Source organism: Cucumis sativus, chromosome 7, assembly GCF_000004075.3.
Source record: "Cucumis sativus cultivar 9930 chromosome 7, Cucumber_9930_V3, whole genome shotgun sequence".
NCBI classification, from domain to species: domain Eukaryota; kingdom Viridiplantae; phylum Streptophyta; class Magnoliopsida; order Cucurbitales; family Cucurbitaceae; genus Cucumis; species Cucumis sativus.
In genome coordinates, this window is record NC_026661.2 from 15,631,285 (window position 1) to 15,687,521 (window position 56,237).

Genomic DNA, 56,237 nt, shown 5'->3' on the forward strand with positions numbered 1-56,237 from the left:
GAGGATATGCAACACAAACAAGAAAACACCAATGTATAATTACTGCTGTGAAACATCTGATATAATGGGTTAGCAAGCTAGAATTAGGAAGACAAACATACCTTATTTATGTTCTCTTGCTTTCTTAGTCCTTTTTGGATTAACATCTTTCTCTTTTATCCTTTTGGACACAAGATGGTTGAGAGTTGGATCAAGTCAAAATAACCTTGCCTGCATTGTTACCTCAACCTTAGGAGCTATTTGGAGAAAGGAAAGGAATGGAAAATGAGGATTAAGTGGAGAAAAAATTATGAGATTTTTTTTTTATATAAATTTCTATATTTTTTTAATTGGTACCATACATCTATTCCACAAATATTCGTATTTTTAATTTATAGAAATTTAGAATTATTTTCGAAAATCATGTTAGATTGGTTTTCTTAATGGAGATAAATTAATTAAAAAAGTAGATGTTTAATGTCGACTTAAAATCGACATTAATCCTTCATCTTTGATGTCGGTTTAAAACCAATATTAAAGATCCGCTTTTTTAAAACTTACATTAAAGATCCGCGTTCATATTTTCCAACTGACGTTAATGTCTAATTTTCTTCTAGTGGATGTTTAAGAAGAATAAAAAAGAAGGTAAATATGATTTACTTGCCTTAGCAACATGTTTAGTGGAAAATGACCAAAATGCTTGGATACTTAATTCAGAAGCTACTAGCCATGTTTGCTCTTCTTTAAACATGTTGGTTATTCTAAAAGAACGAGAGGTGATCAATTTTTCGATCCACAAGAAAACAGAGTGTTTGTATCGACAAATGCTACTTTCTTGGAAGAAGACCACATGAGAGATCATAAACCATAAAGCAAATTAGTATTAAGTAAAGCTACTGTTGAATCAACAAGAGTTGTTGATGAAGTTGGTCCCTCATCAAGAGTTGATGAAACCAACACATCAGGTCAGTCTCATCATTCTCAATTGTTGAGAATGTTTTGACGTAGTGGGAGGATTATATCACAACCTAACCGTTATTTGGGTTTAACTAAAACTCGGGTTGTCATACTAGATGATGACATTGAAGATCCATTGTCTTATAAACAAGCAATGAATGATGTAAACAAGGACTAATGAGTCAAAACCATTAACCTTGAAATGTAGTCTATGTACTTCAACTCAGTGTGGGAGCTTGTAGATCTATCTGAAGGGGTGAAACCTATAGGGTGCAAATGGATCTATAAGAGAAAGAAAGATTCAATTGAAAAGGTACAGATCTTTAAAGTTAGACTTGTAGCAAAATGGTATACCCAATAAGGAAAGGGGTTGACTATGAGGAAACTTTTTCTCTTGTTGTTATGTTAAAGTCTATAAGGATTCTCTTGTCCATAGCCACTTTTTATGATTATGAAATATGGCAAATGAATGTCAAGATTATTTTTCTGAATAGCAATCCAGAAGAGAGTATCTTTATGTCTCAACCCGAAGGGTTCATAACCCAATGTCAGGAGCAAAAAGTTTGCAAGCTGAATTGATCCATTTATGGGTTGAGGAAAATATCTAGATCTTGGAACATTATATTTGATACTGCGATCAAATCTTACGGTTTTGACCAAAACGTTGATGAACCTTATGTATACAAGAAAATCAACAAAGGTAAAGTAGTTCTTAGTATTTTATGTGAACGATATCCTTCTCATTGGAAATGATGTAGGATATATAACTGACATTAAATCTTGGCTAACAATCCAATTTCAAATGAAAGATTTGGGAGATGCATAAATAAAAAGAAACACAATTATCTTCAAAAGATTTGGGAGATGTATAAATCAAGATGTAGTATCGAGGGCAAAATGGTACTTTGACCCAGTCAAGGTTACGAACAATCTGTGAAGGATTAACTTACTTATCATGGTTATATCACATGGACATAAATATATCTATAGTGAGGGGAGTGCAACTACGAGGCTTTAGTGGAATGACCTATTAGTTAACGAAGGTTGATTAACTTGGTCTAAAAGAGTTTAGCCAATTAATCTTGGATCGTTGAAGCCCATGATCTATAAGTCCATTAGGTTCCCCTGCTAGCTCACAAGGAATCAACTTAGAACATTACGATGGAATAATTCGAAGTGTTCAAATTAGGTAAAGAGAGAGAAATTGATGAATATATTTGATATAGTCGTCGATTATAAGCTTAAGAGAAAGCTTCATGTTTAAATATGATTGAAATATTAAAAATATGAATATGAATTCATATTTGGAAGCTCAGAATGGATGGAAATAATCAAAGTTGTGAAACATTTTGACTTTGAAAAGTCAAACTTTGACCGACTTTATATTCAAATATAATTTGAATTTCAGAGAAATGAATGCGGATTCATGCTTGGAAGGTCGAAATTAATCAAGATGGATAAAATGATAAAAAGTCAAAATATTGACTTTAGACTTGAAAAAGTCACTTTAAATTTGATTTAAACGTTAAATTACCATATTGCCCTTAGACTAATTGAAATAATAACACTTATTCAGATTTGGCAAGCTTATCACTTACATCTAATATGCAAGTGGCTTATTGAATGTAAGCCACCTACCCCACTAAAATTGCCAAGTGGTGAGATAGGGAGGCTCTTGCATGTAGTTTGCTTGTAAAGTGGATTTTTTTTCTTTTTTTTGCAAAGATGAAAGGACTCTTGGTTTGAGAAATGTAAGAATTAATTTTGTGATTGTGAATTACAAAAATAAAACTAAGAACTATTTTTTACTCTAAAAAAGATATAAGAGTTAAGTTCCTCTTAAAAGTAGTACCACCGACAATTGAGTTCCAAGTTTAGAGAATAGCGGGTCAATTCAAGTGGTAGTTCCGACTTTAAATTCATGAAGAGAATACAAGAGAAGAAAAGCTTCAAAGGTATGTTTTTCTATTAACCTCATCTTTGTTTATATTAGGGTTATTATGCATGTTGATTAATAAATTTTGTTTAGTTGCAATTTGAGTAAAGTTTGTTCCCTTTTCTGCTGTGCATGTCTACCATTTCCATCAGAGACATACATAGATCAATGTTCGAGATCATCTTAAATGATCTAAGTATAGGGATAAGGCTGAGTACCTTATCCTGATAACACTATGGATACAACTTACTTTATATTTGATACAAACACAATGATCCAACGTGTTAGTGTAGTTAATATGCGAGTGAGGATATCCTATGCAATGAATTTTCATAAGACCAAACTACAAAATAGTAACCATTAGATGTAACTCCATTAACTAGTTAGATTTATATTTCATTAAGATGACCTAGGTAGCTTAGTCTTAATTTTGAGTGTATTATAAACTCCTGTTTGTGAGAAATTGTCCTTTGATTTGTATGGATGAGAGTGGCCAGATTTCCGATTCAATATGCTTATCATTTTGGGAATAAAACTGAGTGGGGAGCTGGGAACATAACAAGATGAAATTCACTCATTCCCGACTTTAGGGTAAGTAGATAAGTGTTCTCTTAAATGGTGTCTCTAGGACTTGAACAAAGGGTTCTACCCTTTCGTTGACACGAAAGCGGTTTCTGTTTATTGATTGGACTATAAGCAGGTTATTCATTAGAGGAGCACTGATATTTAAGGACTAGAGGTAAACCTAGGAATAAAATAGTAGTTTAACCCAGCTGGTGTTACGAACACTCATGAAGGACTTACTGTTATTGGTCTATATCCATAGACATTGAAATATATCTACAGTGATAAAAGTTCAACTGTGAGTTTTTAGTGGAGTGTACACACAGTTAGCAAATATTAATTAATGTGATTAATGAGTTTAACCAATTAATCTCATATCGTTGTAGCTTTTGATTTGTAGGTCCATTAGGTCCCGTTCCTAGCTCGTAAAAGGGTAATATGCTTTATTTATATTGGTTGTAATTTGAAACGTTCAAATTTACTTTAGAAATTAGTATAATGTATAATGATACATTATAATATAAAGTTTATATTTTAATGAAACTTTATTATATAAATTTAATTTTGGAAATGATTCAAAATTAATTTATGAGAGAGAAAATATTTGAATGAGTTCAAATATTAATTTAATGTGAAATATATTCTTATTAAAATTATTGGTTATGAGAAAAATTTATATTTGAAATGAATCAAATATTAAGTTAAATATAAGATATTTAATTTAATTTAATCTTGTTTAATTAAATTAGTTTAAAACTATAAGATATTAGAGAGATATTCATTAAATATGATTTAATTAATTAATCGTAAATTTGAAAGTTTTATTAATTTATTATTTTTTAAATCAATAGAATCTCATGATTTTCTCCTACTCGATCATGCATGAAAAGGGAATTACAAATATGCAAAAGCTGAAAAACAATTTTTCTTAATTAAGAAGAAACTAATGCTTTTGCTCTCTATAATTTTTTTTTTCCCTTTAAAACTTTTCTCATCCCAATTGGTTCCCACAAACCAATCTCATCCTAGACGATAGGAAGGTCTCCAATGGATGGTATCTCCAAATTTGGAGATTTAGTAAATTTAAAGACGTCAAGCTATTGTAAGTTTTTCTCTCTCTAGTCTATACTTTATTAAAGCATGCTTAATAAGAAAATTAGTTTCTTAATTATTTTTTTTTGCCAATGGTATTTTGGGATTCCTAAATTAACTTGAGGAATGATTCTATAAAATCTTTCGATGCTAAGGGATTTTATCCCTTCATTGACAACAATCTCATAATGCATCCTGATTTCCAATAAGAAAAAAGTGGACGGTGGAGTTGATGTGACCTGTTGACACTGAACTAATCCATAGTTTTCTTAGAATGAGAAGTTCAGGCTTTTCTTCTATTTGGCTGAGGCTGTAGCAGTTCTTGAAGAAAGATTCCCTTCTATTAAACTTCTCATATAAACTTCCGTAATTTCAACCAATAATATGTTGTACAACAATTTTAAATTGTTGATGATATTTATGTGATATTAATCACCAAACATTTGTGAAAAAAAGTAAATAACTTTACCGAACAAGTTCTCACAATAAATAAAGCAAACAAATAAAACTGGAGACATTATTCCATTAAGCTTTAAATGTAAAATGTCATGAGAACATTAGACTTAATACCCAATATGCATATTGCTAACGCGTAGAAACACCTATTACTATAGCCATTTTTATTAGAATAATTAGGTCAAAATGTATAAGAAGATGATCAGAACAAGTAACTTATCATGTCTAAACACAAGATAAATGGACAAGAAGAGATAGGCAAATTGCAAAGGACATCTCGGATATAGGTCACGTGATAGAAACTCACCTGGCGATTAGCACCTCCAGGCAAGGAACCATGTCATCACGCGAGAAAAATTCACTACAAGACAAAGATGGTAGTTGGAGTGATGTGATTTTATAGGAACGAAGATGGCGCCGACAAGATCAGAAGAATAAAAGTTTTCTGCCTAAAAGGCCTATAAAAGCACTTCATTTTCACCAAGAAGAGGGGGCCTGCATGGGCAAAAAATGAGGGCCTGCATAGGCCAAAATGGCATTTGTATGGGCAAAACCTAGAAGGCCGGTGGTAATGATTAGCCTAGCCACCAGATGTATAGCATTTCTTTATCATTTTCGATTAGAGTGTAACGTAAAAGTTTAGATTTTAAGAGGAGAAGAGTCATGTCCCATTCCCCTAACTTATATTTGATTTTCTCTCTCTTACCAATTTATTTCTTCTTTACATTGTATTTAGTTATATTGTATAATGGGCGAAGACCTTTGTTCTTGAATACAATGTATATTTATATACTCTTCAATTCATCCATGCCTCTATTGTTCATCTGTCTTCATGTTATTTGTAGTTGGGTTTGTGATGTACTCTCATTAAGTAATACATAATTCTACTGCTTTGTATGTTAGCTGAGCTACATTCCACACTTGACCAGTATATGTCGTCAACTACCCGAGAGGGTAAGTAGCAAGGACATGACTAACACATGTAAGGAAGAGTTTGCACAACCTTGCAAGAGGACTTCCATCATTTGTATTCCGAGAGGCAAACAAGTGTAGACCCAGACACCGAGAGGTTGTTGTCCTTAATTGAGAAACACTCTAAGCAGAATAAATAGGTATTACTAGATTGAATCATTTAGTTAATCTTAGTCATTTGAATTTTGAAAGTAAACCAAGTGTGACGATCAATGACTCCGAGAGGAGTGCACATTAAATATAAGATAGCTTGATGAGCTATACCGTAGTAAGGTGGTCATATAGCTTACTTCCATGATAACGTGAGATCTTACTTCAGCGCTTTCTTAACGCAAGTTAATTCACTCAATCCTCCATTTTACCATAATTTACCCCCTATGCATGATCTCTAAGTGAGTGTAAATAACTTTAGTTCTCTTTATACATTCCTTTACAACAACCCATCATAACGCCTAACAGATGAGTAACACTCTAGAACTAATATCTTGAAACAATTTCCCGTGTTCAATCCTAGATCACCCAGGTAAGCCTACTGTTTCGTTTGTACTTGGACAAGTAGTAGAAAAACTCGGATTCAACGATGACTTAAGCTTCATGCAATAAAGATGTACGTACATAGTGAGCACTTTGCATGCTATGATCATGACCCATGATGTATTGCTTAGAATTAACCACACAATACAGATAGACATGTCGAGCACATTACATGCAGTGAACCTACTTAGGGATGTATTCCAATTGCGTTACACTGATGTTAGAGTACTGAAACTAAGTCCTAAGAAACACTTGTATGTTGTTCCAACAACAGAACAACCAACCACATATACAATATACAAAAATAATACAATACTAATGACATATTATCAAATACACACACCTGTATTAATACAAAAACTAGTGCAAAACGTCAACCAATAATCCATTGCACATATGCCAAACGGTGGACTCATGCCAAAATTATATAAGTGGAAAAAAAATTAAAATCTTGCCAAAGGAAAATCTCAAATGTCATTTGCCGAAGAGTTTTATATACTAACTAAAGTACATATCAGCCCACTAAATTTTAGAATCAAATGCAAATCTTAGTGGAATGAAAAATAATAATATTATCATAAAAGATAAATTTGTTTTAAGATTGTTATCAATATTGTCATCACCACAAACAGAGAATCATATCTATATTATAGATCTAGGCCCAACGAATTCAGGTTGTCTCGTTAAGACAAATTTACTCACCCTATTGCTTGAGTTTTTGTATTTTGTCTTAGAGGATATAATAAATCGATTTTCTTCTAAGAGTAGTACCCCGTCTAGAATACCAACTAACAAAATTTTGTTGATCAACCGAACATCAAGATTGTAGATAATGGAAAAGATGTATTTTTTCAACCAAATAGAAAAAGACCATATTTATAGACTTATTCGTGGCCTCTGAAAAGTAATGTCTTTTTCTATAATTGAGTTCTTAATTTTCACGAGTGACACATCCACTCATGATGCATCAATTCATGACTAAATATAAACAATAACCATTTATTCTAATAACCATTTATTCCAACTGTTTCTCCTATCTCGGGATTTAGAGATTTACTATTTGATTTGTTGCTTATGAAATTGTAACATGAACCTTGCAATTTATTTGATTATTGAATTCTCTTCTTGTTTTAATCTACTGCTTGAATGTGTTTGAACAATAATCTGACAAATTAATCGAGCATGCTCAATTCTCCATTATAGATCTACCCCTAATCCTTAGTTGTTAGGTTCTTATATCACTTTATAACAAAGGTTGAGATAGGGCTGTTTATTTATTTGACTTTCCCATTTAATAGCATTCGTCTATCTAATTTATCAGAAGATATTTGTATTGAACATTTAATTTAGTCTGTTCCTAATCAATTAGTTCTGTCTTAGCATTGCCCTAGAACTTAAGGCTTATAATTTGCATGTTTAGAAGGTTTGTCCTCTTTAATTTACATACCGATTGATTTGGATATGAAGGACATCATTGGAGCTTTTCTAGAAGTGATTAGATGGTAAGCAATTTATAGAATCAATTGATGATTGAGTAACAAATCAACAGTATTCCCAATCTAACGTGAGCTACGATTAATTCAATTCATAACTCCAACTTAGTTCTTGCTCGATCGATCTTGTTTCCTCACAATATTTTTTCTTAATCGGTTTTCGACTTATCAATTCATCAAAACCTAGGTTATTCGAAAGGATAACTGACCCCATTTTTGTAGTTCGACCAACTACTACCCTAAGACTAAAAATTAGTATGAATTTGAGGTTTTATCAGCAATTTTATTGAGTTGGGCCTAAACTTAGTTGAATGGGAGATAAAATTGGAGTTAACGGAGAAGCCTTAAATTGTCATCATACTCTTGGCAATCTTAATCACAAATCAAACCAAAAATGGAATACGAATTTTCTGATTATTCTCTATTAATCAAACCAAAAGAAAAAGAAAAAGAAAATATAAGATATAGAGCAATGCACACAGTACTTGGTGTCAAAATATAGACCATAAAACTATATAGGGATTTTAAATTTGTGACGGTCATGGTTGGAATCCTAATTAATTAAAGTCAATAAGTATCATCTCATCAACACGCAACTCGAATATACATATTAATAATATGGAGGCGAGGCTTCAATTTCTACTTATGTTTTTGACATAAATGAATAAACCTACTATTGTTTGATCACAAGGAGGCTATTATTTTACATTCATGTCATGTCATGCTAAAAATTACAAACCAATGCTATTTTCAAACAAATATTAAAATAAGTAAATAAATAATATAAATGGAAGCCCACCCTGAAATATTATTTCTAGAATGATCTTGCACGTCGCAATGTTGCAAAATACAAAAAAAATGGAATGGTTTCGTCTTCTCATAAGAGGTTGCCAAATAAACCTAAGAAATCCTGGAACATGAAAGCAACTACAAATCAACCAAGCAGGGAAGAGTTAGGGTGGACGACGAGGAGTTGAACGAAGAGAACAAGTCGGATTTGTAGTTTATGTGTGACGGAAATATGGTTTCTTTATGTCATATTATATTATTATATTATATAAAAAAAATATGCTTCATTATATGATAACATGTTAAATAATAGGGTTTTTTTTCTAAAAAATATTCAACATGGCGGCAAAATATTTAACCATTTCGAGAGTGAAAAAAGCCCACAAACACACAATGGAAAATACTAAAAATGCTTCCATTAACTTGACACTCGCATCAGTAATATATTTGGTATACGATCTTAACATAGTTTAGATTTGGCTGCATGATCGTACCAAATTTAAAATGATTTCTTTTCAACATTCATTTGGTACACAATCGTTTAGATTTAACTATTTTTTGGTATACGATTCTTTAAAGTTGATGGTACCATTTAGCTACTCAAATCTAAATGGTTTTTTTTCAAGATTTTTTGCTACACGGTCGTTTAGATTTGGCTACATGATCGTTTAGATTTGGCTACACGATCGTTTAGATTTGACTTTTATTTGCTATACATGATTATTTAGAGTTGATCGTATACATTTAGCTACCCAAATCTAAGTCATTTTTTCAAGATTTTTTGCTACACGATTGTTTAGATTTGGTTACATGATCGTTTAGATTTGACTATTTTTGGTACACAATCGTTTAAATTTGGGTTATCGTGTACCAATATCCCAACAAATTTTTTCACGATCTATACGATCTTGAACAACCAAATACCAAGATGAAAAAAATAGATATTTTATATTTGACACACGATCTTGAACCAAATAACAGTTTGAAAAAAATAAAAGAAAATTTGTAGAAGAAGAAGATAAAAAAAGACGATGAAAAAGAAAAGAAAAATTGTAAAAGAAAGATGGAAAGGAAGAGCAAGCCTGAAATATTTAAAAAAAATAGCTGACTTCATTGCGTTTTTTATTTCGTTACACGGGCCCGTAAATATTTTTGTATTTTATTATATTTAAGGAAATTTTCCTAAATTATAATATGATGTTTAGTCAACTTGAGCATATATATATACAAAAAAAAAGAAAAAATTACAATTAATAATGAAAAATTGTATTAGGTAGCAATATGAGAATAATTTTTAGCAATCATGGCACTTATTTTTCAAAATTTGCAAATTTGACAAATTTTAATATCTAAAATATGTTGAAGATAGGGATCATTTTAAAAATGTAACGGAGCGACAAAATATTTACACGGTATAGAACAATTTCAAAAACGAAAAAAGTGCCCCACAGGCCTACAATGAAAAATACAAAAAATGTCTCGCGATTAATTGACATCAATGAACGTAATATATTTGGAAAATTATCGTTTAGATTTGACTCTTCTTTCCTACACGATCGTTTATATTATTTTTTTTCCAATATATTTTAGTACAAGATCGTTTAGATTTGATCGTTTAAATTTGGATAGTCAAATCTCAATGATTTTTTTAAAGACTTTTTGGTATTATATTTGAAAAATGATTGTTTAGATTTTGTACACGACGTTTATATTTAGAACACGATCGTTTAGATTTGATTGTTTAAATTTGGTTACTCAAATCTCAACTGTTTTTTTGGTACACGATCGTTTGTATTTGGAACACGATCGTTTAAATTTGGCTACCCAAATCTAAACGATTTTTTTAAGATTCTTTGTACACGATTTTCTAGATGACCGTTTAGATTTGACTATTTTGGTACACAATCGTTTAAATTTGGCTATCCAATATATAACGTTTTTTTTCACGATCTTTTATATTTGGAACAACCATAGTTTGAAAAAAAATAGATCTTTTATATTTGGTACATGATCTTATACCAAATAACAGTTTAAAAAGAAAAAAAAAGCTGTAGAAGAAGAAGAGAAAAAGATGATGGAAAGAAAATAATTACAGAAGAGGAAGTGGAGAAGGACGATGAAAAGTAAGAACAAACCTGAAATATTTATAAAAAAATGACCAATTTCATAAGTCTTCCATTTTTACATGGGTCGTAAATATTTTGCTGATTTGTTATATTTATGAAAATAACCTTGAAGATATTTTCTGTTTCAATTTTTTTTTTATAAATTCCAAGTTGCTCCCACACATTCTTCTCTTTATTGGTCATCTCCCTTTAATTCTTCGTCTTCCACATTCTCTTCTTCTTTGTAAACCTGAATATCTATTTGTATCCCTGATGAAAAATTAATCTAATAATGAAAAATGTTTGTTTCACAAACACCATTTTTAAGTTGATTTTCTGTAGGTTACTCTCAAAAATAAAAAAAATAATAAAAAACTACCATTCGCTCAATCTTCGATTTCGGCATCTTCATCTTCTTCTTCTTTTTTTCACCATTTTTTATTCAGATTTTCGATCATCATTTTTTTTGCTAAACTCAATTCTTTCCTCAAATTAATGGTTGTTTTCAAATATGACAAAATTCTCACTTTTTAAAACACCTTTCACCTTATTTGTTATTATTCTCAAACTACCATTCAATTACTTATTTCTTCTTCAATTTTTTAATGTCTTAATCATCCCATATTTCTTTTCCCACTTTTGTAAGGCCCCAATCATTCTTTTTCTCCCATTTTGTATCAATTTTGTATATCGATGTACTTATGTACTTATATTATATGTATTAATTGGTTGATATACTTGCGACATGATTTTCATTTTTTCAAAATTTATGCAATTCATTTTAGTATTATTAAGTATATGAATGATATAATTTAGTGTATCAAACATATAGTATATATCAAAGTATACCAGTGAAGTATATTAAGTGTATAGTAGAATCTCAAGTGTATCAAATGCATTTTAATTAATTGATAGTATATCAGTAAACATAGAAAGAGCGTACCAAGAGTACATTAAGAGTATCAAACATATGAACTTGATACATATGAACTGTATCAAGTGTATTAAATTTGTCGAGTGTATGTCAGTGAAGTACAAAATGTGTGTTTATCAGTAGTGTATTAAGTGTATTAAACCGACCAAGTGTATGAACAAAACACGACATAAGTGTATGAACAAAGCACAACATAAGTGTATGAACAAACCATAACAAGTGTAATGACATTACAACAAATGTATTATGTTTTTAGTGCATCTAAGTATATTTAATAATCGATTGAGTGCATTTACAAACAAATATATCAACAACATATCAACTGTCTCAAACCAATGATATATATATAAATTATTATTTAATTCATGAGTGTATCAACAAAGCATATAACAAGTGTATAAAAAATACATCAAGTGTATCAACTAACATATCAAGTGACACATGAAAAATGTTTATAGTTTTAGAGGGTAGGTTTGTAATTTTGCATTTTTCAATGTGGGTTGGACTTGAAATTTTGCCATTTTTGTAAATCTAAAAGTTATGTAGTATGAGCCTAATTTATCAAATTGATTTTGCTATATTTGTAAGGGCTTCGTTAATAATTGTGAGAATAAATCAGAGAGATTATTGCCAAACCTTGTTATATCCCTTATTATCCCTATCCTTTAGGTCAACTAGATAAATAGAAATTTGAAACTTGCCAATTTGAACCGTTTTTTTTAAGCAAATGACACTTATAACACACGTTCATGGTATTTCATAAAATATCTAAATATTCACATTCTCAGACTGTAATTATTTCGTCTATCCAGTGTGATTAATTTGTGTTATGCATTTACGAGTCTATAATTATTTTTAATGTGTTAGAGATATAGCAACCCTATCATATAACCTCTTCCTAGTATCCGCAACTCAATTAATTAGTTGAAGACGATTTTAACAACTTTATTTAATTTTACTAATTTCAAAATAATCGAATTATTATTTTTTTATTAGCTGAATCTCAACCCATTTTATTTCAAAATAACCTTATTTGGTTGAATCTCAACTCTTAATAATTAGAAAATGAAAACTATTTTTTATTTATATTAGATCTTATTTTATTTTTGAAATTTGAATTTTTTAAAAATAGTCTATATATCTTCATCTTGTCGATTGAACTAATTTCTTGTCACGAACTCTAAAATTTTAAGAGTATTGTTCGTTAATGGTTGATGGGATGAAAACAATCGTTATAAAAACTTTCATTTGGGTGAAGTGCATGTCCCATTGAACACATCTTTCAACCAACTTGTTTATCTAATTTAATATGATATTTTTTCCTCTCCTAAATATTTAATTTATTGAATCAATCTCATTGTCATTACTATTGTTGAAAGACAAAGATGTGTTATGATTGTTGTCCCTTATTTCTGATTCTTCTTCTGATCATGTTTCTGTTGTTGTCGATGGTGTCCCATCTTGTTCATCAAAATTTTCTACTTTGGGTTATTCCTCATCAAGAACTTTCAATTGCACATCTAATGTCATTGATTTAGTAGATTTAAGTTCGTGTGTTGTAGACCTACGAAAAAAAAGGTTCAATTTTTAGTAGCAAAGATGCCTCAAGGAAAAGCTATTAATTTGTTTGCTACTCAACATAATTTTGAGTTTAGGATAGTCCACTCCAATAAAAAATTCTAGAACTTTTTCTTGTAAAGACATTTTTTGTCAATGATTTCTTAGATCGTTTATTTATAAGAAGAGTTCTTTATGGATTGTTCAGAAGTTTAACGATGTTCATAAATGCGCTATTGACATTGTAAAGAATGCTCATAGTCAGGCGACTTTCATACACTCACACATATATATGTATGTATATATATATAAATTCATACACATATATATACACACATGGTTATATTTTTAGAATAAGTTAATTTGAATTAAATAAAAAACATTGAGAAACAAATTAGCGAGATCTCACTAAAACAAAAAGAGCATGAAAAAGGAAGATTGATAAAATACCAACTAACATGATTTTTGAACTGTCACACGTGCATGAAATTTTATAAAATATCAAAATATCCATACATTCATGAGCTGTAGTTATTTCAATATTTGAGTTCTTATCATAAGTCTCATTAGTGTAATTAATTTGTGATATGGACTTTTGAGTCTATAATTTATTTGGATGCCTTAATAACTTATCCAACCCTATTACAATCTCTTTCTAATATCTCAAAATTTAACAACTTGGTTAAAGATTTTAACAAATTTATTCATTTTTTAATTGCAAAATAACTATATTAGTAATTTTCATTGGCTAAATCTCAAGCTTGGTTTTTATTTCAAAATAACTTTAATTGGTTGAATGTCAACACTTGATAATTTTGAAAATTAAAATTAGTTTTGGTATAAGATCTTAACTTAGTTTTGAAATTTGAATTTATAACTCATACCCAATCTCTTGATTGGTTTGTTTTCCTCATTATCTTCTTCAGTGTCATCTTTAGTCTCTTGTTCCTTGTTACTATGATTTTGCATTTGAAATAGTTATTTTTTTTTTAAAGGGAATACCTCTTCTTCATTACTTAAGGTTTCATTTTTCAGATTTATTTAGTCCTTTTTTCGGTCACCCATGTAGCTCTCAATCGATCATTGTGTCTTGCATTAATTCATTGTGGACTTCTTCTCTTTTGTCTCTTTTTATATGAAAAAATGGTTTTTAAAAGAATTTACTACTCCGTTTTTTTTCTTCTACAAAATAGGCTAAGATAATAGATTGTGTTTTTAGATAAAATCTTTCCAAATCTCATCTACATTTTATTAATTAAATAATTAAAAAAAAAATCGCCTAAAACTTTCCTAAGAGACAAAAGAAGATGCAATTTGCCAACATGAACTTAGGTCAACTGACACCTGTATGTTCCTGTGGACAAGAGGTTCCAGGTTCAAATCCCTACCCTAGCATTTATTACAATACCTTTGCAAAAAAAGAAGATTCAATTTTTGTACCTTTGTTCTTCTAAGTAAAGGTTTTTGTTCTTCAACCCCAAGTGTTTGAGATTGTAGATGGAGGATGGAAAATGAAGATAGTGTTTGCGTGCTTCAAATGAGACTATATTTTGTTTATATTCTACTTATTGAATGCACGATGAAAGTTGAAGATGGAACCGAAAAAAGAAAAGAAAAATGGATCGGAGATGAATGAAGATGGAGAATCAAAAAATAGAAGATGAAGAATCCCAAAACAAAAATGGAAAATGAAAAATCGTGCAACAAGTCTGGATAATATAATGGATATGCATGAAATTGATTGAACAAGTATGTAGGTATAATTATGTTTCAATATAGTTATCAAAGGGTAATTATGTTTTATTTTAGCTTGGGAAAGGCTCTATGTATATAGGGATATTTTGAGTTTTTGTAAATTCTACTTATTATATATATATTTTTTTCGTTTCGCTAGTTTTGAAAAAAGATACGATTTTGCTATTAGAATGAAAACTTTAAAATTGCCCATCTTCATGTTGACCCAAAATGATAAATTGATTCAAAAAGATTACAGAAACTATAAATGAAACAATTAATTTTTTTTTTGACTATTTATGAAAATAGGTCTGCAATAAAGCCTATTTCCCAAAATCATTCCCTATTAGATGATTAAATTTTTTAAACTCATTTTTATTTAAAAAAGAAAAACCCTTTAAAATAAACTTATAAAACTATCTGGCATGTTGGCATGCACTCTAACAATAACTTACATTTTAAATTAAACAATGGAGGGATTCCAAACATATTAGCCACAAGTATTGTAATGCTAAGAAGTTAACAGGGTATGATGAATACGCAACCGGAATCTTTGACTTCTTTTGTGGAAACTACACCCTGCAACCTTATATGAAAGAGAATCATCCTTTTATATTACAAATTTGAAGCCATGTGCGTGGACTTCCATATATTCACATTCAGCCAATTCCATTTCCCCAACGACTACGATTCATAATCATCTTCTCCCATCCTCTTGGTTCGTTTCTTATTCATTTCTTTTTACTATGGGATTTCAGTATTTCTTTGTTTGTGAACTGTGAACTGTCATCTACTTTTCTTTTCTTCTTTACATTTTCCATATTCTGAGTTATGATTCCACCTATTTAAGTAGCTCTTTTTCTTTTTTGTTTCTGTAGTTGTTGAAATTATGGAGGGTGTGTGATTATTCTTTTTGGGTTTTGTAATTTAATTTAATTTACTTACTTTAATTTCTTATGATCAGTCTAAGTTTTACGATAGGAAGGTTTTGATTCTTTTCAATCGTGTTTCTTCTTCAACATAGAGAATATGTTTTCAAAGGATTTTTTTTACTGAGGTTAGTTGAGTTGGGAAGATTTTTTTTTTGTACCGATTCGAATTTTTGAGTTGTCAAATTGATACTTAAAATTATTTCAATAAGATTTTCAATTCAATTTTGTTCTTCAACTATATTGTTTATTAACTTAAAATACTCCAATAAAATTCAAAGGTTAAACATTAACGTATCTATTACAAATTTGAAAAAGACTTCATTTCATAATAACAAGTATTAGTTATAATATTTACAAGTTAAGTCAACCCAAATTCGAAACCTATTCAATCCAATCCAATTCAAAATAAAAACCAATCAAACCTAACTCTTACTATTTGAATGGATAGTTTCAGGTTGTCGGGTTACTTGAATAATCTATTTTTTACCTAAGAAATTTAGAAAAAAATTTCCTTTATCCATAAGCATCTATTCTTGGAAATTTGTAGGATAGTTCAATTGCACACACAAAATGTCTTGAAATGAGTTGTAAGTCAAATAACTCGTTACAGGTAGAGGTATGTCTTCTTTGGAAACAATGTGCTACAGGACTCTCGACCCAAATTACAAGCTTTCTTGAAATCCTGTTTTGCTGATTTATATTTTCATTATTGTTGCTTTATTTGTTTAACAGTATTCTTGCATGATGGGCTTTCGTTCGACAAATGTTAAGAATATAGATTGCGATTGTTCTTTCTAAACGAGATCATACTCTTCATTTGAGTATGATTAGACTTTGGGGTGACAGAACCCTGTGAACTGGGTGTATACTACTTCCCAAATCTTCTTTGAACCTCACTTCTTTTATGATTTTTCGCTATTTTATTTTTATTTAAAAAAGTGATGGATATCACAGGGAGTCTCTTTTCCAGTCAAGTCAACTAATCTACCTCATGGAGAAGTTCGGCCAATGTGGTATAGTTATTGTATATTGTGGTAAATTTAGACTCCTCACCCTATCTCTTAAAAGCGACAACATCCCGCCCACCTACACCTAGGTTACTATTTGACAACTTTTTTTTCTTTTATTTCAACAATATAAGATTCAAATCTTTGACATCTTGGTTATTAAACTTCAACGAGTTGAAATACTTAGATGGATGATTTGCAGTGAGATCGAGCGATCATATAATATATGATGGATTGTGTGCAGGATTTGTTTGGAAGTTAATTAATTTTTAAGATGTATGTGGTGGAGAGTAAAGGAGGTGCTATAGCTTGTATGGTATTTGCACTTATGTTATTGGGAACATGGCCAGCACTTTTGACTTTGCTTGAACGAAGAGGGCGTCTTCCTCAACATACTTATCTTGATTACTCCATAACCAACTTATTAGCTGCTCTAATCATTGCTTTAACTTTTGGTGAGATTGGGAATTCCTCTCTTCATCATCCTAATTTTATCCAACAGCTTTCTCAGGTTCATTTCTTTCCCTTTATTTTTCTCTTATATTTTCATATATATACAACCATCCCTTCCATAACACCCTATCTCTTTTCTGTAATATGTTGAAGTTTGTTGTAGTTTAGTACTTAAACTCTTAAAGTATATGATATTTTGATCTTATTAATGACATAGTTTCAAGTCTATGTACTAACATGCCGATTCGAACATGATTTGTAGTCATATGTAAGTTAATGACAAACATTTTTATAAGTGTTATTAAATGAAAATATAATAGGGTTCATGCTAAATTAGTTGTCAACTAAAATGAGATTTAAACTGTCTCAATCCTTAAAAATGGACAAATTAATTACAAAAACCATATCCATAGTCAAATGGAGGCGGTTTTTTCAATTTGCACTTAACAAATAGGTTTACATGGACAATATTGTAAATAATAATAGGTTTATAATGTTGTAAAGTGTGGCTTATATGCAGGATAATTGGCCTTCTGTGATGTTTGCTATGGCAGGTGGAATAGTACTAAGTCTTGGAAATCTTTCAACTCAATATGCTTGGGCTTTTGTCGGTTTATCAGTTACAGAAGTTATCACTTCAAGCATAACAGTTGTTATAGGTCTCTATATATATCTCTTCGATAGCTAACCTATATATAGTTACTATGTTACTTAAAAACTGTATATTATATACCATTTTCATTAAATAGGTACAACCTTGAACTACTTTCTTGATGACAAAATCAATAAAGCTGAGATACTTTTCCCTGGTGTTGCTTGCTTTCTGATTGCTGTTTGTCTTGGTTCTGCTGTTCACTCATCCAACACAGCTGATAACAAAGCAAAACTCAAAAGTTTGTCACACAACACAAACCAAGAATCCAAGTACATTTTCGTTGCTTTGTTAATCTTATGATCTTGTTCATTGTTGATGATATATAATTAAATTTATCTTTACTCATTAGCTTAAGCTTGTTGATTGAATTGATGATTTAAGACAGATATCACAAGAGGTGGCGTAGGGAAGGTCTTGTACTGTTTAAGCTCATGCAATGTTATTTCCTCATCAATTAATATACTATGGGTTCAAGTAAATTTAATTATATATCAGCAACAAGTTCCTTCACCTGTGGGTTTAAAATATTTAAAAGACTCAACAAGTGAAAATCAATTTTGATGAGGGAGCTAGGAAAGAACATGGTAGGAGATTGAACACAAGACTTTTCTGCTCTTATATCATTTTAAATCACCAATTGGTCCAAAAACTTATATTAGTGAGTAAAGGTAAATTTACTATAATATCTAACGTTCATATTATATACTGTTGGAAAATCTATAAAGAGATAGGCAAAAAAAATGTAAACGAGTAGAGAATTGATACAGAAATTTACGCAGTAACCATATGTGTTAGTTGTGTATGTGACAGAGTGAGAGTAATTTATTAGTTTGTTTTGATTGTTTTCATCCAACAATTTGGTAATGTATTTTATTGGATTTGTGTGTTTTTTAATAGAAATATTGGTTGATTTTACTATTCATTCATATTTGTTTGATAATAAAGTTGTTCCTTAATCCAATTTTGACAGCACAACTGATGCTCCTCCTAGATCAAGCAAGGGTAAATTTTTCATTTAAAATTTTGTGCCATATATATGATTAACTTTTTTAGTCATCCTTGTATATGCAAATGTAGAAGTTTGTGGCTTTTTATGTTGTTTTGATTTCTATATAATTGAATCAGCAGACTTGGAAAATGCTGATTCTTCTTCACTGAAGGCAAAATTTGGAACTGCAGATTTTCTTATTCAACTTGAGAAAAGAAGATCCATTAAAGTATGTAACACCCTAGCAAATTCAGAGGAAGAAATATTTTGGGAGAGATTAATGCAGAGAAATAATACACAGATAATTCCATGAATCTAATTTAAATAACATTTTGATCCAAACTTGCAGGTCTTTGGTAAGAGTACATTAATTGGACTATCCATAACTTTCTTTGCTGGAATTTGCTTTTCTCTCTTCTCACCAGCATTCAATTTGGCAACAAACGATCAATGGCACACTTTAAACAACGGTGTTCCGCACTTGTCGGTCTACACTGCATTTTTCTACTTCTCGGTTTCTTGTTTCATCATAGCCATCGTTCTCAACGTCGTCTTCCTTTACCGCCCCATACTTAACTCGCCAAAAACAACATTAAAGGCATATGTGAATGACTGGAATGGTAGAGGATGGGCCTTGTTGGCTGGACTCTTGTGTGGCTTTGGCAATGGTTTGCAGTTTATGGGTGGCCAAGCTGCTGGTTATGCTGCAGCGGATGCTGTGCAGGTCAGTTTTTTTATTCTCCAAAATGCTTTTAATTTATTTACTTTTCATGTCAACAAAGCCTTGTGTATTTCATGCTAAGTTTGAATACTCGGTGAGATCATTAAATTTAACTTGAACCAATAGTTTGAGTTTTTGGGTCGATTGGTGATTTAAGATAGTGTTCGAACAAACTGGTTCAGAAAGTTCTGTAGGTTCTATGTTTAAACCTTTACATAATTGTTGTTTCATCTCACCTAATATTTATTTTAAGTGCATGGGAGAGTGCTTGATACTATAGATTTGTCTTCATCCATTAACCTAAACTTTTATGTCAATTGACAATTTTAATTGGGAATAAAATAACGTTGTAGAAAAGATGGAGCGCATCACATCCTGAACAACACAACTTTTGATATCATTTTAAATTACGAAGGACATACTGAATCTGGTCAAGTTAATATATATATATATATATATATATATTTGTTGTTAAGTTAACTAGTCAAGACATATTGAATGTGGCCCAAAATATTCTTGAACTAAAAAAAGATAACATTTTACATTATTGTTTTATGTTTCAGGCGCTTCCGCTGGTAAGCACGTTTTGGGGAGTAGTTCTATTTGGAGAATATCGTAGATCATCGAAGAAAACATATGCTTTGCTCATAAGTATGCTGTTAATGTTTATGGTGGCTGTTGGTATCCTAATGGCTTCTTCAGGACATAGAAATCAAAGTTGATAGATATGCTGCAAAATCCTTAAAAAAGCACATCTTGTTTTAAATAATTATAAGCTAAGGCAAGTTTGATATATAAATATATTAGCTGTTGCATGAATCATTATCAGAAGGAAATCACACACACCGTTGTTCATAATGGAGAAATTTGTTCTTTGTGGAAATGTAATTATAGATGAAGAAATAAAGTAAAGGAGTGTGAGATTTTGATCACGTTCTGTGTTTTGCAATAAGGATGCTTGTGGCAAAGAACTAATTATGCGTCGAAGACTGTTATGTAGCAAGAAGGCTATGTGATGAACTGTTATGTGTTTTAAGCTTCCTTTACCAAGAAGCAATGATGTCATCTTTGTGTAAGCCAAGTCGGTGATTAATTTGACTTTGTCGCCCAATCCAAATTCAGGATTAGGGAGTGACAATAACACGTGAAATTTTGCCATTAGACTATGGTATATTGAGTATATCGAAGATAACATCATTTATGTATTATTGAATATATAAAGTAGTATATATATGTGACAAATCACATCAGATATATGTATTATGCAATAGTATATATGTAAGAATTAAAAAAAATACTAATCGGATACATAATTCATGTCAAATGCAGTAAAAAAAACACAGAACATAAAAAAAATGCGTTTAGTATTACAGTGATATATATACGTAACAAATCACAAAACATAAATGAATTATTCAGTAGCGTATATGTATGAAATATAAAAAAAGTACTAAATAAAAATATAATTTGTGTATATATTAATATATATACGCAATAAGAAAAATCACAGAACATGAAAAAGAATATGTGTATGTATTATTGAATATATGCAGTAGTATATATGTTACGCAAATCACATAACATAAATTTACTATCCAATGGTATACAATAGTATATACGAACAACGAGACATTTAATAAAAATTATATGTCGCATGACAGGAAAATGAATTGCACAATAAAAAATTAAACAAAATAGGAGGAACATGACCGGAATATATGCTACGAAACTAAAAACGAATGAACAATTTTTTTAAGAAAAAACATATATGTACGAAACGAAAGAAGAAAGAATACATATGTTATATTGTATATATGAAGTGGTATATATGTGTAACCAAAATCTCGATAAAGTACGAAATTTGAAGAACAGGAAAACGAAGTAATTGATTGAAATTTGAAGAAAAAGAAAGTAATTAAGTAAGAGAACTAACCGAACGTTGTATATAAAACGAAATTTCGAAATAAACTAAAGAACCAAATTGAAGAAGGATATTGGTAATAACAAATTGATGAAAAGAACGATCCAAATTGAATTATGAAGAATACACAATTTTCACCGACGTCAAAATTTTTATCTCAAAATTTTCAAAGGTGATTTTATCTCAAGAAAGAATTATGCAATGTAGGTAAGATCGTGATGGTAAAGGTATTGATCTACTCTTATAAAAAATTTTATCTCAAAATGTGAAAATTTTTGGATAAAAAAAACCCTCTTAATTAAGCATGATTCAATTTCCTTTGCCATCTTTGATTCAATGATAAGAGTAGATCAATACCTAAGCCCATTCCTCACTTCTGTTCTTGGAATTCAATCTTCAATTTCTCTTATTGTGAATTGTACTGCAAATCAAAATTTTCCTTTTCATTTTTGGTTACATTCACATTCTTAACGATTTCCTCCAAATTATTTTCTATGCTTTCATTTTTCCTTTTTTACTAATCTCATTCATTTCAACCTTACATTCAAGAAACCATCTACCCTACATTCTTCTGAGTTGGACACTCATGCTTACACTATTATACGGTAAGAGCAATGGGTAATCTACAAATATTTTTTTGTCAAGGCGGTCTAGGTAAGCACCCTTCGCAACCACTTTAATTTTTGAACACACTTATCCCGATCTTACCTACATTGCATAATTCTTTCTTTTACGCATAGAATCCGCTATGTCAAAAATGGCGCCATTATCGGGGAGTAGCACGACATAGCATGTTTCTTGAATCTTTGCTTACATATTTTTTTTGTTAGTAATCTTTAGAAAAGTATACTACATTTTTTATAAAGGAAATTGCATGCTATTTTCTTTTTTCTTTGCTTTCTTTAATGCATCTGGATTAAGAAAAGAAAACCAAAAGTAAGTTAGTTCATAAAATTTAGAATTTCACATTTACAATTTTTGTACCACTCTTAGAGAACCTTTAGAAGATACTTTAGATAATCATTTGAACATTAGAATGGGAGAAGATTCCCTAAAATTTTAAGTTCATTTTCTAACTAAACTATTTACTTCCTTGTGCATGAGGTTCGTGAAGATGTCACTTGTGGAATATGTGGCTTCCAAGGCCACCGAAACGATCAATGCCTAATGTTTATAGAGGTAAATTCCATGAGAGGTTACAACGCCTACAACTTTGGATACACTTCTTCTCCCTCATCATCATCACTAGCTATGTACGTAGAAGAATTAATCTCAGGATTAACTTATAGCTCAAATAGTTTTTAAATCGATTTTAAGAAGAATTTAGCTAAGTTGAGTGAATATACTATAAGTTCAACTGGAAGCATGAGAAATGACTTAGCTAAGTTGAGTGAACAAACCGTTAGTCCAACTATTGCCATGAATAGTGATATAGGAACTATGAAAGCATCCATTTTTAAGATAGAAAATAAGCTTGATCAATTGACAATATACATTCTTGAAACCAGAAGGAAATGACGACCTTTCCATCCAACCTGACCATGCATATGTGAATGACAATACTTTAAGAGAGTGAAAGAATTTTCAATGAGAATGATGATGTAAAGTCCTCTTATGATCATGTTTCTTTTAAGTGCATTTGATACCTTAGAATCATTAGAGACACTTGAAAAACATGATAAATTCAATGAGGTTGTTGATCAAGCAACTATTGAACATGTTGAAATGGAGGTTGCTAAGAACGACGTAAGTGATGATGATCTTTCAATCTTCCTTGACTTTGTTACTAGTATAAATAATGAGCATCCTCTAGTTCACAATGTTGTAACACATGAATAACAAGCTTTAGGTAATTATTTTGCATCTAGTACTAATGAGCATGACCTAGGAAAAAACATTAACGTTGACGATGAGCATTTTTTCATAGGCATTGACATTGAAAATAATCTTGACACAAACTTAGAAATCGTTTCAAAACTTGGTAATGAGAACTTTATTAAAATGACATTGGTACATTTGATGAACTTGCTTACGATTTTGATATTGAATTTACACATAATCTTAATTTTAAGATTTTAGATGGATTTAATGATGATTTTGTTCATGAGAATTTTTTTCATGTGAACTTTGATGGAATGATTGACAATCCTTTAGATAATCATAATGATAATCATACAAGTTTGTCATATGAAAACTTGATTATGAATCTATCAATAAATTTTTAGATGAAAACTTGAATCTTTTAATCAATTAATTTTTATATGAAAACTTGATTATTGATGAATCTATTAATAAATTTGTAGACAATGATGTTTGTCATGATGATTTTGATAAAATTGATTAATCCTTAATTGAGTTTGACTTTAATGAATCTTACATTGAACTTGTTAATATCTTTGATGACAATAACGATATGCTTAATAAAGAAGAATTTATTTTTATCATTGATGATAATTTTTAAGTTGAACATAAAAAGTTTTCATTAAAAATCTATGAACATGATCAATTTTCTTCTTCATTTAATGATCTTACTTTGAATTCTATAACCTTTGAACTACGTGATCTTCTCCTAGATTTCATTTTTGCAAAAAATTATTCTTTAAATGAAAAGATACATCTCTTGCATGAAACAAGGATCAAATTGAACTTTCTTCCTTCCAATCTCCTTAACCTTGTACTTGATGAAATTGATTCTCTTTCTTGCTTCCTCTAATAATGACTTCTTTATGCATAAGCAAGGAAAGAAAATTAGAACAATAAAAATGAATGGAGGAACTAAACCACTCATTATCAATCCAGAATGAGTTGGTGAAAGAGATAAATGGTCGAGCAATCGACTTGAAGAATTTGCACTTTCTAAAGGCAACCATACGTCAATTTACTCGGCAAAAGAGTATAGTAAACACTTGAACCTAAAAAGGGGGTACATGAGTATAAATAAGATATATAGAATAATTTTTTGATGCAAATATCTGATATAAGCGAGATGCATACATTATGAAATGATGAGTTACTTCGTTGAAATGTTGATTTTGTTATATATTTGATTTGTTTGATAGTGATTTCTAAAGAACCTACTCATTAGGAATTTTCATCTAGTTTCATTTTTCCCCTTCCTTCAGATAGCTAAGGACATCCAGCGTTGAACTTGCATTCGTAATCACCTTTTGTGCCTTGTACTCGCATCCTTTTGGTAGTGGTCACTGTCTTTCCACACATCATATGTAGGGGTTAATCGAGCAAAGCCAAATCAGTCTGTATTTTGTTTCTTTTGGGAGTCTTGAGTACCCACATCAAATGTACCTTTATAGTCGTGCATTAATAAAATGTCATTTCCTCTAAAATTATCTCATGCGTTTAAAATTTTAATATAAAAGTTGTTTCGCTTACTAGCAGTTCGATGTGTCATTCCACAAGAAAGATGCGTTGAATGTCAAGGTGGCACGCCCTCTATTTGTTCGCAAGGAGTGACAATCGAGCGGGACGTGACAAATGAGTTTAAAGGTGAGCGGAGAGGAAGAAAGGGAGAGTGTTAGAGGATTTAGCAAGAAATCTAAGTCTACTTTCAGTCAAGGATCACGATGGAGTGGCGATCAAAGAAAAAAAATGTAAGGAATGCAAAAAAATGTACACAAGAGGATTGTAGACGAGTGAATATTATTTGGTTTAAATCTTGAGAGGCGGGACATTATGGAAGTCAATGTAAGGAGAAAACCAAAGTATGCGAAGAACCAACACAGACAGGAGTGTCTTCCCACTTTGTCCAACAACCTACACGGGTTGGACCAGTGATAAAAAGGAAAAAGAACCATGGTGATAGAATTTTGGGGACAAAATTCTTAAAGGAGGATAGAGTTGTGAGACACATGTTTCGATTGGAAGAGTCATTTTCAAGTAAGAGTTTTGCATAAAAAGATTTTTCGAAAATAAGTATTTTGAAGAAGGCGTTCTGTTGGTTGGCATTGAAACTAGATGATGCCCGATGAAGGGAATTATAATCAAAAGTAACAAGATGACTTAGAGTTCAACCCGAGAAGAAGTCAGGTTATGAGAGTTTAGGAATTTTTGGGAAAATTTCCTAATTGTGTTTAATTAATGGGCTATGTGTCAAGGTTAAACTTAAGGCGCATGACTAAAATAATTATTAAACAGACATGTTTAGCACTTAAGTAGGAGCTAGCAAGTTAAATGAGCTTAAGAGACGACTAATCTAATTTTGGGATAATTAGTATACATAGGAGAAAAGAGCCGAAAATGAGAAGGTTATTATAAGATTTTGCTAAGAGAAAGAGCTAAGTGTTGTTCTACTATTATGAGAGAAGAAGGTTTGGCTTAGGATTTTAGAGAGAAGAAGAAAACTTAGTGTAGTGAGTGATCTATTTTCGGAGTTGTTTAAAGATTTTAAAGCTTTCGTTCTTAAGTTCATATTGTCATGTATTGTTGTAACACACGTTAAGGTTTATGAGAAGCATCATTTCTAAAGAAAGCTTTTATGTTATGCTTCAAATTAGAAGTTTCATGTTTGATGATAGGATGTATGCAAGTAAACCCCTAGTCTTGTTTCTATCAATGAGGTGAAATGACCAAATGGTGGTAAGAAGCTGGCCAATTCATAAACTGAGCATATTGGGTTAACAAGCTTGAGAAATGGGAAATGAATCGATAAATTCTTAAAGAAATTTTGCTGATTAAAAGGTCATCACAATAGTCTATGCATGAGAATTGGTTCATGCTCTTGGTGAAATGAATATGAAAGACTAATATGTAATTTATGTTCTATTGAATGAGGCAGTGAGAGTTTGTTTTATAAAAAATATTTATGTGATTTTATTCCCTAAAAGGTTCTCCAAAACCTCACTCACTAAGTATTTGACTTATGTGTTAAGTTTTCCTTTTCCAAGTTACTAGACGTTAGGCCAAATTGAAAAAAAAGGTAAAGCGAGCTGCCATGAAATAAGACACTAGCTAGGCATTTAAAGTTTGGTTTGAGGAAGCTGGACTAGGCGTGGAGGCCTTGAGTTTATTTTATAGTTCATGTATTTAAGAAAGCATGTAATATGCATATTTGGAACGCATTTGATGTTACATAAATAGAGAGAAGTTTGTTGATTATAACTTGTGTTGTATGTTCTTATCGCTTTGTAGTTATAGAGCTAAGTTGGAAAGGGCCATAAAAGCTTTAAATGTTCAAAGCTAAGGTCTTAAGTTGAGTGTCTTGGCATTTCTCTTGAGGCGTCAAGGCTACTCAGGTTGTGTAGTGTGCCGAACACAAGATTTAGGATATGTTGTGGAACAGAGCGTGATACTTCATAAATGCTCAGGTCGTGTTGCGTGCCACAACACGAGGTTTAGGATGCCTTGTGAGGCTGCGAGGTGTGACAAGTTGACAGTGAAATGAAGGAAAAATCGCGAGGGTGGGGAAGCCGACTGTGAAAGAAAATCAAGAAGACGAGGGGTGGTGCGTGTGACATAATGAAGAAGACCCAATCTTTTATTAATCTCGTTAAAAGGAAAGAAGGAGAAAGAATAATAATAATGATAATATGCAATGGCTATATTGTCCCCAGCTTAAAACCAAACTTCAAATTTTGCCATTTTATTAGTTTTCACCTTAAATAATTTTCAATCGAAATTAAACTTGTTTTTCACAACTAAGGACAATATACATAAAATTCATGTTCAATATCATTGAACCTTAGATAATTTTCAATTGGAATTAAACTTGTTTTTTACAACTAAAGAGAATGTAAATATAAATAAAGGAGAGCGGAATGCGAGGATACATCACGTTTCAATTTGATTGTTTCATTGTATATTAGAATTCAAATCTGAGATGGAATTGTTGAATAAAATATATATTAACTAAATTAGGTAGCTTAATTTTGATTTACATACTATTATTTCTGACCTCACCATTTTTAAATTATTCTAGTAGCGTTAATGGTGGGGTATGATCTAACAAGATTCAATATTGTTATTATTGTTAGACACATAAATGTATTGTGGGTTGAACTTTATCATGAATGTGCTGGTTTTGTTTACTAGATATTATACAAGTCTGACTAGAATTACATCTTTCATTTGTTGTAGCAAATCATGACTGTTGTTGAACTTTATCATCACCGTCGTTGCAAATCACCTAGAAGAAATGATGCATTGAGAAGCCTTAATGTCTAGACAGAACATCTAGTCAGAATGCATGCTTTCTTGCCCTGTATCTCGCCCGTAATGTGTTGGTATCTCGCTTGTGTGAGAAAACTTGCTTTGATCAGCTCGCGTAATGGTTAAGTCACCTACGGATCAAAACACCAAATGATCAAATACCTGGTTATATCGCCTGATGATCATCTCGCCTATCGATCACCACCAATTCATCAAGAAGCCTAGTGGACAAAACGTTGCAAACCAGAAACAAGTTGGAAGGAGGGTTTGGTGGTGGATCTCACTCTCTTGAAGACCTTGGTAAATCAAGAGAAAGGATTTCAAAGTGGTTGAAGACCTTGGTAGAAAATAGTAACCATCATTTCCAACTCATTTCTTTCCCCAACCAATCCAATTTCTATCCCTCCATCTCCATTTTTACTATCAGTGAGTGGACGAAGCGTCCGATCCATAGAAACAAATTCTACCTTAATAGGCTTTCCCCAACCAAAATCAGCACTGTAAACCTCAAACTTAGGTGAACCAGGCATGCAATATCTTTCTTCCTTTTCAATTGACACTTTACTTCGAGAAACCCTTTTCTCTACTGCCTTTTCAATTCCTTCTTCCACCAAACTTTGTATTTCTTTTGAAATCTCTTTGGCAACAACCAACATTCCATTCTCACTCAAAACCTCCTTTCGCTCAACCGAAAACAAACGACCAATTATGCAATTCCCGAAATAGTTTGAAGGTAAAGGAGGGTGTACACGAGACCTTAAATCCACAGGAAAAGTGCAATATATTTTTCCATCTCTTAAACCACTCTTCATCTTTGCACTACATACTAATAAGTAAGCTACGGTTGCCTTATAACTAGAACACTCACCAAAACATTTCTTCAGTTTTTGAAGGTCTTGGCTTCTTAATTCCAAAGTGTATCTAAACAAATTGGGTTTTGTTTGAAATGAAAGCCGTAAATTTAAGTTTTTGTTCAAGCTTGTTGGCTCAAGATGAGATGTGGAATTGAGAATTGTGGTTCTATCATAGAAAGGAATGGAAGATGGTTGAGCGATATCAAGATTATTTTTGCAAACATGAGCCCATGCTTTGAAAAAGGAAGTTGAAGTTTTTCCATCCACAACACCATGGTGAGTAGTTATTCCAATGGAAAACCCTTTGTGTGGGAAAAAGGTGAGTTGGAGAGCCATGACTGCAACACGGTTGTCGACCACTGGTAATTCAGGTACAAGATGGCAATATTTAGCTTGTAGACGAAAGCCATCACCGGAGAGATAGTGAAAGTCGTGGTCGGATGATGACTCGGCTATGGTAAGTGAAACGGTGTCGCCTTCGAGGAATTGGATGATGGGTTTTTGGGAGTGTTGGGGCCAAATGAGGTTGCCAGCAAGAGGAAGGTAGTGAGTGAGTATGAGAGAAAGTGAGTGCTTTAGTTTTTGAAGAACATTATTATTGTTAGTGATTGAGTTTTGATAGAAGTAAAGGCGAGACATGGAAGGACATTGAAGGAGTATTATGTCAAAGATTGTGAGAGGAAGAAATCTAGGTGAACATAGAGAAGGAAAAGGGGCAACTCTACAAATCTCAACTATTCTCATACATTCACGATCGTCCTCCATTGGAAGGAGCACAATTCCTCACCAAATTAAAAAAGAATTAAAAAGAGAGAATAATTATTGGTGTTTGAGAATTGAAAAACAATATGTTATATAGAATAGAGGAGAGAAACTACTGATGAAGACTGTTGTTGAATAGTAACTAAAATAAAGCATAATAATGAAAAGTATACCGACATAGAACCATTGTGAGTGGTGGAACTTTTGTTGATATTGAAGATAAGATACAATCTTAAATCAGAATTATGACAGCTTGGTGTTGTCTTTTCATTATTTATTTTTTTCAAAAGTAAAGTGTATCGTCCCAAGTCCATGCTTAGCTAATTTGGTATAATTTCTTTGTCTAAAGAAAGATGATCAATATTTAGACATCCACCAATACTTTTTAAAAAGTGTGTGTAGATATATATGAAGGAAATTTATATTAGAAATTATGAATTGCAATAGTTTTTTTAATCATAAGCCATCATTTTAATTTAGACCCATAAATCAATCATTTGTGGTTAAACATACATATTAATATAAAAATATTAAATTATTATTATTTAAAGTAATTTGAAGTTTGGTTTCAATTTAGTCCATCCAATTAAAAAATGTTACAACTAATTTTATATTTAAGAATTTAAATTTTGTTTCAATTTGGACCTTACAGATTTATATATTTATATTTTCAACCACGATTTTTCATTAAAGATTTACTATTAGTGTGAGTACATCAATTTATCTCATTGGATCCACTAAAACCTAAAACAAAACAAAGAAAACCTAAATAATAAAATAAATAAACAAATGAAGAATAAATAATAAAATAGTTACTTACTAACCATGTAAGAAAACTATACAACAAGAAGTTTAAATATAACAATTAGAAAAATAAACTACATAAAAAAATATAATAAGTACTTTAAACTCTAAAATTATCAAATTACATATAGCTCAAGAATCTGAGAAAGTTTCTAATAACTATGATAGAATCAATAACATTTTAGGTTACGGTTAATTTTCATAATTATAACAAAACACTAAAATATTTATGTTCCATGTAACAAAATCGAAAAGCTCATGTAGCCTATAAAATATTTTCATAAATATCATATTTGCCTTTAAGATTTTGGACGATTCATTACTTCTCTTTCTTCTTTGCAATTTATTCATCTTCTATTCCAGATTTGTTTAGTTCTTCTAAATTTTCTTTCTTCTATTTTTATTCATCTTCTTTTTCTTTATTTCTTCATCTTTCTTTCAGCTTTTCTTCTAGAATATCATTTAACATTGGCAACACGATTGTTTAGATTTGAAGTCCTTTTTCCATCATTTAAAAAGAACTACATGATCGTGTGGGTATGACCTAAATGACCGCTTACCATAGTCAACACGATTGTTTAGATTTGAAGCATTTTTTCCATCGTCTAAAAAGAACTACACGATCGTGTGGGTATGATCCAAGCGATCGCTTATCATAGTTAGCATAATTGTTTAGTGTGGTCAACACGATTGTTTAGATTTGAAGCCATTTTCCCATCCTTTAAAAAGAACCACACGAGCGTATTGATACTAACTACACAATCATATATTATCATTTACAACATGATCGCGTATCATGATCGTTTAGAAGAAAAATTACATGCATGGTTATAGCCGATTAATCAACATGTTGACTAGGACATTTTTTGTATTTTCGTTTATAACCTGTGGGTTTTTTCCGAATTGAAATTTTTTTTATACAGTGAATATTTTGTCGATTTGTTATATTTTTGTAAAAAAAACCCGTTAGATAATAAACATATTTTTTTAACAAAATATTAATTTTTTTTTCTCCAAATCAAATCTTGGACTCTAGAAATTATGATCTTATATCCAATCAAACACCAACACATAAAAGAATTTAATGTTGTAGTAGGTTTTTATATGTTCTTAGATTCGGTAGTAGTAGGTTTTTATTTAAAGTAAAACAATCTTATAAAATATCAAATCATTAGAAAGAAGGATAAATAGCTTTTTAAAATAAAACTTTAGTTCAATGTTCAAAACACATAAAAGGTGCAATCTAAAAAGATGTTGCCAATATACTTTTTTGTCAAAAAGGTTTTAGAGAAGGGAAATTTTATCAGATGACAAAAACATTTAAAAAAAACAGCCAACGACACCTATTTTTTGCATATTGTACATAAACAAAATTAGTGATATCAAATGACTATCAGACAACTATTAAATGTCTATTAGAAGGATATAAAAGGGCTATCAAAGGATTATTAGCTTTTAAATTTGCTACTTTTGCAATTGTAAAATGTAGTGACGTGGGGCACCCTATTATTGTATTTTTTTTTTCTATCCTTGCAAGCGCTCCTTTAAAAATGGGTAATTGTAGAATTGACAACTAACATTACAAAAGTTCAACTGACGACTTTACGTTTTTTAGATTTAACATAACAAGAATAGGAATAGTTACAAATATAACAATTAGATTCAAAATATTAACATATATAGCAACATTATTTTTTTAAAAAAATGCAAATATAGAAAAATCTATCAAAATCTATCCGTGATAACATCTATCAATGATAGAAATCTATCATGATAGACCATGTTGTAAATATTGGTCTATCACCATGAGAATCTACAACGATAAAAGACTATCACTAATAGACTTTGCTATATATCTGTAATTTTTTAAAAAATTTATTATATACTTAATTATTATTCTTAAGATTGATACTCATTACAATTATCAAATGGAAAAACATCAAGCCCAACCCAATTACTATGTCTGACTCTTAATAATTCACTGATAACTATGATAGCACTAAAATATGTTATATGTTTGAACTTAATTCAAACTTGGCCTGTGATTTTACTGTTGTATTTGATTGTGTGATAGGTGTTATGCAATTCATAGGTGAAATGTAGAGGTGGGGACATTTTGGAGTTAATTCGGGCTTTTAGGAGTCATTCAACATTAACCAAAGCGAGAACGAGACGAAAGAAGAAGAAAAAGAAGCGAAAAGGCTTCTGCCTTATAGCATCGTGGCACTCCGTGGTGCCACGAGCGACGCTGTAAGGCAGTAAGCTCCCTTTCACATAATTGGCCAAGCATTGTGGCATTCCACGGAGCCTCAGGCGGTACTATAAGACAATAAGCTCCATTTCCGTCATGGGTTAAGCGCTGCAGTGCTCCGAACTTAGGAAGCGAAAGGCATGTGCACAAGCATATATTAAGCACCGCGAAGCTTCCCTTAGGAACTGTCGTGGCCTGGGTATTTCTTATAAATATAATGTTCTGCCACCAGCTTTCTACCCTGGTTTTTTTCAACTATTTTACACTAGATTACTCCTTGTTTTCTTAGTCTTTTCATGCACTTTGAGTCCCTGAACAACTCCTCATCATCTGATATGTGGAAGAGAGGCTAAGGTACTCGTTTCTAGCTTGGGTTTATTAGATGCTCCATTTGTCCTTAAGAATTGCATGAGAACTTAAATTTAGTATGTTGGCAATGTTAGGTAGTTTTAAACTTAACTTTAGTGAAAATTGGGGGATTGGGCATATATAGTATACTAATTGAGTAAGTTTGAGTAAGTTGGAGCATTTGAGAGGAAGATATAAGACTAATCAAACATATTTATGTTTTAGGACTTTTATGATGAACAAGAGTTGGATAAAACTTAGGGATAAGTTTTTGGTTGAGTATAGAGAGAGTGTCCTAACTTTTAAAGTTTGCAATGTATCATGTGAATGAATACGGACAAACAAGGTGTCCATGCAAGAGATATATGAACTCAAATTGAGACTCACTAGAGGGTTTGAAACGACATCTATTCACCATTGGAATATCCCCCTCCTATATAGATTGAGTGTATCATGGAGAGTCCGTGAACTTACACAGAGGTATACGAAGAATATTCGATGAAAGAACTAGCAATAGTAACCCTTTTGATGAAGGTGAAAGGATAAAAGCCCTATGACAGTGAAAGATTTTACAGAATCATTCCTCAATTTAATTTGAGAATCTCAAAATACCAATACATTGGCAAAAATAATTAAGAAACTAGTTGTTAATCTCACACTTAAAGGCTAACCATGCTTTTAATTCAAAAATTGGAGAGAACTTACTTTCGATGGCGTCTCTGAATCTACAAATTAATTCTCCAAATTGGGACACCACCCACTGAAGACCTCCCTATCTTCTGAGATGAGATTGGTTTATGGAAATCAATTGAGATGGGAAAAAGTTTAGGGATATTTGAGAGAAACTATTTTCTCTTTGCAGAGTGCAAAAACATTGGCTTTTTTTTCTTTATAAATTCGTTAAAAAAATTGTTTTCTTTTAGATATTTATAACACTATGGAATAGGAAAAGAAGTAGGAAAGAATCATCAGATTTTATTATCAACTATACTAATTAATTAACAATTAATCAATTAGTTAATAATTAATTAAACATATTTAATTAATATCTCATTCAAGTCTTATTTAAATCAAAACTCTTCGATATCTTATAGATTTATATTAATATAATTAATTAAATCAAATTTAATTAATATTTCATTCAAATCTTATTTGAATGAATATCTTTGCAATATTATTTTATAAATTTAATTAAATTAAATAAAACTAAATTATTAATTAATTAATAGCTAAGTTAAATATCTTATATTTAACTTAAATTAAATTTGAATCATATTCAAATATAAGCTTCTCATAATAATTTTAATATGAATCCAATTCACATTAAATTAATATTTTAACTCATTCAAATATTTTATCTCTCATAAATTAATTTTGAATCATATCCAAAATTAAATTTATATAATAAAATTTCAGAAACTTTATATTATAATGTATCACTATACATTAAACTAATTCCCTAAGTAAATTTAAACATTTCAAATTACAACCAATATAAATAAATCTCATTACCCTTTACGAGCTAGGAAGGGGACCTAATGGACGTACAGATCAGAAGCTACAACGATATGAGATTAATTGGCTAAACTCATTAACCACATTAATCAGTAGCCCTTTCGATGTTGATATTTTCACGTTTCCATGTCATGTGTGAGTTAAGGTTGTTCTGGAGGCGAACATACTACAAAATCTACTTGACACTTGGTGCTTTTACACACTTGACGTTTTTATTAAAAAAAAGGTCAAGTATTGATAATTTTAAAGTAAAAGCGTCAAATATAATTTCAAAAAAGCGAAGTTTTAAAAAAAAATTATGAACTATTTTACGTTAGCTTTTACTTGATGTTTCTCGTCAAGTATAAGGGAGATTTTACTTGACGTTTTATTCGCGTCAAGTATAGCAAACTTTTACTTGACGTGAAAAAAACGTCAAGTATAGTTTGAAGAAAGAAAATTTTCATGGATTTTTTTAATTATTTTACCTAAGCTTTTACTTGACATTTTTTTCCATGTTAAGTATAGTGCATAATTTATTGAACATTGTTTTAGTGTCAAGTTCAGTGTAGCTTTTACATGACAATTTTTCACGTCAAGTATAGTTTATATTTACTTTACACAGAAACAACGTCAAGTATAGTTAACATTTTTATTTTGTGAAATATAAAAATATAAAAATACTTTTTATTTCCCTCTTTTCATTAAATAAATTTATTAGAATGAACTTATTAAAAAATTTCACTACAAGAATTTTGGTTTCTACCGACAATTTTTGCTAGCAACACAAAAAAAGTGTTGTCCAAGATATGATGTACCGACGTAGTTTTCATTGTGTTGGCACATCTTTCTTCTTGCCAATAAAAATATGTATGTGGGCAAAAGTTGTGTATTGCGTGGGCACATCATTGGTTTTTCTCACAAAAATATACAGGTGGGCAAAAAGTTGTGTGGTTTTAAGGAAAATTTTTATGTTGGATTTATGCCAACGTTTATTTTAGTTTATGGCCGCATATGGTGTGTGGGAAAATATTTTAAATATTTGCTAACGTAGTTTATGTGTCGAAAGACCGCACAGTTTTTAGACATATTTATATCGACGTAATTTACGTAGCGAAAGACCCTACATTTTTTATAGGCATTTATAACGATGCAAAATTTATACATATGGCAACAAAAATAGCATAGGCATAAGTTTTTTAATAAAAACAAAACATAATTTCATTTTTTATAGGTTTTTTTTTAAACATGATTTCTTTTTTTTTTTTTTTTTCTCCTTTCTTTTTACTTTTTCCCTCCAACATTTCCCTCCCACGTTTCTCTCTCCCACACAACATTTTCCTCCAATTTGCCTCATCCTCTTCTCACAGAACGCAACCCTCCCAATTTCCCTCTTCCTCTTCTCCCAACCCACCATATGAACGTTGTTGCTATCTTCCTCATTTTCATCTTCCTCTTCTTGCAACCCACAATTCGAACGCCGCTACTACTTGCTACCATTCGAGCACCACCACTACCTGCTACCATTCGAACATCGTTGGAGGTCGCCGCTCCCCTGCTCACTAAACTCATCATAAGTACTCCATTCGCTGCTGCTCACCTTGAGTAAGTTTAACCTTAGTTTATTTACCAAGATTTCAAAGTCTCCAACAATTTCCTTGATTGTATAAGATATTGATATAGATTAATATATTGTTATTGTGTGTGAAACCAAGGTTAATGTATTCCGATAATTGAATTTGTATTTTTTTTCAAGATTACACTGCTATATGGTTTTGAAGATTACATTGTGTGTAAGGATATATCGCTTTTGCAAAGCTATAGTTTTCCTAATTTTCTTTCTTCACTACAAATAGTTCTCTTTTACGGTTTTTCTCTCTAGAATGTTTTGCATGTGCCTAAGGTTTCTTACAATTTGTTATCTATCAGTAAGATCACTCATGAGCTGCACTGTAAAGCTACTTTCTTACCTGAATCTAACTTGTTTTTAGGACTTGAGTTCAAGGAGGACGATTGGCACTACTGGACAGAGCAAGGGACTTTACATCCTTGATGATGATACCTTCGATAGTAGTATCAATAGGACTGGTTTATTATCTTCCCATTTTAGCACTTCTAAACATGACTTTATGTTGTGGCATTTTCGGTTGGGTCACCCAAACTTTACTTATATGAAATATTTGTTTCCCCATCCTTTTCCTATAATCGATCTCTCCTCATTATCTTGTGATGTGTGCATTCAAACAATACAACATCGAGTTTCTTTTCCCTCATAACCATATAAACCCACACAACTGTTTACCTTTATCCATAGTGATGTTTGAGGTCACTCTAAGGTCACCACCTAATGTAGGAAATTGTGGTTTGTAACTTTCATTGATGATCATACCCGTCTTACCTGAGTCTACTTTATCACCGATAAATCAAAAGTTTCCTCCATTTTCCAAAACTTCTATCACACCATTGAAACCTAATTCCATTAAAAAATTGTTATTCTTTAGAGTGATTGTCGGGAATTCCAAAATCATAACCTTAATGAATTTCTAGCCTCTAAGGGGATTGTTCACCAAAACTCATGCGCCTACACTCCTCAACAAAATGGAGTGGTCAAGCAAAAAAATCGTCACCTTTTGGAAGTAGCTCATTCCCTTATGTTATCCACTTCCCTTCCTTCATACTTGTGGGGTGATGCTATTCTTACAACAACTCATTTGATCAATAGAATACCTTCTCGTATTCTCCACCTTCAGACTCCCTTAGATTGTCTTAAGGAGTCTTACCCCTCTACTCGTCTTGTTTATGAGGCTCATCTTTGTGTGTTTGGATCTACCGCTTATATCCATAATTTTAGCCCAAGATAATGTGAAGTTACGTCTTCAAGAATTAGAAGCGCTTGATGAAAAGTGATTAGAGGCTCAACAAGCATTGAAATGTCATCAGGCGAGAATGTCCAAAGCTTTTGATAAGCACGTTAAACCTCGCTCCTTTCAAGTTGGTGATCTAGTACTTGCTGTAAGAAAATCGATCATCACAACAAGGCATACAGGAAATAAGTTTACACCTAAAATGGGATGGATCCTACATTGTTAAAGAAGTTTATACAAATGGCGCATACAAGATCGTTGATCAAGACGGACTACGAATTGGTCGAATCAATGATAAATTTCTTAAGAAATATTATGCTTAATTTTGTTATGTAAAAAAAAAAAAAGTTGAACTATGTTATGACTTAATCCCTACATTATAAAGGGTACATAGGCAGCTTAAGGAGAACCTTAAGTCCAATCCAGTAAAAAAAAAGATGAACTATGTTATGACTTGATCCCTACATTATAAAGGGTACATAAGCAGTTTAAGAAAAACCTTAATTCATGTCCAATACACAAAATTGTGAACTATATTATGACTTGATCCCTACATTATATATGGTATGTAAGTAGCTTAAAGAAATTTAAGTTCAGTCGTATAATAAATGAAAAAAGGGATCCTTTTGACTTAATAAGAGCGTCATTTTTTACATTAAACTGCACCATTAAGAAAAGAAGAATTCCTAGATAAAGGAAGCAAGAGTCAGTAAAGAAACAAAAAAATAAAAATAAAGAAAAGAAAAACAAATGAAAAAAATAAAGAAAAGAAAAAGAAAAGAAAAGAAAAAGAACGAAAAAAATGAAAAGAAGAAAAAAAGGGAAAAATGAAAACAAAAAAGTGAAAAGAAGAAAAATGAAAACAAAAAAAGAAAAGAAAAGAAAAAAAGAGAAAAATAGAAGAAGAACAAAGAAGCTTAATCACTCATACTAGGAAGATGGATCTGATGGCAAAAGCGAGATCATCCTCTAATAAAAGTTAGATTGCTGACACCGAAACATGGCCAAGATGCCCGATTGCTTCTACTAGGGAGGTGGATCTGATGGCAAAAGTCTGATCGTCCCCTAGTAGAAGTTGGATCGCTAACGGTGAAATAAAGGTAAGATGCCTGATCACTTCTATTAGAGAGGTCGATCTGACAACAATAGTCCGATCATCCCCTAGGGAGGTGGATCGCTGACAGCGAAGTAGAACCGAGATGCCCGAGATGTTCGATCACTCCTATTAGGAAGGTGTATCTAACGACAAAGACTTGATCGTCCCCTAGTAGAAGTTGGATCATTGACGGTGAAGCAGAACCAAGATGCTCGATTGTTCCTACTAGGGAGGTGAATCTGACAACAAAAGTCTGATAATCTCCTAGTAGAAGTTAGATCGCTAACGACGAAGCAAAATTGAGATGCACGGTCGCTCCTACTAGGAAGGTGAATTTGACGACAAAAGCCCAATCGTCCTCTAGTAGAAGTTAGATCTTTGACGGCAAGGCGGAACTGATATGTCCGATTGCTCCTACTAGGCTATGGATCTGACGGCAAAAGCGTGATCGTCTCCTAATTGAAGTTGGATCACTGACAGCAAAGAAGAATCGAGATGCACAATCGTTCCTACTAGGGAGGTGGATCTGACGGCAAAAGCCCGATCGATCCCTAGTAGGAGTTGGATTGTTGATGACAAAGAAGAACCGAGATGCCTAATCGTTTCTACCATGGAGGTGGATTTGATGGTAAATGTCTAATTATCCCCTAGTAGAAGTTGGATGTTGACGACAGAGTCACCCCTAACAAATGATTGAAAAAAAAAGGAAGAAGAAGAAGTTCTTACCTTTAGCTTCTAAAAAGAAAAGGAAGAAAAAAAACAATAAAACAAGAAAAATGAGAAGATTAAGACAAAAAAGAGAAAGAGAGAAAGGAAGAATAGAAGTTTTCCATAATTTTCTTTTGTTTGATGAGAAATAAATAACTTAAAGTGTGGTCTATCAACAATTCCAATTCCTCCAAGGATTAGGAATGATCAGTCATTACATTTTTTTCTATAAAACAAATATAATTCCTGATTATGATTGATATTTGATCATTTTTTATAAAAAATATTCAACTCCTAAGAAGAATAGGAATAATATTTAATCTTTTCTTAATCTTTTTTATTAATAAAGAAAAGATAATTCAATTATCTTACCTTATTTTAATTATATTCAATATTTAAAATAGAAAAGATAATCCAATTATGTTATCTTATTTTAAATTATTTAATTTTTTTGGGATAACTCACGAATAATTTTTTTTTTTAGATAATTAAGATATTTAAATATTATCTCCAATTTTAAAATTAAAATTTGGTTTCGAAATCCAAGTCAAATTGACTTGCATATATGTTCTTTTTTTTATCTCAAATTTAAATTGGAGCCGTAAATTTAACGTTATCTTAAGATTGAGAGTCTTTTTTTTTTTTTTTATCTCTAATTAAAATTGGTCATTCCAAATTCTTGTGCATCCTCAAGACAAATTAAGGTATGGTAGAAACCTCATTCTTATTTCAAATTAAAATTTTGGTTATGTTCCAAATTTTATTTTATATTTTAAAAAATTAAATTTAAATTTTTATCATCAAATCAAATTAAATTCCTGATAAAACCTTGAATTTTTCTCAAATTAATTAAGGTTTGACCATATTTGAACCCTTATTTCAATTTTGAACCAAACTCACGTAGTAAATTCATAGTTTGATTAATTTTATATGTTAGATTAAGTAAAAAAGAAAAAAGCAAAAACAAAACTAGTATTTTGACTTCAAACTTATCTTTTTTCAAGATTGATTCACGCATATACGTGCATAAACCTTGAAAAGAGGGCATTTGTTGAATAGAAAACTTTTAGACCAATCACAAATTTCTACGTCATTTACTAAACTAATGATGTGTGGCCAATATGAGCTTAACTCAACTGGGCACATGTATGTTCAAGAGGTCCCGGGTTCAAATCTCCATCCCAACATTTATTACAATACATTTGCAAAAAAAAAATGTTTTCATCATAACCGGTGGATGAAGTTAATTATTTTGGTTCAATGAAATATTATTTACTTAAGCAAAGTTCAATTAACTGAGCCCAAATGCTAATCCAAATTCGTGTGATCATAGACGTTTGCACGTAGCTTTCTGATATATTCAATTACTTTTTATATTCGTCATATTTGTATTATGCAAAATGGGGAAAGTAAGAACTTCTTTTTTCTAATTTTTTTTGTCACAATTTCCCTCTCATAAATGTCTATTGAAAAAAAAATGGAACTGTATAATATATTTTTATATATGTTCCATTGGAGAGTTTGGTAGAAAAAAAGAATTTAACAAAAAATTTCACTACCATTTACTTTCTTTGGTCTTAAAATGCTCACAACAATGTATTTAATTTCAATGTAATTAAATATTGATATTAGAAATTTTGAAACAACCTCCAATATATTTTGAATCCAAAATTCTTTCAAAATATCGTTAAAAAAATATCTATTAAAATCATATATGTCTTCATGTAGTATATCAAATCTCATTTTTTTAAAAGAAACAATCTCATATATTTAATCTATGTCTCAAATTCCACCTTCATTATCGAATTGCTACTGATTGTCCTTGTAAGTGAGTTTCTTTTCCACTTTCGTTTCTCTCTCATAACTCTCTATAACTTCTTTTACCAGTTACGCAACCGACGGCCTTCCCTTGTTTTTTTTTCTCTCTCGTCCATGCAACAGATTAAACACTTCAACATATGAAAGGTTGGAGAGAGATAACTATGAGAGCGGAACATGAGAGGAAAATAAACTCACTTATTGGAAGGTGGCGCAAAGATGAAGCTAGACATAGAGATCCAAATATATGTGATTTTAAATTGAAACAATATAAAAAATAAATAAAGAAAAAATAGAAAAAAATATGAAGATATGATATTTTAAAAAAGGAGGTGGTTCGAGTTGTAGATGAAGACATGTAACTTTAAAAGATTTTAACCAAGTCTAAACTTGGTTTTTATTCAATAGAAACATTTCCCCTTTAGTAGCTTTTCTTCCAACACTCATACAACCTTTTGATCAACCAAATGAAAAGCAAGATCTATTGCAAGCTAATTAAGGCAATAGATCAGTTATAGAGACCAAGCTGATAAGGGAAGCCAGTAGATGGAAGCCAACCTGCACCGTCAATGAATGGTTCAGCCGTGAAGGTCTTAGCTTCAGCTTCATTAATAACAAGAGACCATGACACTCTACCAGAAGTATCAGCACCAGCTCCATTGTTGTCATATTCTGCAAAGTAGGGTTTCTTTATGTCACCATTCCATGTGGACCACCCCTCTTTGTCTATCACATTGGTTATTGACGTTTGCATTACCACAACCCTAGCATATTCCTCCCATGGTCTCCCAAGGAAGCTTGGGAATTCTTTTATCACAGGCTCCAAGTCTGACGTCGCTTTTATCCTACACTTTTGGATAACGATTCCCGTGTTTTGATTCAAGTCGGTTCTTGATTGTGCTGTCACCATGTTATTTTGGTTAGGGCCTGGTTTGCGAGGGGTGAGATCAGAGTTTTGGATTACGGCTGCTGCGTTTCCAAAGATGAAGTCGACTGTTCCTGCTACAACGCACTTGACGAAGAATTGACGGTTTGAGTGGACGTAGAGAGTGTCTTGATAGGCAAGCATGCTACAACGGTAGAAGGCTGAGTGATCTGAGCCAACACGAAGGGCTACAGCTTGGCCGTTGGCTGATCCGGCTGTGTTTTGAAAGGTTATGTCTCGAGCTAAGAATCCGTCCCCCACAGCAACTGCTAAGAAAAAACAAACATTGTTATTGTTTTTTTTTAAAAAGAAATTCTAATGTGTTTTTACAAAACTTTGATAATATAAGAAGTGCATGTTTTTCAATGTAATGATAATAAATTGTTCGAGACAAATAGACAATCCAAGAAATTAAAATGATTTTGGAGACGTTTGGCACGCAGGTTTGGAATCAAATGTTTGAAAATTAAATGAATGCAACCTTATTTGATGGGGTTCTGATGTCTGACCCTTACAAATGCGTGGTGCAAAAATTGAAAATCTCAATTTCTGATGCCTGTGTTTAGGGTGTTGTTTTGAATTCGTGGACTAAGCTAATCTGTTTAGTTCTTTTACATCCTAAATTTATATAAAATTTTTAATTGATTTTTTAAAATATTTTGTACCTATCAATCAAATTCTTGACTGGATTGATTTTAATGACAATAATGTAAAAAAGAAACAAATTTTAGCATTCAATAACAATAGTTTTGATTACCTTTTTATTAACATGAATAGTCTAAATAGAAATATTATAAATCATTCACAAAATATAACAAGTCATGTAATTGAATGGAGTTTACGAAAGTTCCAATTAAGTAACATTAAAATGGTTTAATAGGTTTCAAAATAAGCATAAGCAAGAGGGTTACGTGAAAGTCAAGTAAAGTTATATTTAGTCATAGTTATAGTTATCTTTCTATGATATGGATGCAATGGTATGTTTAAACCGCTTTTATCAAAAGTGTTTAAATAAAAATAAGTTCTATTAAAAAAAACATTTTTTCTTTAAGTCAATTGAAATAAGCTAAGTCATAAATCTTTTAGTTAGAGTGATTAATTATAAAAAATAATATACATATATATATTTAAATCTTAAATTTTGTAGGTTAGGTATAACATACTTTTAAAATTTTAAATTATGTGTAGTCATGTATTTTAAAATTTAAGTATGTGTCAAATATATATATTCAATTTTTTCTTTTTCTTTTACCTACATAAATAAAAAAATTATATATTTATTAGCACAAAACAATAAAAAATTTCACTAACTAATTTGATTAAAAAAATATTATTTAATACTTAAAATTATAAACAAACTTTTACAAGGTTGGTTTTGTTGAATCAAACCAATTCAAATTATTTTAATTTTTAATTTACTGACATGATATACAAAAATTATAATAATAATTTTAAAAAAAAAATTTAATGGAGGTGAAAGAAGTAGTTTAGTTTTGATAACTAAAATTTGAAAAAAAAAAAAAAGAAAAAAAGAATGTTAATTAGTTATTTGTGTTATTAATGAAACATTTTTCTTAAATAAAAAAAATTAAATATTAATAAATATTTTCTTTTTTAGTGTGGTTTAGATGAAGGGCACAATTAAGTGAAAAAGAGAGATGGGAAAGAATTGAGGGAAGAAATAGAGAATAAGAGAGAGAGAGTTTTTCTTTTCTTTTTTATGAGTAAAAAATTAAATAATGGGAAAAACCCTCGATTTACCCTAATTTTTAGTTGTATGATTATTTAGTTTTGAATTGAATTTGTAACTACAAACAAAAAGATTAACCATTTCAAAATTATTTAAAAAACATATAGAAAATGTTGTCTGAAAGTTATTTTTTAGTTTTTTTAAAAATGAAATGGAATCAATGTACAAGCACAATCTATTATGGATTGTTTTTGTTTGAAAGTTTTTTCTGCATTGTTTAAATCATATTTACCAAATTTTAAACCACTGTTATTATTAGAAATTTAGTTATATTTTGTTTTAACAGTTATCAAACTATTTCCAAACTCAGTTAATTAAAAAATAAATATCTAATGTGTTTTGTTTACCCATTTTCAAAAGCAATTTGGGCAAAGAAACAATGCAAAAAGAAAAAGAAAAAGTTGCCTCTTTAGAATCTATCATTTCTTCCATATGTCCAAATATAAATGCATTATTTGAGCTTTGGAATAATGGTCGAGACAAACTTAGGAAAATGAAACATGGTTGTGGAAAACACGTAAAACAGATCTTAGACATTCTTGAAATGGACAAAAAGAAAATTTAGCATAAATTTGAAATTCATTGGATTTTACCTTTTCTTAAGGAAATAAAATTATTAAAATACATAAAAAAGTATTATAAATATTTACAAAATATAGGAATTTTTTATTAAATCAACCCTATAGGTTAAATAAAAAATGTAAAAGTTGATTTATTTTGTTTTTCTAAGGTCCAGAAAATACTAAAAATATCTACTGTTTTCAAAGTAGTTTAGTTGCCTTACTGATTTATTTATCACGATCAATAAAAAAGAGTCGTGGTTTAGTTACGTTACCGACTGTGGCGGAATTGAAGGTTGACCAGCCACTCCCATGACTTCTATCGGCAGTGATAATGGTGTTGCTTCTTCCATCTCCCCAAAACATAATATTCCGTTTACTGCTTGGTACATCAACATTTTCCCTGTAAACTCCAGCCTTTATTTTTATTATATATCTGCTGTTCTTACTCGGCGCCGCCTTCACTGCCTCCGACACCGTTTTATAATTTCCGGTTCCATCCGCCGCCACCACCACATCCGCCGCCTCTTCTGACGATGAGTCTAAAAGCATCTGGTCTTGGATTGACATCCATTCTGGCCACTTTATTCCATTTTCCAAATCCTCCCTTCTTCTACTCTCACCATCCTCCTGTTCATTATATCCAAATTTCTAAATATATATAGAAATCATATGTCTCATTTACTTATGAAGATCAATTAAAATCAAAACTTACATACACGGAAAAAATGGTTTACATTTAGATCAGGAAAGCCTATATCTAGTAGAGCCAAGATATATATATGTATAGGAATCAAAATATATTAATCATTACTAAAAACGTCGTCCTTTTCCTCCTTTCATAGAAAACAGTATATACTAATTTTATTTTAGTATTTTGAATATAGCAATCAACGGAAATAAACACTCGTATCATTTATCACTTATATACGCTAACGGTGTCCTTTAACATCTATATTCAATGATAGACTATGAAATTTTGTTATATTTGTATTTTTCTTTGTCAGTTTGAAAGATATTATTGTTGAGATGCGCACGTGTAGGAGTAAAAATTTTAAAGATATATATGAAACAAAAATAAAGGGTTTAAAGTAAAGTTGAAAATTTTAGTGTACCTGATTGGAAAAGAGTACAATTTTGGGGTCATCTATTTGGGAGGATATTGAAGTTATCTTATAAGGAAAGTCATGGACCACCAAGCTTTTCTCATCTGTTAAGGCAACGTCTGTTGTCAATTTTTTAACCAAAGCCAATGCATTACTACACAACTTCGTCACTTGATTATGTGTGTTCTCAATAAGTCTCAAAACCCTTTTCTCTGTTTTGTCATGGGATAATCCATCCAAACAAGTCACCTGTACATGATATATATTATTAACTTCAAACTGAGCAAGATAATCAAGATGGTAAACAAATTTTGCAACTGAAAATATCAAGCTTTTATTGAGGATTTTTTTAGCTCATTTAAAGGATCCCCCAGAAATTATGAAAGATACTAAAGTACTCACTAGAAACGTATAGGAACTGTTTGGATGAACTTTATAATTGATTTCACCCTCTCATCACTTAAAAAACCTAAAAAAACCTAAAAAACCAATCAAAATAAGCACTTATAGTATGTGTTTTGATATTCCTTTGTGAAGAAGCTGGTGGAGTATCTGTTGGCTTACTTTTAATAATTGCATTTGTTTGCAATTTGTTGGCTTCCAAGTTCTTGTTCGGGTTTTCCTACTTTATATATACGTAGACATATATATCAGACTTTTTTTGGATTGATTTTTGAAGTGTTTAATTTTCAAAATAATTCATTTTAAGATAGTTTGAAGTGCTTGAGATTGGTTTAAAATAACTTTTAAATAACTTTAAAAAAAATGAAATTAAGAAATAAATCATTTTAGAGAAAACATATTTAATAAGGAATTTCTCCCAAATATCTATTTTTCTTCATCTACTTTTTTCTATCTATTTTTCACTGTGTCGTTCTTTTTATTTTTCTTAAATACTTTGAATATTTTTTCAACGTGTGTTCATATATATTTAAATATAAGAATTTGCAAATGTTTCTCTTTTAGTCAAATCTACTTCGCCTTAACATCTGTGAAAGAAATCATTAGGACGTCAATGAAGAACATGATCATTCAGTTCATGAAATGAAAATGAATGAGGAACGATCGAATTGCACACCTTATTATCTAGTTGATATTATATTGTCTTGGAAAAATTATTGTAAGATATTTGTGCTTATAAAAATCGAATTGTTCAAAAAAATTAATTAGAAAATAAAATTAACGTTTCATTTCAAGTAACTAAAAAATTAATAATTTCAAGATTACATGAGATTAATTTTAAAATATATTTGTGAAAAAATGATTCAAAATGTGTGTATTTGTGTATAGAATTAGTTCATAATATTTATTAGTTCATAATATTTAGTAGTTTTTTATAGTAATTTGACCTAATTAAGTATAAACATTGTTAGTATAGGACAAATCAAACACAATTTTGCATATAAACATTTATAAAGAGATCAAGCCAAACATGAGTGTTTAGATTTTAAACTCATTTTACAAAAAAATGGTTTTTAAAAAATATATTCTTAAAAGAACATTTTGTTTCATAGGCAATCCAAACGCATTCAAATAACCGTTTGAAAAAAAATTAAAAAAATAGTTTTTTTATATTTGATAAACAATCTCGAATCAAATAACAGTTTAAAAAAAACCCCAGAATAAAAAAAAAAAAAGACAATGAAAAAGAAGAGCAGTGCAATATTAAAAAATGACTAGTTTAGTAGGCTTTTTCATTTTGTTACACGAGTCGTAAATATTTTATCGATTTATTATATTTATAAAAATTAACCTAAATTGATGTATATTTAAAGGTTTAATGTGAAAGAACAGAAAAGATTTTATAGCTGGTTTTTAGTTTTTGAACTTAAGCTTCTGAATTGTAGTTTCACCCCTAAATTTGTATGTTATATATATGTTTTCCATTCATTTTCAATTAGTATTTCAAAATTGAAGCCAAACTCAAGTCTTACAGTCATCTTTTTGTTTATAGCCATGCATTTTAATTAACAATTTAGATATTTCCTTACTATAAGTAGAAGCTCTTAATAGAAAATGATCAGGAGAATACAAGAACAAATTTAGAAAACCAAAAACTATAAACGATCTATGAAAAGCCCACGTTTGTAATCATATTTCTCTTTCTGTTTTTGGTTTTTGAAAATTAAATATATTTCCTCTCATTTTCCTATGGTGGTATGCATATTTCTGGAGTAGTAAGAAAAATTCCATGTATTCTAAAAATCTACTTTTATTTATACAGAAAACAAAGCAATAGAGGTGTACAAGTGTTTATAGATTTAATTAATTATTAAAATCTGAAAACAAAAATCCAAATAGTTATGGACTGAAATAATTTGAAAAGAGTACAACACGTAAGTTAAAGACTTTTCTGTGTAAATATTTCTTCTAAAAGTACTTCAAATTCTTGTCTTTCGGACTTTTCTGTGTAAGTATTTCTTCTAAAAGTACTTCAAATTGTTGTTTTCTTTTTTCAACTTTCCAAAATTTTCTACTCAACTTTTCATCCAAAACGTCTTTTACAAGGAATTTTAATACGGAAAATTCACTCCCTTGAATGTGAGCAAAACATGTTGTAAACCATTAAACACATTAAAATCTCTGTCAAAGACATCTTTCAAAATGCAAACCAAAAAATATAATCCAAACAGTTACAAACCTGATTAGTAATGGCAGAACTGAGAAAAGTTTTGAGGTCATCGGCATACGAAGCAAGAGATTTCTTGTTCGGATACTCAGAAAAATCCTGTATAGCCTTGTCAAGCTCATAAATGGTCCTGTCGGTTGTTTTGACACAATCATGAAGAGCAATCCTGTCTCGTTTACCAACTATGTTACCGGACATCGAAAGTTTTTTGATGTTTTCATTGTTAAGCTTAGCTGCATCCATAGCAACACTCAATGACAGTTCAACGATATCTTTCAAACTCAACAAATTAGATGTACCAAGGATGGAGGATATTGTTGAGTGACACAGTTGAGGATAAAGAGTAATGGCACATGACGTTTCTATAACACTCAGAATATTATTCATGACACCATTTTCATTAGAATTTGCTCTAACAATAATAGCATTTGTGAGGAGTAAAGTGGCAAAGAGTGCTAAAGAAAGCTTAGTGTTTTCCATAGTTTGGAAATGAGAAGAGTTGTGAAGAAAGGTAGAGAGGGTTGGGCGGATATAAAGAGATGGGATGTCCCTGTGCTACTTGTTGGACTCTATAATTTTCTGATATATTTTCTTTTTCTTATAAGATATCCATGCTTTCCACGTGGGGTGTTGTCATTCATCCAACATTTATCTGCTATTCATACTCTATTTTTTCTACTTTACAATAAATACATAAATACTTTTGTTGGAATGTACATTGAAATATCTGATTATGAATATTTTCTCTTATAATAGGTAATAAAAAATAATACAAATAACACTGGGGAATGCCTTCAGAGGATTGCTACTGTTCTCTCTCGCAAATGATAAGAACTTTCATTTTGAAAGGAGCTTATACTACACCGTCATATTACAAAACTGACATTACTTGATGTCTGCATTTTTTATACTCTTGACAGCTTTTAAAATTTGTCAAGTAGAAAAAAAACGTCAAGAATAGTCAATAGTAGAAAGATGCATAATTTTTTTATTTTAAATACTTAACAGATTAAGAGCGTCGAGACTAATTTTATTTATTTGACATTTTTTAAATGTGAAGAATGCATTTTTTTCCCATTTTTCTCCAATTTTGTAAAAAAGGCTTTTCCTTTTTTGTTTTCCCCAAAATTTCCTTTTCCCCAATTTCTAAGTCCTAATTATTTTTTTTTTCCAAATTTTTACTCATCCTTTCTCCATCCATGAATTCTTCCCCTAATTTCAAACTTTCTCCCCAATAGTTCCCATCCACAAAAGTCACGGCCACCCACCACGAAAATCCCTATTTTCTTCCCCTTCTCCAAATTTTTTTTCAAAAATATTGCCGACGGCTGACTCTCCACCACTCGCCCACTACTCGCGCAACTCACCGTGCTCGCCGTAAGTCTTCCAAACATATCCAAAGGTCTCTCGATTTCCCTTTATCCACACATCTGCAACTTGTCGGGCTCGCCACAACTCGCCTGCCTCCTTGCTCGTACCAAGTCTCTTGCTCGCTTCAGTTCACAATTCTCCTGTTTGGTTTTGTTTTCTTTGTTATTTCTTCTGTTGCATTTCAACTGAGCTTGCTTCTAGTACAACCTCTTTGTTTTCTTAGCAACCTCTTTGTTTTCTTTTTTATATTACTCCTTTGTTTTTTTCTTTGTTATTTCTTCTGTTCATGTCTAGTACAACCTCTGCCGAAAACCAATAAAAAATAAAAGGAAAAAAATATGATGAACTAAATATTGAAACCACATTAAATGTATTATAAATACGTAGAATAATCTCTTTTATTTCTCCCAAGTTTTTTTTTACAGGAATATATGGAAGCCAGGTGGTTGTCAATTCCCAATTAACACACTAGTACTAAACATAAACAAAATTAAAATATATTAATTTTGTCAACCAAACGTCCAATAATTCACTTAAGTATTCAAGCTTACCCCAAGCCTAAGGTTGAACCCAAAACTAGGAGAATTCCACAATTTGCTCCAACAATTTTAGCCATCAACCTTCAAGGAAACATAATCCACTTTAATCCAAAATCAAACTATTTAGGATCAAAAATAATATTTGATGGACATACCTAAAATCCAATCGAACACTTACCATAAGAGAAAAGTGGCTCAACTTGGCTCATTGGTGGCTTAGCTAGATAAGAGGAAGGAAGGCTCTCGGTTCGGCTGGAAGAGGGGATCGGTTCGGTAGGTTCAAAAAACTTGGCTAAAAGGAAAAAGGATTGGCTTGGATTTGGCTTGAATCTAAAACACGGCTCGAATGCAAGGGTGGCTTGGACGGCTGGTGACTAGTGCACGTAACTTGAGATAGAGGGGAATGGCTCGGGGATGATATTTGACTGGACGTATGCTGATGGCAAGCTTCACCACAAATGAGCAAAGATGGGCTCGACCGAAGATGGATTGGTGAGGGATGCAAAACGAAGAAGAAACGCGACAACTGGCGGACAGAGTCGTACGTCTTTGACTCATTGTTCGTCGATGTTGCTCGGCAGACGACACAAGCAAGTTTCACAACGTTCACTTGGTGTGGTGGTTGGTGCAACGGAGGAAGACTGGTGATAACCAATGGTGGCGACTAGGATTTGGTGAGGGTGAAGAAGATGAATGAGGAAGAAGATGAACTCTTAAACCTAGAAGGCTTCTTTATAATAATAATAATAATGTCATTATTATTATTTACTTTTCCTAATAATAATGGTGATATTCATACTATGCAGTTGTTTCAAACAAATTAAACAATGTGTAATTGTTAGAATAGAAAGATACTTGTTTTGTTCAATTATATTCTAATTCTTGGATGAAGATTTCATATTTATCCGTTTGTTCTTTTTACTCTATTCAAAACGTTTATTGAAATTAAAATCGAATTGAAACTAAAAAATCTATCAAGAAACTCAAAATTGAGCATTATAATTGGAAAAAAAGGAAAAATAAAATATAATCTTCCTATGCACATAGACGTCGGGCATTGCGCTTATTTCCCAATGTTGAAGGAAACACGTCGGTAAACGGTATCCCAACATTGCATTGAGAAAAGGTTACTCCCAACGTCAGGTGAAGGACGTTGGGAAAACTGTACTTCCAACATTCTCCATTCCGGTGTTGGGAGTAACCTTTTTCTGACGCTTGTTCGTTTCGGCTTCAAGCATCACCCCCGATGTAGTTCTGTCGACACATGTCCCAACGAATCTTCATGCGTATGGAGACCCTTTCCCGATGTATGTGGAACCATTTTCCGATGCGGTGATGTGTTAGGAGATGTGTTATTTCTTGTAGTGCCTCTTTTTGTAATTATACATGCCTTTAATATTTCTTTCAATTAGAAGAGTTTTCTCTTGTTTTTTTCATTTGTATATTGATTGGAACACTGAGCTTATCTCCAACTCCAGTCTGTATATTTTGTTTTGATTTAATGGATCATTTTTTAATAGGGAGTGATATGATTGCATGGTAGATGTGTCAATCTAGCTAGTTGAAATAGTTTTTGTGTGCATACATCTCTCGACATCTTTAACTTGTTCAATAAAAGTACGTAGTTTCTTAAAGAGTGTTCATCAAAAGCTAAAATTAAAACGAACTTACCAAGACACAAAAACAAAAGATTTTAATTAAGTGACTTTATTTTATTTAACTAAAGCATTCGACATTTACTATAGCTTAGAACTCTAATACATCGTTTTGACCAACCAAACCAAAAGCAAGAGTTGCAAGCTAATTAATTAGGCGCATTAGATCATTTATAGAGACTAAGCTGATAGGGAAAGCCAGTAGATGAAAGCCAATCAGCTCCACCAATAAATGGTCCAGCCGTAAAAGTCTTAGCTTGAGCCTCATCAATAACAAGAGACCATGGCACTCTACCAGAAATATCGGCTCCAGCTCCATTATTATCATATTCCGCATAGTATGGTGACTTTCTTTGGCCATTCCATGTGGACCACCCCTCTTTGTCTATCACATTGCTTATTGTCGTTTGCATTACCACAACTCTAGCATATTCTTCCCATGGTCTCCCGAGAAAGCTTGGGAATTCTTCTATCACAGGCTCCAAGTCTGACGTTGCTTTTATCCTACACTTTTGGATGACGATACCCGTGTTTTGATTAATGTCGGTTCTTGATTGTGCTGTGACCATGTTCCTTTGACTAGGCCCTGGTTTGCGAGGGGTGATGTCAGAGTTTTGGAATACGGCTGCTGCATTTCCAAAGATGAAATCGACTGTGCCTGCTACAATGCAGTTGACGAAGAATTGACGGTTCGAGTGAACGTAGAGAGTGTCTTGGTAGGCAAGCATGCTACATCGGTAGAAGGCCGAGTGATCTGAGCCAACACGGAGAGCTACAGCTTGGCCGTTGGCTGCTCCGGCTTTGTTTTGAAAGGTTATGTCTCGAGCTAAAAAACCATCCCCCACCGCAGCTGTCACAGAAAAACAGCATTGTTATTAAAATGTGGGTATTTTTTTTAATGTAATGACCAATGGTTTGATAAATAATTAGAATACGATATAGCAAAAATTTCATTCAATATGTAGTTTTTCTTTTTGTTGCATTTTTGCGATCTATAATTCCTTATAAATGTCCAAATATAATGCAACGAAATTAAGAAAATAAAACATTTTTTTTAGAGAACATACGTAAAATATATATCTTAAAATCAACAAAAAGAAATTTTACCATATGATCATTCAATATGTAGTTTTTCCTAAATCATTCAAGTTTTTCCTTTACCAATTTTAAGTTTTGAATGACCAACTTCGGCAAAAAAAATATGAAAAAAAAGGAAAAACAAATGAGATAGTTGCAAATTTAGCAATTAGATTAGAAATAATTAAATATATAACAAAATTTTAAAAAATTTATAAATATAACGAAATTGGTCAAATTCTATCAATGATACAAGTCTAACAACGATAGTTTTGCTTTATTTACAATTTTTTTAAAATATTGCTATATTCTTAATTATTATTCCTCAAATAGTCATCCATTACAATTATCCAAAACAAATAGTTGCATTTTTGCGATCTATAATTCCTTATAAATGTCCAAATATAATGCAACGAAATTAAGAAAATAAAACATTTTTTTTAGAGAACATACGTAAAATATATATCTTAAAATCAACAAAAAGAAATTTTAGTTTATTTTATTATATTTATTTTTGGAGAAAACACTTAAATTAAAAAGAAGAAAATGGAGCTACAATTCAAACAAAAAGAAAAGAAAAGAAAAGAGTATTGTGGTTTAGTTTGTGTTACCAAGTGTGGCGGATTTGAAGGTTGACCAGCCAGTTCCATGACTTCTATTAGATATGATTTTGGTGTTGGATCTTCCATCTCCCCAAAACATAATATTCCTTTTACTGCTTGGTACATCCACATTTTCCCAGTACTCTCCAGCCTTTATTTTTATTATATATCTTTTGCTGTTCTTACTCGGAGCTGCCGCCACCGCCTCCGCCACCGTTTTATAATTTCCACTTCCATCCGCCGCCACCACAGCCTCCGCTGCTGCTTCTGATGATGATTCCAAAAGCTTCTGGTCTTCGATTGACATCCACTTTGGCCACTTTATTCCATCTTCTAACTCCTCCCTTCTTCTATTCTCATCTTCCTCCTGTTAATTATATTCTACATATTGTTGATATCAACATGAACTTAAATAATAATATCGATATAATACTTTCTTTTTTGTTTTCTGCACTAGTAATAGATCAATATATCTCACACCTACTCGTTTGAGATCAGAGGTTGAATCTTATTGAAAAAAACTAAACTACATGGAAGAAGTTATGGTCTATGATTGGATCTAGAAACGTGTTGGATTTGTTCACTACAAAGCCTATTTAGAGCCAAGATAGGAATCAAAGTACACTAGTTATTACTACAAATTTTCGCTGTCATATTTCTACAAATATAGAATACTGATTTTTGGCAAAATTAATTTTGTAGTTCTCCACTTATTTACATTAATTATAACTAAAAGAGTTTGCTTTCATATTTCAAGTTAGAAAAATCGTATATTATATTTTTGGCAAGATTAATTCTTTAGTCCTGGTACTCCAGTTCTTAGATAACTAAATGAGCATTTTAAAATATTAGAAATCTTTTAAAAAATATAACAAAAGACCAAAATAATTACGGTGTACATAGAACAATTTCGAAAATGGAAAAAACTCACAAACCAATAATAAAAAATATAAAAAAATGTATGCGTTGTTAATTGGCAGTATATTTGGTAAACAATCGTTCCAAATCTAAATATTATTTTTTAAGATTTTTTTGTACACTATCGTTTAGAATTGGTTGTTTCTTTGGTAGATGATCGTTTAGATTTGATTGTTTAGATTTTGACCAAATTTAAACAATTTTTTTCAACATTCTTTAGTACACGATCGTTTAGATTTGTTAGATTTAGGTATTGTAATTTAGTACACGGTCATTTAGATTTCACCAAATGTAAATGAGTTCTTTTCAAGATTTTTTAGTACACGATCATTTAGATTTCACTAAATGTAAACAAGTCTTTTTCAAAGATTTTTCATACACGATCGTTTAGATTTGGTACATGATTGTTTAGATTTGATTGTTTAAATTTGGGTAGCTAGCCAAATCTATACAATTTTTTTTAAAGATAATTTTGGTACTATTTGACGTTTAGATTTGGTTATACCTAATATACTAACGATTTTTTCATTACATTTAAATTATGAAAAAGTGTATACTTTAAAATTTTATTTGATATATCATTAATTTTTATACTATAGGGTTCCAATATAGAAAATTATATTTAAGAAGAACAACTAATTTTTGGAAATTTTGAAAATTTCAAAATCCCTATATTATATGTAAACTTGAAAGTTGACCAACTTATACACAAAATTAATGGATAGTTTAAAGACTTATTAAACCTTTTAAAGATGATTTAGAGGTAATTTTTTTTAACAAGATACTAGAAGAAAATGATCGTAGAGTTATGAAAACACAATAAATTTATGAAAACAACAGATGTTCATGGTAAGTAATTAAGTTAACAAACTATAGTTGTGAACCCAAACAACATAGCTAAAAAAGTGATTGGAATCAGTAGTTCTGCTTCTGCACCAGGATATTCTGTTGAGAAAGTTAAAAGGATTGAAAATGCACGAGTAGGAGTAAAAATATTTATAAAAGCAAAATAAAAGGGTTTGAAATAAAGTTGAAAACACTATTATACCTGGTTGGAAAAGAGTACAATTTTGGGGTCATCCATTTGGGAGGGTATTGAAGTTATCTTATAAGGGAAATCATGGACCACCAAGCTTTTCTCATCTGTTATGGCAATGTCTGTTGTCAATTTTTGAACCAAAGCCAATGCATTACTACACAACTTTGTCACATGAATATGTGCGTTCTCAATAAGTCTCAAAACCCTTTTCTCTGTTTTGTCATGTGATAATCCATCCAAACAAGTCACCTGAACCAAAAATAAAAAGGTATACGTACACAATACATTATTAACTTCAAAATGAGCAAGATAATCAAGATGGTAGATGAATTTGCAAACCTGATTAGTAATGGCAGAACTGAGGAAGGTTTTGAGGTCATCGGCGTACAAAGTAAGAGATCTCTTGTTCGGATACTCACGAAAGACCTCTATAGCTTTCCCAAGCTCATAAATGGTCCTGTCAGTTGTTTCAACACAATCATGAAGACCAATCTTGTCTCGTTTACTAACATTGTTAGTGGACACCATAAGTTTTTTTATGTTTTTATTGTTATGCTTAGCTGCATCCATAGCAACACTCAATGACACTTCAAAAATATCTTTCAAACTCAACAAATTAGACGTTCCAACGATGGAGGATATTGTTGAATGACAGAGTTGAGGATAAAGAGTAATGGCACATGAGGTTTCTATGACACTATTTTCATTAGAATTAGCTCTAACAACAATAGCATTTGTGAGGAGTAAAATAGCTAAGAGAGCGAGTGAAAGTTTATTGTTTTCCATAGTTTGGAAATGAGAAGAGTTGTGAAGAAAGAAAAAGAGGCTTGGTGGGTTATAAAGAGATCCGGAAGTACTTGTGCAAGTTGTTTAGCACTCAGAGTGTAATTTTCTAATAGTGACATCTATAAGTGTTTATTAGTGCATTGATAGACATTTCGATAGATACTATAGAAGTTTAATGAGTGTGTATCATTGTTTATATCATCGATAAAATCTAAAATTTTATCATATTTTATAAATATTTTCGATGATTGTGTTTTCTTAACTATTGGCTTTTCATGTGGAGAGGTGTGATCTCAATCCAACAATTTTCTTCAATTCATGGTCATTTAATTCACTTTAC

General features: G+C 31.1%; 4 protein-coding genes across 10 annotated transcripts; 1 reads left to right on the forward strand and 3 right to left on the reverse strand.

The window, feature by feature from the left end:
* The first annotated feature begins 15,650 nt into the window (after positions 1-15,650).
* LOC101221292 (ureide permease 1) lies at positions 15,651-21,024 on the forward strand. 7 transcript variants are annotated; one of them, XM_031888474.1, is made up of 9 exons: positions 15,651-15,820; positions 16,989-17,130; positions 17,286-17,552; positions 18,015-18,153; positions 18,244-18,418; positions 19,120-19,151; positions 19,278-19,366; positions 19,487-19,861; positions 20,422-21,024. In XM_031888474.1, the coding sequence occupies exons 3-9, from the start codon at positions 17,316-17,318 to the stop codon at positions 20,578-20,580; spliced, it is 1,206 nt and encodes a 401-aa protein (XP_031744334.1). In that variant the 5' UTR covers positions 15,651-15,820; positions 16,989-17,130; positions 17,286-17,315; the 3' UTR covers positions 20,581-21,024. The 7 variants fall into 7 exon arrangements, with proteins under 7 accessions (XP_031744334.1, XP_031744337.1, XP_011659193.1 ...); XM_031888477.1 differs by having other exon boundaries at positions 16,989-17,047; XM_011660891.2 differs by lacking the exon at positions 16,989-17,130 and having other exon boundaries at positions 15,652-15,820.
* A 6,539-nt stretch (positions 21,025-27,563) lies between these two features.
* Positions 27,564-29,634, reverse strand: LOC101221210 (malonyl-CoA:anthocyanidin 5-O-glucoside-6''-O-malonyltransferase-like). Its single transcript, XM_004139658.3, has one exon. It carries the CDS (start codon positions 29,558-29,560, stop codon positions 28,262-28,264), a length of 1,299 nt encoding a protein of 432 aa, XP_004139706.2. The 5' UTR covers positions 29,561-29,634; the 3' UTR covers positions 27,564-28,261.
* Positions 29,635-41,282: 11,648 nt separating this feature from the next.
* LOC101221055 (pectinesterase) lies at positions 41,283-48,459 on the reverse strand. Its single transcript, XM_011660892.2, has 4 exons — positions 47,923-48,459; positions 45,291-45,530; positions 44,451-44,805; positions 41,283-42,131 (listed from the first exon to the last, which is right to left on the reverse strand). The coding sequence occupies exons 1-4, from the start codon at positions 48,388-48,390 to the stop codon at positions 41,449-41,451; spliced, it is 1,746 nt and encodes a 581-aa protein (XP_011659194.1). The 5' UTR covers positions 48,391-48,459; the 3' UTR covers positions 41,283-41,448.
* A 3,041-nt stretch (positions 48,460-51,500) lies between these two features.
* On the reverse strand, positions 51,501-55,926 carry LOC101220821 (pectinesterase). The gene is made up of 4 exons (XM_004139572.3): positions 55,451-55,926; positions 55,121-55,360; positions 53,164-53,521; positions 51,501-52,325 (listed from the first exon to the last, which is right to left on the reverse strand). Exons 1-4 carry the CDS (start codon positions 55,895-55,897, stop codon positions 51,643-51,645), a joined length of 1,728 nt encoding a protein of 575 aa, XP_004139620.2. The 5' UTR covers positions 55,898-55,926; the 3' UTR covers positions 51,501-51,642.
* Between the last annotated feature and the right edge of the window lie 311 nt (positions 55,927-56,237).

Coding starts and splice junctions, on each gene's coding strand:
- LOC101221292 (XM_031888474.1), top strand. CDS start 17,316: ATGTATGTGGTGGAGAGTAAAGGAGGTGCTATAGCTTGTATGGTATTT. Junction 18,154..18,243: donor AAGCATAACAGTTGTTATAG/GTCTCTATATAT, acceptor TTCATTAAATAG/GTACAACCTTGAACTACTTT. Junction 19,862..20,421: donor CTGCAGCGGATGCTGTGCAG/GTCAGTTTTTTT, acceptor TTTATGTTTCAG/GCGCTTCCGCTGGTAAGCAC.
- LOC101221210 (XM_004139658.3), bottom strand. CDS start 29,560: ATGGAGGACGATCGTGAATGTATGAGAATAGTTGAGATTTGTAGAGTT.
- LOC101221055 (XM_011660892.2), bottom strand. CDS start 48,390: ATGGAAAACACTAAGCTTTCTTTAGCACTCTTTGCCACTTTACTCCTC. Junction 45,531..47,922: donor GTTCTGCCATTACTAATCAG/GTTTGTAACTGT, acceptor TATCATGTACAG/GTGACTTGTTTGGATGGATT. Junction 44,806..45,290: donor TTGTACTCTTTTCCAATCAG/GTACACTAAAAT, acceptor TATAATGAACAG/GAGGATGGTGAGAGTAGAAG.
- LOC101220821 (XM_004139572.3), bottom strand. CDS start 55,897: ATGGAAAACAATAAACTTTCACTCGCTCTCTTAGCTATTTTACTCCTC. Junction 53,522..55,120: donor TTGTACTCTTTTCCAACCAG/GTATAATAGTGT, acceptor TATAATTAACAG/GAGGAAGATGAGAATAGAAG. Junction 52,326..53,163: donor CTTCAAATCCGCCACACTTG/GTAACACAAACT, acceptor TTTCTGTGACAG/CTGCGGTGGGGGATGGTTTT.